Source organism: Neltuma alba, unplaced genomic scaffold (assembly GCF_004799145.2).
Source record: "Neltuma alba isolate B1F8T4 unplaced genomic scaffold, ASM479914v2 tig00011004_pilon, whole genome shotgun sequence".
In the NCBI taxonomy this organism is placed as follows: Eukaryota; Viridiplantae; Streptophyta; class Magnoliopsida; order Fabales; family Fabaceae; genus Neltuma; species Neltuma alba.
Window position 1 is genome coordinate 19,477 of NW_021635758.1, and position 72,089 is coordinate 91,565.

Here is a 72,089-nt window from a genome sequence, read left to right on the forward strand (position 1 = left end):
AAAATATCAACACATAATATAAATCAAATCATTATAGTAGTCTAAATTAGCCCATTTTTTAAAAATTTAATTAGACAAATTATTTTCTAAAACTAAATAAATCAAACCATTCTGTTAAATTTAATTTTAAAATGATAATAATAACTAAATATTTGGAAATATTATTAACAATGTAAAAAATTAATAATATTAAAAGTACACAACAATTTTTTTAAAAAAACCAAAAAAAATTATAAATGGCCTAAACGAGGCCAACCCGTTTAAGCCCTAGGCCCTACAAAACTAGTCCTATAGAGCCTATTTCTCATTTTAGGAAAAAAAATTTCTAGCCCAGCCCTCATAATTTTAGGGCTTAAATGGGACGGCTCGATAGACTTGGCCCGTTTTCCCGGCTCTACCTAAAAGCATGGTTTATTACATTTGATTTTTTTTTTGAAATCCTTAAAAATGTAAAGACTTCAATGCTACCTGAACGGATTATCCTTTAATTGCAGTAACGGATTTTGTCTTAAACTGATATTAATGTGTCTTAATTACGTAATGTTTAGAAAATGTTCAGAAACCACTACATTAAGCACCTTCCTAGCTGCAACGTTCGAAACAGTGATATTAATGTGATTAATCTGTGTTCAATGGTGTAGTGGGTTGAGGCCTATATAAGATGCTTCCAGACAAAGGCTTAAGCATCCGCACTTGAGCTTTCATGTATACCTTCTTCCTCCTTTGAAATTTATGTTGCCTAGCTGGGTTTACCTTTTACCTTCTGCTATTCTGTTCATCCTATTCTTACAGGAGGAGTTCGTTTAATCCTGGGGAGTGCTGCTTTCTTATCTATCGATGGTCACAAAATAACTCTTAAGGACAGCATTCATAGGACTTGACTTGGATTAATTATTTTCTGTAAGTGCTATTGCCAACATATTTCTCTTTTAAAAATATTAGTGGAAGGCATAGCAAAAGGAGAGTTTTGTATAATTTACCATGACCATCTTCCCATCACAGGGAATGATAGTTGACAACTGTTAAATTTTACTCCATTTCTACGTAGTAAGCAAATCCATCTCTCACAATAAATTCAATATTACTCCTATGATATATGATATATAATTTTCTAAAAATTGATTTGATCCAAAATATAAATTTAGTTTGATAATATTTATAGCATTAAATATTATTCTCCTATTTTACCCTTCTATACAATTAAAGTTTATAAGTAATTAATTTAGGCTAAATTATACTTTTGGCCTTATAAATTTACATGAAGTTTTAGTTTAGTTTCTTAAATATAAAAAGTGTCTTTTAATCCTTTAATTTTAATATTGTTACTGTTACTTACAGAAAATGCTAACTTAGCAAATTGAAGTACTAACCATGCAACTTGGCAAATTTTGGTGGCAACTTGTATGAAAAGGAATTAATTTCCACTCTTATTACAGTGATGTGAATGATAATATCCATTATTGTAGTCAGATTTTATCGCCCAAATGCACTTTTAATAATTTAGATTCGAAATTTTCAGTTAATAATTTTTAAAGAAAAACTAATTTTTTTTAAATTAATATTGCAGATCATCTTTATTTTACAATTATTTTTTTAGAAAAATTTTAACATGTACAATATATAAAATAAAAATGATCTTTTCATTGTCAATTTTTCAAGATATTAGTTTTTTTTATGTAAAAACCATCATTTAAAAATGTCAAATCTAAATAATTAAAACTATATTTTGAATGGTAGAGATCTCAAAACAAGCACTATTAAGGTAAAAGGGACAGTGCCAATGGAAATGATTATGATAAGGATAACTATGGATTTATTATCATTACGATTGGTCCATAAAAAGCGAAGCAAGAGCCACGCGTACATAATGCTGTTCATGAGTAGCAGCTCTATATACTGCAACCTCCTCAACAAGCATATAACACCAAAGCAAGCAAAGCACACCACACCACACCACACCACTCCAGTTTAGTTACTAGCACCTTATTTATATAAATAAATATATATATATATATATATATATATATATATATGTTTAAAGGAGAAGTAGTAGTATCAAAGCTTAAGCAAAGTGGTGTGGCTTCTCCAAGTCCTCCAGGCTAGTTGGGCGGAACCAGGCCTTCTCCTCCAGCACGGAGGCTGCACCGGCATTGGCGGTGGTCGACGATTGGTGGAAGTTGTTGCTTCCGGTGGCAGAGGAAGCAGTAGGAGTAGGAGAGATATGGTCGGTTGGAGGCCCAAATACCCCAGTTTGTGGGTGTGGAGCCCAATATTTGTCGGAATGGGCTGCTTGGATTACATCGTCGGGAACTACAGTTGGACGAACTTGATCATCAAAATTTTTCTCGTACAGTGTACTGTAGGCCGCCCTCCTGCATCAATTCGTTTAAAAATTTAGAATTTTATTATATGAATTTATTTAAAATTTAAAATTCAGAATTTTTAAAATATAATAATCTTCTGGTCATAAATATAAGACCCATTTTATAGTATTTACACTATAAAATAGGTTTTATATTTGAAACTCAAGGGAATAGTATATCTTTTGAGGAAAAAAAAATTGTTGATAATATATCTCATGAGAACTCCGATAAATTTAGATATAAAGAGTTCAGCTCAGGAAAAAAAAAAAGATATAAAAAGACAAGTAAAATCTGAAAAATCAGTTGAAGTTTGAGTATTCTAACATCGTAATCCTTGCATGTAATTCATCCAAAGGTAATGGATTGTCCATAAGATCACGTGACAAACACATGTCAGATGGGGTTAAAAACTTAAAAGCAAGAAGCTAACCCAGTCAGACGGTGTTGATCAAGTTGGATTAGGTTGGGTTGAAGTAGGTTATGCTAAACAATTGAGTTTTATCAGTAGGGATAAGAACTGGTAAAAAAGGTATTTATATTTAGTATATGATAATGTTTCAAGCAAAATTACTTTTAATATAAGGATACTTATACTTAGCCAAAAAAAAATATCAAGGACTTGTTTGATTTCTTGTTTTGAAAATAATTTTTTGTTTTTAAAAACAGAAAAATAAAAAACATTGTTTGGCAATTTGTTTTTAATTCATTATTTTAAAAAACAAAAAAACAATATTATGTTTTTAAAAACTGAAAAACCAAAACAACTTTTATATTTTTTTGTTTTTGTTTTTGTGTTTTTTGTTTTTTTGTTTTGAAAAAAATTGAAAAAAATCTTCTTCTCTTCTCCTCTACTACCTACTATTTATCACTACCAATGATAACTACTATTTGTCAAAATATAGTTTTTTATATCTTTTTTTTCAAATATGATTTTTTAAAAATTATTTTCCAAACAAAGTTTTTCGCTTTTGGTTTTCAAAACTTGTTTTTAAAAACAATTTTATAAAATTGTTTTGAGAATAAGAAAACAAAGAAAAAAAAACAAACAGGCTCCAAGCTTTTGCACAGCCCCATATCAATGTTTAGAATATTAGAAGGTATTTCCCATGCCTTCTTTGGTCTTTTCACGTCACACTAATAATGTGATATAGCCAACAAGCAGGCTGGTGAAGGGGCCTGATAGCACATGCGTTTTCCCATCTTACCTGCCCCACACACCTTCCTTCAAAAATAATTTATAATTCCTAATTGGGTATTTAAACAAACAAATCAAATCAATATACTCTATTAAATTCATCAGGCACTGCTCAAAGAAATAATTAAAATTAGTAGCCACTACCTTAAAGAGATCTTCATTGAATCTACTCTATTGTTCTTATCTTCAAGGTCAGCTTATACACAAATAAAAATAACATCATGATTGCAAATTCTGACTACTAAAAATTTTGAAAACACGTATATAAAATCTGGGCAATCCGGATTCTGTTGTAATGGGAAACAAAGCAGCATCATTGTGCTGCTGTTTCTATAGCAAGATGCGTGTCTAGTAATAATACCTCGTGCAATAGTGCAAGATATACAAGTTATTCAGAAGATTGATTATGAAATGGGCCTTGTTTCCACATTTGCATAGATTTAAAATATTAGTGCCTCAAATAGAATTGTCTCTAATAAAAAGATACCTATATGTTATTAAAAAATAAAAAATAAAAATTCAGGCAAAATTAAAACCACAGGTATGCGGTAACAGCTACTCATTAGAATGCGCTTTAAATATTAGAATGCATTTTCCATGCCTACATTGTCGTCATGTGTGAAGTGATAGCCAGCCAATAACAATTCGAGAAGGATCTTAGAGAGAAGATAAAGTGGGTCCTCTCTCTCTCTATATATGTTTATGTTCTTCCTTCAGGCCTTTGCTTTATCTTCTTATCACTGGAAAATGTTTTCAAGTTTAGATTTTACTGTCCAGGCAATTGCCATCTTAATTCTGATCATCATCTATAGCTACCCCACGTGCTTTCTTCAAAAAGTAATTGATAATCCTAAATCCTCAAACAGGATATAATTATAAATTAAAGAAACAAATAGAGTAGTTAATACACTTATTGGGCATTAACTAAGGCGAATCTTAATTGAATCAACCCTACACAATTTAAGTTTAACGTCAATTTATAAAAATTGATACGCCGTGAAAGATTGATTTGGTCCCCAGAATCATTATCCCTCACAGAATCTGTATTTATAAGAATGACACGTGTCTTTTTACACCCGAAAATATCACTGCACGTCATTACTAGAGGCAGGGAAAACAGGCACCATGCATTGAATAGAAAATCAGAGTCAAATTTGAGCGTCTGAAGTAAGTGAAAAGGTCAAGTTAATGACAAAATATATGGCACTGCTTTGAATACAAGAAAGCCTGAAAATGACGGCATTTTGTGGAAAAAATATCACGGTGATAAGAATAATGAATAGTTATATATATATATATATATATATATAAACTGCTACACATTAAAAGAAGGATCATATATTATCTTTAATCTCCTTAATAATTGAGGAAAAAGAATAATGAAATATCATGAGCCAACAAAAGTGGGCAGTGAGGTCACAGGTCACACTGATTGACACAAACTGTATCATGGTGTCGTTTGGTAACGTGAAAAAATTATAGTACATAAAAATTCTTAACTATAAGAACCAAAAAAAAAATCAAATAATATTTATTATTAGGAATTAAAACTTTATGTAACAGATGGACTTTTTTTTTAAAAAAAAAAGGAAAGACAAAACGTTATTTTCCATTATGCTTTTGATTTACATAATGGAAGGTGGCTGTACTCACCAAATAGACAACAATTCTTGATGTAATGAACACACTAACTCAAAGAAAAATAATTTCCTTTGGGTCTTTATTTTTTAAAAAGTTTTTTTGCTGATTTCAAAATGTGTGTGTGTGTGTGGAATTTTAAATTTAAATGAATCTTACACATTATATTTATTTTCTAAAATTAACAGAAAATTGAAAGGATAAAAAAAATTTGCAAGTCATATCAAGTATGGGAAATGGCTGGCCTAAAGATAAAGCATGAGAAGTGGGGTGGGAGCTCATTCAGCGATTAAAAGAATACAAAGAAAGGCAGAAAGAAAAAGAGGAGCAGCAAAAGTGGATAAGATAAGAAAAGAATAATTTCCCAATTCGTATACTCGACGGTACAAGGAATAAGCCCACATGTACAAGAGGTTGCTTCATCCCAAAAAGGACAAATAGCTCCATAATTAAGGAACAAGATTCCAGAAAAAAGATTTTGTTCATTGTTCTACTTCGTTGATTTAATTTTTCACGGGAATAAAAATCAACAAAAAGTCAAGAGATAAAATTGTTCAAGATACTAGAAAATGACTGTGATTTTTTATAATAACAAACCTATACAACCAAAACATATAATAAAATTAGCAAGAGAAATTTATAATGAAAATCAAGAAAAACTTGTTGCAAATTGATTTTATTATGAACTATATTCTATCTCGAATAATAAAACTTTTGTGAAGAATTAGTATTTTGCGAAGAAACATTGTTTATCACAAATTTATTTTCTTGTAGTGAAATGAAATCAATGCAGCAAGAAGGAAAAAGTAATCACCACGTCCCCAGAGTAAAACCGCGGGAATTTAAGAATACATTTTCATAATCAGAGATAATACTGAGAACAGAAAAACTCACTATGTGCCCCACATTACCACATCATCAAAAACATCAATAAACCGAAACGAGCAATCTGATGAGAGTATACTCTCGGCAAACAATCACGAAAACAGCCATAAGAACAAGCTAAAATTAATCATCTGCTCACGCATGATAAACCGAAACCAAGCGGATAGAGCTACGAGGATCAGAAAATCTGTTTGTATGTAATTGGAGCCACTACGAGGTTAAAATCTACTTTAAAAGGAATGAGTTGAAAGCCCTTCTGGACCAAAGTTTTTTCTGTACATACACGGATTAGGTAAGCATGCCCAAAATTTCCCAGGGTTATCTGTGCAAACCTTTAGCGTTGCACGAGCCAATCAACCAGAACTAGATTTGGATGTAGGAGAGCACACATAAATTCGTGTACACCACTTAAAATCACAAGAAATAAGCAAAATAAAGTGGAAAAAATAGCGAAAGTAACAAGAATTCTGCTCTCAGGAAAACAACTGAAAACAACCAACAAGCTTAAAGTATCCGCTTCAAATGGACCAATCCAAGAAGTAGCTTCTAATGTGTTCTACAGAATATCATCAAAAACGACCAAAGCAAACTGAAAAAGAGCAACCTAATAACAAGTATTTTCCCAGGAAATTAAACAAAAAGCACACGGGAATAATAATCTTAAGCAATAGCCAAACGAAGTACTTTCTCACGCGCTCTACATAATAATGTCACCAAAAATAGGCAGAACAAGCTGAAAACATTTCGAAAATCCAATAAGAACCATTCTCCGATTAAACAATACAATCAAAACAACCAGAGAAGCTCATCCAACCAAATCTTACTCCAAATGCAGGAGTCGGAGAGAGAACTACATACCTGACAGCGAGAGCAGAGGCAGAGGGAGGAAGGTCGCGAGTTGCGAGAGGCGAGTTGTGAGTCCAGATCTGGTTGACGACTCGTTTCCCCAAGCTGGTGATGCCTCGGCTCTTGGAATTGGCGGCCATACAATGATGATGGAGTTGGGTCCGAAGACGTAATAGAGAGAGAAAGGGATGGAAGGCAAAACACAGGGAGAGAAAGAGTGTGTTGCTTGGCGTGAATGTGATGGGGAAGATGGATAATTTATAGATCCAAGGAGGGAGGGAAAAGGAAGATAACAATTTTTGAGTGCGCGCGCCACAGTGTGATGACTCCTATCTGTTTGTTGGTTCGTTTGTTACCTAACACGTACCGCGACGTTCATATCTAACTCTTTTTTTTTATTTCTTCGCCTTCGTTGCAGGATTTTTGTTTGATACAACGCCTCCAAACAAGCACTACCTAAATGCGTTGCAGATTGAAATTTCTTTCCCAAAATACCCCCAGTTTGCTTGTTTTTAGGAGTATTTCATTTAAAAATTGAGGGGGGAAAAACCATTACAAATTTTACTCTAGAGAAGGAACTTGCCAAACTTTTAAATGTACTACTCCTCCATAACATTTTTTTTGTGTGATATACTGGAAAACAAAACAGCAAACGAAGCAAAAACAAGAGAGCAACATTTTGTATGGACCATGCGGGTCCCCTTTTTTTTTTTAAAAAAAAATATTTGATGATTTTTTTAAAAAGTTGTTAATATTAGGACTTAGTTATTGAATACTTATGGGAAGGAATATTTTGTTATCATATATCTATTTTGATATTTTGTTGGGATAAATATTTAGTGATTTTAGTAGTATGATATTATAATAAATTGTAAGGATGTGATTATTTTATTAGTGATTTAAGATATCAAATTGATATCTAGTTCTTAGTGAAAATTTAAATTATTTTTTATTTTTTTTATTTCTCACTGGTTTGACTCCTGGTTTGACTTCGGTCTGACCCACTGACTCTTGACTCATTGTCTTAACTTGATAAATTGTCAGTCTGGGTTTCAATACCTTGATTCTCCACTATAAGACTTATCATTACATGTGCTCAAGTTGTTATTAGGACCTTTTAGGAATTATTTTTTTCTGTGAGACTTGATTGTAATTCTTCCTAAAAAAATGACAAAAAAAAACTAAAAATTACTAAATGCTTCATAAAGAATGTCAATAAAAATTTATTCACTAAGAAAAGTATTACTACTTCCGGTCCTAATTATAAGAGCTAGTTGACTAATCTGAGAGATTAAGGAAAGACGTTAAGTTAGTTATTGTAATAAATAGATGTTGTCTTTCGTAAAATATAGTTAGTTTATTTGTAATAAATAGATGTTGTCTTTCGTAAATATATTTGTTAATCAAATATATTGGCTAGAACTATAATTGCTAGAAGGACTACCTTGAAAAAAAATATATAAATATGAGAGAGAAAGTAGATTGGAATCTTATATTTAGAACCAAAATAAAAGTCAGACAAGGTCTTATATGAAGGACCAGAGATAGTATTATTAAACCTGATTTAAGATTTAATAATTTTAATCTTTCTTTTTTGTTATTTTCCTAGTTTATTACCCTTCAGAGTTAAATAATTAATTTGAAAAGATTAAAAAATAAATTAAATTGATTACTTTTAATAAATATATGCTGATTTTCCTAAACTATATTCTCTAATTGTGTGCATGAGAATTAAATTTTGGTGAGAACCTCCTACAATTAATAAAAATATTTTAGAATAAAACTATGAATTTGAAAGATAAAATAGATTGACTTGCTATATTTAGGACTAAATTCTACTGTTTAACTAATTTTTATATTAAAAATTGAGGTAATATTCACAAGATGAAGGATAAACTTTTGGGAAGATTAGGAAATTTGCATTTAAAAATTTGACTGGGGAATGGTTTCTGGAAAAAGACAAAGCAATGAGGTGTGATGGCCAAAAAAATCAGAGAAACTTTTGAAGTTTAATAAATGAAAACGAGGGTTAGGAAAAAGGAAAGAAAAAACCACTTGGGACGTACAAGTTTGTGTCATAAGACGTTTTTAAATAACATGTATCAATAAGAGTTGATCAGTTGCTAAGAAATTAACCCATAACTCAAAATATATGTAAGATTGTGGGTTTGAATTCTGCTACTAATATAAAAATTCTATTTATGAATGATCTGTAAATACTTTTATAAGTGTTTTCACGAGTTCTCTTAGTTGATTTTAAAAGCAATTTTTATGCTATAATCAAATTTCAGAACCATTTGACCTTGAATTGTAAATATTTGTGAATGGTATCACTACTCTTAATTTAATGAAGGGCATAGTTAGACCAACACACGTCCCATTGTTTTTAATAATTTGAATCAAAACATCCCTACGAAAACTTCTTTATAGTATTCAAGACGACATGCAGTTTCAAGTTTTTATTTTTTTGTCATTCATGCGATTGTTGGTTCAAATTGTAGCCCTATTGAGCTTAAATAAGATTGCCCTGTCTCCCCCCCCCCCAAAATAAAAAATTATTACCACATAATCTTCACTTAAAAATATATACCTCTTGGTCAACCTAATTTTTTAGTATTTCTTGTTTGCCACCTTTCATTAATAGAAATGATTCATGCACACACCATATAAAATTGGGTTAAAATATATCCAACACTCCAAAATATTTTCTTATTACATCGAGCAATTTAAAATATTTTGTAATACATTTAACATCTTAAAATATTTTTTTAAATACGTCTAGTGTCTTAAAGCCTTTTTTATACATTCAGTACCCTAAAATATTTTTTGAGGCATCCAACATCAAGACAAAAATATTTTTTAAAAGTGCTAGATGCTCTTGAAAAATACTTCATGATCTGGATGCGCTCAAAAAAATATTTTGGAATGCTAGATACACTTTAACGCCATAATATTAGAACTATCTATCACTATTCTTCACTTTACTCTAATAGGACATGAATATAAATTATTTACCATATTTATTAAAAAAGTTAGATGAATGGTATATTTCTTCTAATATTTTTTAAGAAGTTTAAATATTCCGTAGAACGCATGAAAAATGTTTCTAGTTACGTCACACACACACACACACACGTCTAATATAAATATTTAGACCCCAAATACCCTCTCCTCCGCTCCCAATTATTTCAGACCCTCGGAAGTATTATTTGAAATATGAAAATAAAACAAGTAAATCAATTTCAATGCAAAGCATGCTTTTCAACCAAAAAAAAAAAAGCCAAACAAGCTGTTTTTTGATTAAAAAAAAAAAGTAAGTTGAGCACAAAGATACGTATGATGTAACTAGGACTTTGCTTTTTTACATAATCCATCAATCTAAAAATAAATACTACCTCTAATCATTAATATAAGACCTTATTTGACTTTTGTTTTAGTTCTAAATAAAAGATCCTAATCTATTTTTTTTTCATATTTATTTATTTATTTTTAAGATAGTTCTTCTAATAATAGTAGTTCTAGCTAATAAACTTAATTAGTAAAGATATATTAGGAAAGACAACATCTATTTATTACAAATAATTAATTTAACTTAGTTCTTTAATATATTTAAATTAGTTAATTAGTTCTTGTATTTAGGATCAGATAAAGTAATAATTAATAAAGTGGGACACTAAACCTCACGAAAGCTTTACCTGATTAATAAATGTTCATTTAATTGGTGAAAGATTGCTTTTATACCTAACATTGAAGGGCATGCAAGATGCAATTGAGCTTCCTTATGATGTAAGGACTTTGCTAATAGAAAATTAAATTTTTTCATAATAAATTCTAAAAAATTGGCTTACCTAAATTATATATTACTCCTTTCAATTCTAAATGGAACAAGTTAATAGAAGAGTTTGATTTGATTCTAAATGTAATTCTTAATCTGCATAAATTTTTAAACTTCAAATTTTTTTATTAAAATCTCCCTATTAATTGTACTTTTAAGAGATATTTTATCGAGAGAGTAGTTTTCAATGCAAATTATTAAAAATGGATATTTAAGAAAAATAAAACCACAAATTTTTTAATAAATAATTAACTTAACTATCTTTTAATATTTATAAATTTACTATTTAGCTCATAAATTTAATATTATATAGACAATATAAAACAATTATATATGCTTCGCTCTTTTACGGCCTCTTTTCCCTCTCGCAAAATTTTGAGTTGTTCTAACAATATTTTCAAATTTTATAAATTAAAATTTTACATAAACCGTGTAGAACTTAAAACCCAAATAAATTATAAAGCATCGATGAACATTACTTCTTGCACAATAATTGTGTTTAGATATGCTAGAATAAGGATTATATTTATTTATATCTATTATATCTATTTCTCCTATCATAAATAACTATGTGTTTATTTTAAAATAATAGCATTTAATTATAAACCTATATAGATAAAATAGGACACATAGTAATATGTGAAAGAAAACATAACATAATAAATATAAAAAACTTAACCTAAATATCTTTGTTAAAAATAAAAGTTATATTTTTTATGTTAAAAAATGTGCATTTTTTATTAAAAAAAATTTAATTGAATCGAATCGAGAGCTCATTAAAATCAGAGCATACTGTCAAACTCAAAAAACGTTTATAAATATTATAAATATGCTTACACATGGATACTGAGAATTCATGTGGATACTCGCATTCTTCACTTCTTATTTTCTTATGTTCGTGGGGCCCAAAATGGTTGCCATGCCAATCACGTGGATTATAAATTAGGGAACGGTATTGACTTCTTTTATTGTTTTTTTCCTCAATAATATTGCTCTAATAAGTGCTCAAAAAAAAAATTGCTCTAATAAATGATGGCTCAGCTACGATATCCATGTCCCACATCATTTTGGTTTTATTACAATTTAATATTGGGATATTATATAATTGATTATTTTTCCAGCGAGGGGACTTATATATTTTTCATATAAAGTGTCAAAAAAGTTCAAACAAATTTTGTAATATGAATATTACTATATTAGTATCTGCTGTGTACACCGTATATTCTAATTATTGTTAGGAAAAAATAACTCAACAGTCCTTATAGTTTTACATAATTTTTTTTATTAGATCCTTTGAGCTTTTTTACTGGGTCTTTATGGTTTTATTAATTATAAACGTTAGTCTTTATACTCATAATTTTGTTAACTATAGTTTAATGTGGTAAAGACATTAATCCTTGAACATAAAATAGATCCATTGATTTTAATTTACAGAGTGGCGAAAATTTTAATTTTAATTTACAGGATTTTAAAATTTTTATGAATTTTTTCGTTTCAATTGAGACGGTTTTAGTAATAATATACTTCTATAAATGGAATTTCATAAAATCTTTAAATTAAAATTACAAGATCAAACAATAAAGTTTTAATTGAAACAAACTAAATTGCAGTTTAGAACTGAGACAAATTATAAGGAACTATGGATTAATATTTTTTTTATTTATTCATACCAACAAGGTACATGTTTTTCGTGCTTGTCATGCTCCTCACGCGGATGATAATTTAATCGATCTACAGGTAGATTTTTTTTTTAAAAAAAATTGCATTTTCTCTTGCTGGTTAATTTATTGATAAAAAGAATCAAAATCTTTTGAAAACAAAAATTCTAATAAACAGTTGAATTTTTATTGTTATTTTAATCATATTTGAGCAATCATTGTTTCTGAAACAGTCGATTATTCTCATAACAAATAAAGACAAGTGTTTTAATGAACTTGAAAAATTTATAACTAATTGATTTTATCAACTCTAAATTGTCCATTAAATAAATGTATGCGATAGTAAAGTTATGTGATTTATTATTTGCCCTCCATATACTTGGAGAGAGATTGCTGTATATACTTTTGACAAAAGAAAATAGATATGGGACTATGCTGCAGATTTCTTTCAAAGGTTTTCATTTAAGAACACTTGAATTTTCTTGGGTTCAATACTGCCTCAAAAGTTTCAAATTATAGCATTGTTGCCTTGGTTATTATCTAAGTTAAATTTGATCATTAATTGGCCAAATACGTTGAGTTGATAGATTCACATGTCACCTTCCTTCGTTTTTTCGGTTAAGATGCAAATTTACTCAATAACTTTTCATTTGCTAAATATTTGAATTTTTTTTGGTTTTATTGTGAATCTAAAAATTTTCAAATTGTAACAATATCGTCCTAACTGTTTTTTGGATTAAATTTGACTGTTAGTTGAATAAAATATGTTGAGTTGGCAGATTTACATGTCATCTACTTCATTTTTTCCAAGACCAAGGCTTAACACCAGCTCTGAGAAATGCTTTTGTGCTTTTCAAGAGGCTGCGGTGGTTATGTACGCCTCTCAACCATTCTCATAAATTTCCCCACTACATATATCATCTGTATTTTTTCTGCTCTACTTTCGTGTTCATAGAAGTATCAAACTAAGAATGAATGGCACTGTGGTTCTTTTTTTTTTTTTTTTTCAGCGAATGAAGTGATCAAACTCATGACAAATGTGTAGAAAGAATTGTTCTTTTACAAGAGAAATGGCACTGGGGTTATAAATCAGAAATAAAGTGGATGGCTTGGAAAAAAATGAAGGGGGTGACATTTGGACTTATTGGCTCAACATATCTGGTCATTAATAATCAAATTTAACTTGAATAACAACTTGGGCGACATTATATTGTTATAATTTGAAAACTTTAAGATATCCGATGCTTTTAAGTAAAAATTCAAGGCAAATATACACCTTAATTTGAAAAAAAAAATGATCTGAATGACAAGCGAACCTATCAATTTAACATATTTAGTCAATTAATGATCAAATTTAACCTATATAATGGTTAAAGTAATATTGTTACGATTTGAAAACTTTCGAGACAATACTGAACTCTAAAAAAACTTTCACATGTTTAATGCTTTCAGACGAATAAATTTGCAACCGTTAATATATTATACACAGGTATGTTAATAAGATTGCGGAAAAGAATTTGAAAGAAATATTATCCATTGACATTCGATGAAAGAGCACGGACATGACAGATCGATGGACAAAAGACCTTGCGTTATTTTACACGCATCTGTTCCCCCCCCCCCCCAAAACAAAATCATCACAACCCATGCAATTATTATACCCTTTGTAAATGATTTGAACTCACAATTTCGTACTCAAATAGGGTTGGAAATATGTTAAGCTAAACGTTAGCCAAATAGATTTGGGTTTGAAATAAAGGCCTAAAGCCACCTATAAATAGACTTTTTTACGCTCAGATTTCAACCTTCACAAACTCTGATTAATATGACTTGCCTTCGTATCAATAAATCCATTAAGGACCCCGCCAATGTAAATCTTTTCATCTTGTTGTAGTATGCCTTGAATCAATCCATCTAAGTCTTTCCCCTTGTTTTTTTCCCCCCTTAAGACATGCTTCTCTAGCCCTACTCGAGATGCATAAGCGCTAATAATGTTAATAGTTTCTCGTCGAACAATTATCCTCAAAGTTGTTACCAATGCTTTAAACTTTCACCACATTCTTCTTTCACTCCTTATCAACAATATAACAATACCAATCCTGTACTTACTTTTGCATGTACCAAAATTTGAAATCTGCAAGTTTCATAGTGTTTTCTCTAAATCTAATAATTAGTTTCTTGAAAGCACATGTTGTTAATTAATATACTACTTTCGGTTCTAATTATAAAACTTCATCTGTAGATTACAAATAAGATGTTATATTAGGATCGGATGTAGTATTTTTCATTTTTATAACTCCCATCACCTCCGTAGAGGCAAGATTCCAGTGTTCTACATACTGAATCTAACGTTTTGTCTATATCCATAAAGTTTTACATTGGCCATCACAAGCCTAAGCCTAACACTATTCTTCTCTATTCAAGATTGGATTCACTATAAGATATTACAATATAGGCGGGGTTTCATGTCTAATCAACATAAAATAAAACAAACTACATCATAAAGTTATAGTGGTACTTATCTCATACTCTAATAAGGGACAAATTGCTAACTAATATTAAAAAAGAAAAAGCCGATCGAAAATTACAAAGAAATGAAAGGAGCAGTACACTTGATTGCAAATAATAATAATAATAATATCAATTAAGTCTTAAAAAAATTTGCTGAAAAATGAGTTGTAAATGTGTTTATTTTGATCGCAAATCCAGCATTTAAATTTTGCAAGTAATTTTCAATGATTTGCATGATATCGAGGTTCGAGTTCATGTAAATGCAAAAAATTTCCCTGGAAGAGTATTCCTAATTAGACCAAATAATGCTTGAATTTAACCCAATTAGGTAGTGATATAAATATACACAGACAAAGAATTCTCATAGTCAGCATTAAAGCCCTATCAGGAAATCTATAGTGTGAGAGGATTAGTTATTGTTATCAATGGATATATACCCTAGGCTCAACTAAAAAAGTTATATACACATAGAATTCATTCTAATCTAGCATTGTTAAGGCCCTAAACTATAATGGCACTTTTTATGCTCAAGAGAGTGAAACCAAAAGCCTAAATGTCCACACATACATACAAACACAATCCCAAATGAACCAATCCAACAAAATTCGGTAGCCTTAAATTACACCAAAATGCTTTACCTCTCCCTAGCTAGGTTCCATATGCCCCAACATCTAACTATGAATCAGCAACCGCTAAATACCATGAACAATCAAATTATAACTTAACTCCCAAACCAACATTCCCTCAATACCAAAGGTCCAATAAATCCAAATGCCAATCATAAACCAAAGACTATTAGGAAAAAAAAAGAACACACTGAACCCCAAAAAGACATATTAAGTCAAGATATAGTCATAATCAAAGGTCAAACCCGTAATCATTTTCATTACGAAAAGCATAGGACGGTGATCATGTCCTTGTTGACAAAGGTCGAAGGTTCAAACACTAGTTGCTGCGCTGCATGCCTGCACATCTCAAGATTCACCTTTCTCCGTAAGGCATCCAATTTTTCTTCTTCTTCTTCTTCTTCTTATTAAAAAGGGCTATGCCTAGGATAATATAATTATATATCTATATAGTTATGAGAAATTTACAGCATCATTATTATTAGTAAATGAAAATCGATCTAATAAGAGTATGACTTTATATTCTAGAATTTTTTTTTTAAAAAAATACTCATTCGAATGCTTCGCTTTTCTGGTAAAGAAATGCTTCACTTTTTAGTTTTTACTGACACTAAGTAAGCGATTTGACCACTTTTAGAGGGCAAAAAGAAGTGAGGGTATGAACCAGATAAAGGGAAATTGAAGGCTTACTTTAAACCTAAGAAAATTTTAGATGATATATTTCATGCTATTTATAATTCTATTTATTTATCCATTTATTTTTTAGGTACGTTAGGAAAGTTTGAAGCTTGATCTCTTTCCAGGCCCAAAAGAGAAACAAGAAAAAAGCTCCGCTCACGCTTCTTGCCCTAACCAGTAACCATATAAATTAGCCTCAAGTGGATTTTTAAAACTTTATTTTGTGTTTATTTTATCTTCATACAATCTCGGCTGCTTATAAATAAACTTTTCATTGTTTATTAGACCACTCCATAAATTTTTTAAATTTCATTTGCTTTTTGGTCAACAAGAACTAGAGGATGTATTATTTATATCACACATTCATCTCTATAGTAAGCTCGAGATCACAGGACACAACATTATAAATTTAAGCAAGATTTTTATTGGTACTTTCAATACATTTCAAGAAAGACAAGAGCCTTACTGTTTAGTGCAATCCATTGGCTTAAAAGAGACCACTTGTGCTTCCAAATCAAACCCTATTAAGTAATTCGCTTGCACGAAATTACCATAAATTCCAACATCACTACTAGTATTTGTCATTGCAAAGCAAAAGACCCCATCTTTTGGAGGAATAAAGGTATGTATTGGATTCAACACAACATCTCCACCTTCAAAATGAGCCGTCAATTTTGGACCATTAGGATTTGTATTTGTTCTGTAACAAAGTTGGTTCCCTAATTCTGGGTCATCCTCAATAGGTTCCAATGAAACCACTTGTTTTCTGACTTCTGATACCAATCTGTCATAAAAATCTTGAGGTAATATAGTTGGAGGTGTGCCTGAATCAAGAAGCATGTTACCTTTTGCAGCTGCAGCATTATTGTTACCATTAAAGGGAAGGAACGTGCTTTCCACACTAATTCCATTTAGTGTAACAAAGTAAGGTGTTTTGTCTTGTTTGGATACTAAAGGTGTTGAAACAACACCATTTCCTGAAACTTGACTTCCATCACCAAAACTCATTTTGCTTGAAATTCTTGTGTCAGTGTGAAATGGAACCAAACACTGTGAAAACATTTTCTTGATTCCAAAAGAAGAACCCATTTGAGAAATAAGGGACAATGGTCCTCTACCTAGTCCTACAATACCCATCTCATGATCATTGAAAGTTCCTTTATCATTATGTCCACAACCAAAAACAACGTTGTTCAGGGTCGTCATCACCTGGCCACCTTGTCCTCTTGTGGTTGACTTCAGAATGAGTGTTTCCTGTGATAAAAAGCCATGAGTTTCTGATGAATCTGCATAAGCGTAAGTGTAATTGCAGACTTTTTGGTCACACCCACGAGAGACTGGATCAAGCATGAGACATTGAGACGATGAGCAGGAAACAGCTTTGTATGTTGACGAGGTTTGAGGATTGAACATAGGATTGATTTGTTTGTAGCAGCCATCGCAGGGAACACATTGAGTCCATATAAGGTCACTTCCTGTGTCTGCTATGCCAAATATTTCCTTTGGTGGTGTCCCTAAGGATATCTTTATGAGATGTTGACCTAGATACCCATTTACAGGTGCTTGAGCAATTTTTGATGATGAAGATGGTGACAACTTCATGGGACGACCTCGCCATGGGATCAGTTCAACGCTAAAGCCGCCATTAATGGCTTTTACAGAAGAAGAAGAAGAAGAGAATAGTAGTAACACATGAAGAATGAGGATCTTCGTTGTGATATTCATTAATGGAGTGCCCATTATAATGAGAGAAAATGAGAGTATTGGCTTATGGTTGATTAGGTGGAAGAGGACGAAGAGCTTTTTCGTAAGAGGCTTGAAGTTCAGTGGATTTTATAGATGCTGTTAGCTAGGGTTTGTGTTCATTATACACGACTGTGCAAAAGAAGCCATTGATGACCTAACAAGGAATTTAGGAAGATTTGGCTAACTACGTATAGTATGAACTAATCTCGGAAATGTATCTTCTGCATTAATGTTTATCAATCTCGTACGTGTTTTGTTGGATGACTACGTTTGTACGTCTTTCACATATTCATGTAAATTGTTTTCGATTTTATTTGTGAGAAAATCCGATATGCAAATCTCTATAATCTTATCTTATTAAGTCTGCCTGTAGGTTTTTTCCCCCTCTTTATCGAGTCTTTCTAGTTTTCTCAATTACAAATATTGCTTCTCATAATTTGTTAATTTCTACAAACAAATCCCCCCCCCCCCACACACACATCTCTAGATAAAATGAAAATCAACTAGATTGGAAACTATATATATAGATGCAAGGAAATTAGGAAAAGATCATGAACATAACAACTTTGATTCTGTTCAATTATTTTTGTATTTCAAATATTTTTGTTGTTAATGTTTCATTCTGTTCAATTTTTACCTTTATATTGGTAATAAATAAATTTTATTCCATTTTTTTAAAACATCTCTTTCATTTTGTATTTTGAGACAATTTATATGTTGCTTAGTAAGAACCCACGTCAATCATAATTAATATAGAGACTAATATCTATAATTAAGACAATTATAAGGCCCAATAATAAATATTATGGAGACTTGATTAAAAATTAAGTGAAATTATAAGAACTACAAACTAATTTCCCTTATTTATTTTCTTATTCATTCGATGATGCGCTAATTATTATACACAGTGATTTTCATTACAATTAAAAACTGATGTTATCAAAATACATCAAAGATACGTAATACTACTATATAATTATTAGAAAGAATGTGCAAGAGTCTATCGAAAATTAATTGGAAATGATCTTCGTCTCTTCGTCTTTCCAACGCGGAATCAAGGAGAAGATATATATAAATATATATATATATATATATATCTAATTCAATTTGAATTTCTTTTTTGGGCAAGAAAATCAATGAAAATGTTAAACTTATCCATTAGAAGAGAGATACGCAAGGGCAGATTTTTCATTCTTATGCCCTTTTTAGTTTAGATTGTAATGTAGATGGAATTCATATAGAACGTGCATGGATTTCATTCTTGAAAGAGATAGAGATAAGATTCATATGTAGGAAGAAAATTATAATTATAATTATAAATTATAAATCTTAAAAACGAACGTGTTGGAGTTAATGACTGGCCAATCACAGAAAACTTGTACTAAACGTCACAAATGCTCTTTTGAGAAATTAATCATCAATCAATCAACTATCTAATATTCTTGAAATTTTATAATACTCCATTTGTGTAAAAATGAGTCAGATATAATATTATGGGATCTGAATATATGTAATTAATGAAATTTGAATAATATCTTGATTGGAATTTAAATGTATTGAATTAAATGGGAAGGATTATAATTAAATGAGATTTTCATTGGAGGCTAAAATGGAAAAATTAATAATTAATTTTGGATTTGAAAAATATCTTAATTGATATTTGAATATATTGAATTAAATGAGGGGTATCATTATTAAATCAGATTTCAATTGAGTGCTTAAATAAAAAAATCAGTAATTAATTTTAAATTTAAATAATATCTTAACTGGGAGTTGAATATATTGAATTAAATAGGAAGAATCATAATTAAATAGTATTTCAGTTGAAGGCTTAATTGGAAAGATAAATAATTGAATCTTTAGCAACCTAAGATAATGCAATCTATTAGAATTTCAAATCTAATCAAATATAGTAATATAGTACTACGTGCATTGCAGAGGAGAAAAATTTCTAGTTATAATCTTTAAATTGAGTAATATAAAAAAAAAAAATCTTTTTATACTTGATCAATCTATGTAAAAATCATTTTTGAATATTTTCATACTTTATTATTTTGTTATCAATAATTCATAATTTATTTAAAATAAAACATAGCATATTATTATTTTTATTAAATATGTGAATAACTTTTATATTAATTATTAAGTTGATAAAAATATTTTAATAAATTTCTAAAAATTTAATGCAAATGGCTAATTGTTTGTATTTCAAAATTTAAAATTCGATTAGTTTTTGAACGTTTCCAAAACAATGTTAGCGCAAAATATAAATATATTTTTATAATTACTAATATTTTAAAAATAGGACACATGACTATAACGATTAGAAAATTTGATATAATAAATATAAAGAACTTGATGTAAGTATTAAAAAAAACTCAAGTTAAACTGCTTATATCCATTATGTGAAGTTCTTTAATCAAACATAACCATGTGTCCATTTTTATTATCCAATCAAGAAACTGGATGTAAGTATTATTCTTAATTAAAATGATCACAAATATTTAATATTTGATTAATCATTTCTTATTGTTGAAGAAATCGGTTAAAACAATATAACTTCTGAAAGAGAAGAAAGAAAGAAAGTGATTTTTTGTGTGGCCAGAAATAAGAAAGTAATTTGCTCCTTTAAATTAGAAGAAAGACCTGAATGAATAAACATTTGAAGAAATCAAGAGTTCAAATTCTCATATTTAGAGTAGTCACAACTAAACAATAGTAATTAGAAGTTCTTTGATCTTGTGTCTCTTTGCCTATCTAAAGTTTCGAGTCTGTATTTTAGTGCATAGCGCACACATCTTCAAGGCATTAATTACATTTCTCACAAACACAGGGATTGTTAAATACCAAAAAGGAATACATGATTATCACGAATCTATTATATATCATAAGTCAAATAACTCTATGTATGCACCTGTTCTGAAGTTGGCATTACAAATCGCCTTCACTAGTCAAAGCCAGAACACAACTTTTGATGAGATAGACCGCAATTCTTGAAACAAGTTATGCATCAGAAACAGACAACGTCTTAAATGTAACTGATATATGTCAGTCATCAATCAACCGACACAATATCTTCAATTTTGAAGCCCATTCACACCTACATAATAGTTCAAATGCAAATGAGCTTCAAGCATTTGGTCAGATGCTTAGAGATAAACCTGCGATTCAACTGCTTACATATATAATCTGGAACTTATAAAGCTTGAGATTTGGTTGGAAAAAGACTGCAAGTCAAACTGAATGTAACAATCCCCACACGAAGAAAATTGAGGCATCAATTAAATTCGACCTTGCTCTGGCTGAAACAATAGTGACAAGCCTAAGGAAAGAGGTGAGCCGGAGAGGAAAAGAGGTTCAAACACGTGTCTACATTTATTTTATTACTTTAAAGAATTCCCTTGTAAGTAAACTTAAGATGAGTCCGACAACCGGGGAAGACCTATCAGCAATGATGTTTTAGGGATGAGTCCAGTAGAATCTGTTTTACATCGCCATACACGGAGAAAATGCAACAGGAAAAGTTCGAGGCAGTGCAATTGAGGTTTTCTCTCAAGTTCCCGAAAGCACATCTATAACAAAGTGAAAAATTCAGACATAGCAATTGTTGACAATGAAGCTGACGGCAAATCAAGGTAGTCTGAGCAATACACTAATAGTGCACCAATATGATGAATCATATAAACAAACTAGCACTGTTTGCATCTACCAATAATCATTACAAGAACAGATTCCATCTTTGAAGTGATGATACCTAATCCGGTCTCTGACTATAATTACTCGGTCATAAACCATAGAAATGAACTTTGTTGCTTGATGGCAATCCCAACAAACTCTTAAATTCTTCACAATGCGAAGGGGTGTTCCAGGTTCTGTGTTCATCAACCCAAAAGCTATAGCCAACTTCTCACTGTGTATGGACAAAGCTGTCTCTTTATCTTCCTCATCATCAATATCAAGCAAAAGTTCACCAAATTCTGGAACATAACCAGCATTCCTCAACTTGGAAGTCATCTCATCCAAAAATGAATATAGCTCTTTAGTTTGAGAGTGGGATCTATCTCCAACAAGAAATTGATAGAATATGCCTTTCAGCTCAATTGAGCTGCATCCAGGAGTTTTCTTTCTTCCCCAATTGACTCCATTCTCTCTCAACATTTTTGCTTCAGTCCATCTTCCAGACATAGAATAGATATTGGCCAGTAGAATGTTACAACCAATATTGTCAGGAACCAATTCCTTAATTGTTTTGCCTATCCTGTGTCCCCGCATCACATCTTTATGGATTCTACAAGCATTGAGTAGCGCACCCCAAATTGCCACATCTGGAGTCATAGGCATACTTGAAATCATGTCTTCAGCCTCCTTCAATAGGCCAGCCCTACCCAGTAGATCTACCATACAACAATAATGCTCTATTTCTGGCTTTATCCCATAATCACACTTCATCGATCTGAAATAGAAATTTCCCTCCTCAACCATATAGCCATGGCTGCAAGCATTTAATAGAGAAACAAATGTGACCTTATTAGGGATAACTTTTTCCATCTTCATTTGTTCAAAAACTTTGATAGCCTCGTTCGGCTTTCCATGCATTGCAAGCCCACCAATGATTGCATTCCAAGGCCAAACTTTTCTCTTAACTTTGTGTTCATGGAAAACTCTTAATGCAAATTCTATCTCTCCACATTTTGCATACATGTCAATAAGGCCAGCATGTAGTCTTTCATTCAACTTAATCTCACCTTTGTCAATATAAACATGAATCCACTTTCCCTGATCCAAGGCTACTAAATTTGAACAGGCTGCAAGAGCACTTACCAAAGTGAATTGATTTGGTTTGGCACCAGCTTGCAACATCTTGTGGAAGAAATCCAATCCCTCCATGAAAAAACCACCCTATAATATTTGAGAAAAAGTTTAAACCACTTTAATAGTTATGGTGATTATGTGAAGCAAAAAATGAAAGGACCAAGCTTTAATGTGGCGTTTTAAGCATCTATATTAGATTCTCGAATGAAAATATGACAAATGGAGTTCTTTTACAGCTCAATAATGCAGGATTGGTCTCCTTTAAAAGTCATGTTATATATTTATTAAGGAGTCTGACAGTTTGATAGCAGTAAACGCTAAGAAATTTTAACGAGTCCTATTCAATAAGACAGTCCTCCAGCCACGAAATTCTATACTATAAATAAAACAGAAAAAGGGGAAAAAATCCAGCAAAACATAAGAGGTTAAATTGCATGTGTTTAATTTACACTACTGAGTACCTGCACATAACCAGCTATGATAGTACTCCATGATACAACATCTTGCTCTGGCATTTTGCTGAATAATTCTTTGGCTTGACCCATTTTGCCTGATCCAGTGTACACAGCCATCATGGTGTTCCAGGAATACATATCCCTAGCCACAGCCCAATCAAAAACCTTTCTGCCCTCCTCTACTAAACCCCACTTTCCATACATCCCAATTAAGGCATTAGTAACAAATAAATTGTTCTCAAAACCAAGTTTTATGGCATGAACTTGAACCTGCTTTCCCTGAAGGATCCCCAACCCGTTTCCACACGCATTGAAAATAAACACAAAAGTATACTGATTAGGCAAAAGACTTGAACTCTGGGTCATTAACTTGAATACCATGAAAGAATTATAAGATGAAGTGGGTGAGAGTGCATGAGCTTTTATTATGGTGTTGTAAACGAATAGGTCTGGATGGGGAATTTGTTCAAATACTTGATGGGCATAATGCAAAGAACCGAAGCTAGAAAAGCCAAGAAGTTTGAGGAGCTTATTGGCTGGAATGGGATGAAAAATTAGGCCGGTAGTGATAAGTTGAGCATGTGTTTGCTTGATTTGTTGGACTGAACTGCAAACATCTAAAATTGAAAGAAGGCCATAATCTGCATTGAAAGGTTTTCTGAAAGTGGAGCAGCAACGGATCATTCTTAGCAGTCACGCTCAACCATTAGGTCAGGCAGCGATAGAATCAGAATTGGACCAATCTGAGGTTGCACTACCAAGTTGCCTTCCAAATACCACAGATACAAATGAAAGTTTGAGTGGAGAATGAAGTGGATGGACGGACAAGCCCCAAAGCACTGTCAATTTGAGCACAATGTTGGCAGAAAAGAGAGAGAAAAAAGAGGAGACAAACCAAAAATATCCCCACAGAACAGAAAAAAGAGACTTAATAATTATACTCAATCTTGAAATGACAGTGCAAAGCAAGCTTAAGAAATTGACCATGTCCTCTTGAATCAAGATGTGCTGTTGCAAATGGTATAGTTCACTGGCTCCAAACGAGCAATTGTGGCTTTGTAACACTGTTCAAGGCATTGCTCTGAATATTCTATCTACTCTTTACCAAAGTCATTTTTGGTTGCACTTGTACCTAAAGGCCTTGATGTTGAAGAGTAGTCATAAAAACCTCCCAATAGCATATCATGCCACCAAACCTCCAAATGAATGTGCCACAAGGGAGAATTTTCGCACCTCAAGCCAATGTCTAACAACAGACCATATCTTAATATAAATTATTGAAAGCCAAAGATTCAGAAATGGAATAAGACATTTCAAAGTTAATATTCCTATGCCAAAGATCATTGAGTCCAGTGGCACAAGATGCACCCTTTGTGGCACCAAGTTTTAGGTTCGATTCCCAACTCAGGCTTTGCGCCTACCATCAAAGTTCAAAAAAACAAAAAGTTAATGTTCCTGTGAAATAACAACTGAACAGTCTGGAAAATATGAGAAATTAAGATGCTTGTATATTCTTTTGAAAAAAAAAAGGGGATAATATCATTATTACCAAAATACCGCTTCAGCTAGCCTACTGAGTAAAATGATTTAGATCATAATTACAAGAAAGAGAGAGATAGAGAATTCATCTTAATAACAATCAAAATGAGAAAGTACATGGTTAGCCGTGCCATCACTTACAAAAAGATCATCAGCCAAAGAAAGAAAGTTACTGATCCATTAACATGAACGATGATACTGCTTATATTCCATCAGAATGTTGACAATGAAACCAGTAGCTAATATGACCGGAATGTTCACGTTGAGCAATAACTTTATCTGGAAGCTTCTTCACAAATTCTGCTCTGTAGCATATTTCCAATTGGCAGGACTGATGTGAAGTGCATTTCAGTTCATAACATCATACCTAAAAATTATTTTATCAGGGTAAAAGTGAATTTTACCTGGAAAGGATGTTCCCCTGGGGACAAAATTGAATTTAGATTGATGGCACTGCTTCTATCCTTACTGGAAAGCCACGACAAATTCACCTTTTTTTAAAAAAATAAGTAGATAGATATGCTCCCGTAAGTACCCACACTAGAAAGGGAATAGCATAAATATCCATTTTGGCATGCCTAATTTAAGAAAAGAAAATTTGGTATACATGTATAAAATTGAAATATACTCTAATCCATATTTGCAAAGAAAAATGAAAGGAAAACAATAATTGAAGAAAGAGGTTACTGGGAACGGTTAAGGAAAGGAGATAAGAATACAGTAATTTAAAAGAGAAATAGAGAAACATGCTTTCACTCAAAAAGAGAGAGAGAACACGCTATTGAAATTTAGACATGGTGTTTGAACGATATAGAGCTGACAGAGAACAATGGCAGATGGAAACTTGAAAAATGAAGAAAGAGAAGTGACAATTATCAAAAAAGAGAAGTTGTTATGAGGGCGGGAAAGACACACCATTTGCATAAATTTAAAGGGGAATCGTAATGTACCTTTTGATGATATTGAGCAAAGGGAACTGTAGAAACTAAAGAAACAACCATGAAGATCCCTGAAACCACCATTATCCAATAACCCATTAAACAAACACCAATATCAGAAAAATGAAAGTCACACCAGACCATGAAAAGAATCAGAAAATATTTCTTGCTCTGCTTTGAAAACGGTTTCCTGCTTTGTTGTCAACCCCAGACCTCCGATTCCATTGGAAGAAGATTTCTATACCTTAAAACCCAGGCTCAAAAAATAGCGAACAGAGCATAAAATGAAACAGGTGCGGACACTCTTGACCTCATCATGGACAACAGCCGCTTAGAAATAATGGAGAGGAAAGGTGCAGAAGGAGGAGAGACGGAGAAATAGAAGATTGGGGGGAAGATGCAGAGACAACAGAGGTGGACGTAGAAAGAAAGAAGAGGAGATGGCTTTTTTTCTCTTCTTTTTTTTTCCTGGTCTGAAGGAAGAGGAGATGGTTAGCAAGCTAAGATAACTCGTACCCAATCATCAATCCGAAAGCCATCCTAACCTAATTCTCGTGGCTTTCTGCACAGCCCAGGAGCTAAACTTCAATAAGATCAACTAAATAGGGAGAGGGAGATAATCATAATAGTGAAGACGCAGGAGGAAAATAAAGAACAATGCCAAATAAACCATACCAACCCCATTTTCTTCCACTGTTTTTCTCCATAACCGCTAGTTGCTGAAACTTTCGTTCATGGCGTGTGAGAGGTTGCAAAATCGGCCGGTTAAAGGAAGAAGTTGCAGGGTTCCTTCCATTTTGACGGTGAGAAGAAGAGTAAAAAAAACGTCGCAGAGATTTTTTTTTTTTTTTAATTTCACTGTTATATAAAACTTGCTTACATATTTTTATAGAAAATGATTTTTTTAGAAAAATTATAAAATGATTAATATATTATGAAGTTAAATGTATAAATCAGATTGAGGTAAAAAGAAAATGTATAAATCAGATCATTCATTTTTTTTCTTACACACACACACACACATATATTATTATAGGTATATAATGTTATTTTAAAATGTCAATTTAACTATTACGTCACCAATATAATAAAACGGTACAATCGATCCAAACATTTAAATTATAACCCACTAGCTTTTACAATCCGACTTTAAAAACATTAGATAAAAGCATTAAAATTAAAATAAATGAAAAAATATTAAAATAAATATTCCTGATGTTTGTCCTTAATCTCTACATTGCTCATATTATCATTTGTAATATTGTTTTTCCCATTCTTCAATTTCAATACCAACCTATACAAAACATGACTTTTAAGTGCCAAAGTCTTAATCAACAATCAAATAGCCACTTGTTAGGAAAGAATAGGAGGGGGGCAAAAAAAAAAAGTAATACTACCACCTTTCATATTTAATATAACCTCCTATTCTAATTATAAGATCTTGTTTATAATATACAAATAAGGTTTTATATATAGAACCGAAAATAATATAAGAACTAATAACTAATTTGAAAAGATAAACAAAATTAGTTAAGTTGATTAATTATAACAGATGTGTCAACTTTTGTAAATTATCTTTTTAATCATGTGCACTGAAATTATCTTTTAGTAAAAACTCCTTATAATCAATAGGGATGTTTTAAGAAAAATATTATAAATTTAAGAGACAAAATGATTTTTTTTTTCTTTACCAGCATGAGACAAAATGAATTAAGATTTCATATTTAGGATCAAATTTAATTTCTAACTAACTCCTGTACCAAGAATATGAGGTAACACTACTTGAGGGATTGAAGACTTGATAATTGGTGTTAGGAATCTCTTCTCAATAGTTAGTTACATGTGTCAGGAATTCTACAGAATATTAGTCCCCCGAGGCTCAACCAAAGGTTAAAATCAAACAGGCGCCGCATAGAATTAGCTCTTCACCACCTCCAATCCATGTACAAGCATAAGATCGTTAACCTAAGATATCAGTAAACAGAACTGAAAGCTCCTTTCCCACACTGTCCAACAATTAGTTGAAGGATTTCTTTCCCCGCTTGGTTTTGTCTACAACAGAGACGACGTGGTACCTAGGACAAACAAACAGTATAATTCAAAGATGTCACTAACATTGGTGACTCAGCTTGTAATCAAACAACATTATAAAGAGCTGTGAAACATACCAGATGCCAATTCTTGCTCAATGGCTGCACCAGTACCTTGATTTCATGCACATTATGAAGAGGGGATGAATGAGGAAAGCAGAAAATTTTCTTTTTGAGATTGTTTCTTTCTCTAGTCCTTACATATGAACCCCAAGAAGCATTGCCTTCATTTCCAACATCTTTTAGAAAGAAGAGAATAGGCTTTCTACAAATAGATTTGGAAGGATCCCTGGCATCAAAGTCGAATTCATTCCTATGACTTATACCATTCCAGCTGAGTAGGTCCGTTCTGAGCGCTCCAACTCACGGGGTGAAACAACATTTGGCAAACTTGAACAACATAACCAAGCGAGACTGAAAATGTTAGATGCCGTCCATGGTCATAACAAATAGAACGCTGCAAGAAGCTTCTGGGATCAGCTCTCATGGCCTTTGTAAATAGTTTCAGGCTCTCCAAAGAGTTTAAACCAGGATAGAAGGGATCAACAGCTTCAACATGATGAATTGACACGAATGGTGCAATTGGGTGAGACGATAGAAGCCCATGGGCATCGCCCCTTATATCCCACTGAAAGGAAAGAAAAAAGAATTAATCTAGATTGACTATCGATATTCAATAATAAAAAGACATAGGATAGACGAGATTGAGTCATTAGTCGTGAAATAATTCTCATCAAACGTTTGATCTTTCTGAAAATAGACAGAAATTAAGAATGAAATAGTACAAATATAACGAAGAGAAAAATATTTAGAGGGCAGATGGAATTGATTTTTTTTGAAAAAATAAAATAAAAACCTGGTGAAAACCATGCTCCCAGGTCAAAGGAACACCAAGTTCAGTGATGCAGGCATGCAGTCGATCATCACTACCATAAAGTTTGGGGTATCTTTCAATACATTCATCAAGAATCGCAGAGAGTGCCTTGGCAAGGGGATGACTTATTGCGATCCCACCACCACCAAAGGCCATGGAATGACTGAAATAGGTATTGGCCGAATGGCTCTCTGAGGGGCTGCCTATGTAAATCATTTCAGAGGAATCATACTTGTTGAGAATATGGACAAGGTTATCCACATTGAAGATAGTATCATCATCACAGAGGACAAACCAGCGCACATCTGAGAGGCCAAGGCGAAAACTCTCCATCACAATGCGAGAAATTCTCAGGCCAGAAGGGTGACCCATAGGGTTAGTATAGCGAAAACGTGAGATGTCCTCAGAAACCATGATAGGGGGTAATAAATGATCTCCAGGTTCTTGAGGTACTTGTTCCTCTAACCATACATGGCCACGCATATCACTGGGACGCCACCACAGCCTAACATATTCTTTCCGCCGTCTCCACAGTTGAGATGATCCAGCTATGCCAAATACGACATGTTTAAGTGACAAGTCTTCTTGTTCAAAGGTACTATGATTATCATAGTGAATATGATCTCTCTCATAGCCTAGTGGGAGAGGAGGATGCAGCATAGCATTAGAATGTTGATCAGGAAAACAGATTTTCCAAGGAGGAAAATGGGGGCTACCCTCCCAATCTCTTAGGTGATGTAAGCATTGAGTGGTAGTGCTAGAGAAAATAAGGGAAAACCAAGCAATGGTGGAGATGAGTAGTGCTGCTATTGCAACTGCCCAGGTACCTGTACGGCTTTGACGCAACTGACGGCTTCTAGATTGGCCAGGAGGGAAAGAAGGCAGCTGGGAATTCTTGTCTTGGTCATGATATGATGACATAATCATCTTTAGTGTTTCAGTCATCATCACCATCACTCCGATGTTCATCTAGACCTCCCACTGCTAAAAGGGAGGCTGAAGGAGCTGAGGCTAAAAACTTATGGAGAAGTTTTAGAACAGCAACAGTAACACACCAGCAAAGTTGTTGCACCCTGCAAATGAAAAAAAAAAAGGTGAGCTTATAGTAATAAATAGGGCCAAAGAATATGCACAGATTTATGAAAACCAAAAGTAAAAATTGCTAGTCAATAAGTGGGTATAAAAACTAGAAGAACAAAACTGATCATGGAATTAACCTATAAAATTCATCTGGTATCTGACTATCACTACTTAAGATCCAGGACCAGGAAAGCAACCATGTTCCTATCAAAAGATTCACAATATACACAAATAGTTGCCTGACTAAATAAAGAATTTAGTTCATATAAACTTGAAAACATGTTTTATTTGGGTGTTTAACAAGCACTACATAAAAAGCTATCATAGGAAGTTGTACCGTCTATCACAAATTCCCAATGCACACTAGGATTCTTCTAGATGGTTAAAAAGGAGTTATTGTCAAATAAAGCTCTCAAATTATCCTCATAATCATGAAGTTGCGTCATTGTCAACATCACTAAGACATATACATATATATAAATTGGTTATGTTGAGATGAGTCGGTATTAGAGCCTTCATTCCTCTTTTAACACAAAGAAAAATGTTGAGCATGATCATCTTAGTCCTATAGGCATGTTGACAAAATCATTAATTCGTCTCAAAGGTTTGAAGAACGGAATTGGAGGAGGGGAGAGAACAATGATGCCGCCCTAAATGGTTAAATGACATCCTAGTACAGATAGTGATGACATCTTGCTCCACCCAAATTAGAATACATAACTTGCAATGAAGTTGGACATTGAAGATTCCAAGAGAGGCTTGATAGTTATAAAAAATACATGTTAAAATGCACCAGAGGGAGAGGGATACAAAGAGGGGCAACATGGGGGGGGGGGGGTGGAAGAATGAAAACATGGAGAAAAAAGAAAAATCATCATTTTTTAACATCTTCCAATAAACTTGTATGAATTGTAAAATTACCTCCCAATTTGCGATCCATCCAAAGAAATGAAACTTAACTCTTATCGATGAATTTCAAAGAAGCAAGACCAGTTCTACTGACAATGATATAAACATCCCGCCTTTCTAAGAAATCCCATACTTCTCCTATGTAACCTATTGCCAAAAATAATGTCATTCCAATAGCAGAAGCATTAAATATTGATTTGCCACAATTTGCAAACACCACGTTCGCAATACCCAAATCCAACCTCATTCTTAAGCTTGCAAGAAAACAACAACTACTCAGTTTTAAAATGATCCCCTTTCACATTCCCGATAAAAAGACAGATGACGGACAAGTATCCAGGATACAAGTCTCCACACCCTAACCTACTGTGCCCAGCTAAAAAGACTCTAAAATAATCACAGGATCCAAAAATTGGGAACTGATGGAAAAACATACTGAGGTTTACATCTTTAGGTGATCTATAATATAGTTAAGGTTGTTGATCTTATAATACAACTATGGGGACTTCTGTAGGTGACTAAATAAGGTAGAAACATAAACTAGTATCATCCGGACACTTTCATACATCACCAAAACACTATTCTGCTAAACACATAAATAGAAAATAGCACGAGTTTCTAAATTTTAAATATTGACTGAAAACACCTATAAACCAACAAGAAAGTCAGTATTTACACTTGAGAGATACACGGACAGTAATTGGTCAGGTATCTGAAAATGGTTCGTTGATCCAGACCTAAAACTTAGAATATTATACAGGGAAAACATAAACCAAATGACTGAAAACGTAGCAACAAGAATTGGTTTTGGGAACCAGATATTGTTACTTGAAAATTTAGCCCAAAAGGTTTGATAGGTATCGATTCAGGTACTATGGACAAATACTTCATAATTCTGAAAACATCAGGAAAGCGGAAAAAGTCACTTGGCGAATTGAGTTCCTTCAGTCAATCTGGATGGCTGCTCAATAAAGTGACCAGATGCTTGTACAGCATCCACGTGCAGGGAAGGGGGGTTGGTAAAACACAAAAGAGAAACCTAGAAGCATGAAAAGGAAATATCTAAACTCTAACATCATGAAGGAGGTCGAATACATCCATAACAGCTTGGTATACCACGCATAGTGACCAAGTGAAATGTGACCATCAGATGTTACCAAACAGCATCAGTAGAAATTACCATGAGTAATGGGAAGATCAGACATGAACACTGACATGAACACTTGAACGGAGGCCGGAGATCTTGGCAGAAAGATATGAAGTCGTGACAATACCAGAGTTGCATGGTGTGCGCAACTATGTAAAAGTGATTTCCATTGATATGAAGCAAAATGGGATGAGATAAATACTGGATTTCTGGTTGGAATAGAAGATGACGTCCGAATTAGCCTGTCATCAGGGGGATGCACAACAACCAGTAAAGGAAGACGGAAAGAAAATTTGGTGGCTGAAAGACCTTTTGTATTTCAACCGTGGGCAGGAAAAAACACAGAAGTCATATCTAGATCTTTTTGGTTCAAGAAAAGCAATGGTGAGGAGGAAAGAATGTTCACGTTCATTGTGCACAAACCGTTCATGGAGGAACCTAAGTAATATGAATAAATCAGACTACAAAGGATAATCTACTAAGAAGATGACAACTCCTAAAGATACGATCCATGATAGCAAGACTTATAAATAATAAATTCATTCTTTTGTATTCCCACTAGCAACATCCTGCAATGCGTTGCAGGCTTCTCATGAATTACTTTAACCAGGAAGAAAACGCATGATAAAGCTTGGGATAGAGGACACCCAAATGCTAAAACAAGTCATCGCATTTATGTTAGGGATCTATGTTTAATATCCAAAACGAACACTACGAAAGATTTTTGGCTAAGAACACTATCAGTAGTTAAAAGTAGACTACGCATCAAATCACTCGAAATTAAATATCATATGATTGTCTTTCTCACTTATATCAAATCCAAACAAATCTTGTTTATCCTAAAAAGAAACCCAATATAAAATTAATTACATCAAGATCCCAACTTTAATATTATTAAACCGAAACTTGTACATTCTGACGTCCAGGAGTATCCAGTGGACTCGGAACTTGCAAGCTTTTTTTCGCAAGTGTGGGAAGCCGCTCATCAGCAAGAACCCAAAAACAAGAGCAGCGGTGAGCAAAAAAGAAAATTGCAGAACACAAATGACAAACTAAACCCACAGAACGATGACAGAGATGCAAAAAGGAAACTAACCGGATCACATAATTTGTAGATTTGGAATCAGAATCCTACAACATCATCACGATTCTACAAATAAAGAGATTCGAGTTCAACCCATCAAAATCTTCCTTAATTCATACGGCAAAGTAAACAAAATAGAGAAAAGAAAATTGAAGCAATGCCAATTAGATTCAGAAGAAATCGGAGAATGGAGTAACAGAAATGGCGAAGATAAGGCAGAAACTAACCTTTCAGTTGGAGAAAACAAGAAATGACGCCACTACAAGCTGTATGAAGGTAATGTACAGAGCAAAGCGGAAGAGAAAAGGGTAATAGTAGCTGTGGAATTCGTGATGTGAATGTGGAGTTAAACGAGGCGGTTCAAAACATATTTGAAAAGGGGCGAAAACTGAAAATCTGAAATTGGAGAGGAAAGGGATGGACACGTCCCTACCAGAGGAAGATAGGTACGTGAGCAAGCAAATCACACATGCGAGGAGGCCACTAACTTGTGAAGTAGGAGAATTTTCAATTTTGGCGTAAGATGGAAGAGGTTGAAATGGAAATTTGAGCAAGAAACACTCACCTACGCACTGGGAGAAAGACCCGCCTTTTCAAATGGCTTAATTTTTATGTCACTAATGAGCTATTATTTTGAAATTAAGTTTCTATTAAATGAGTTAATGGCTATTGATAAAATTAAGTATTATTTGATAAATTAAAGCTGTTCCTAGTTAAATTATTCTTGTTATTAATATTTGATAAGAAAATTTTGATTTAGTGAAATTAGTTTTAATTTTTGTTATTGTGATTTGATAAGTTAAAGTTATCATCCTTTTTTATTTTTTATTTTTAAATTAAAGGCATTTTAGTAATTGACTAGTTCTTAGAACCATTTCAAAATTCTTAATTAAGGTTTTCAAATTTGAGATACTTTTGCATCTTCTTCCCTAATTATATTTGTGATTTAATATATGTTAGTATAAAAATCTTTGTAATTTTGTTAAAGCACTTTTTCACATTTGTAAAATTTACTGCAACCTTTGTCTTTAATAAAAACCATCTAACAAATTTGAACAGATAAAAGAAGTTAAGCAAGTTAATTAATTACTTAATGATAAAAAGTATAACGTGATTTCCTAAAACATCTATATTACTATATAATTTATAAGTTAAGTAATTTAATGAGAAAATAATAGATATGATAGACAAGTAAAGTGAATTGAATTTTTACATTTATAACAACTCCCAATTATTCCTACTTCTATATTAGAGAGAGAGGAAGTATTTATATTCTTCCAGTGCTAAATATAAAATTTATTTTATTGTAAAAAGTATACTATAAAATAGGTTTTCTATTTAGAAAAAGATGAGTAATTTATTTTTGAAAGTATTCTTTATATAATTAACTTTCAATTTATTAAAGTCCGTTTGATTATTTTGGGTTATTCCTAACTGTAAAGTCTAATTTCCTTTTATCCCTTATATTAATTATTTTTCCCATAATACTCTGATTTAATGGAGTGTTTGTATTTTTCTCAAGACTAAGTTCTGGTCATAACCATCTTGACCATTTTTATTAGGGGAAATTGGTTTTAAAAAAAATTCCTATTTGAAAATTTAATTACTTAAAAAGATCTAAAATTAAGCGATTGCAACTATGATTCGTATGTGCAACATATCTTTTAGTGTGTGTAAATGACTTTCACATTCATGATTGTTACACATCATTGATGACATGTTGTACATAGCGGAAAATATGTTGTACTCACAGATCATAATTGCACTCACTTAAATTAAGGTCTTTTTAGCTAATTAAATTTTTAAATAGGGATATTTTTACCAATTTTTTCTTTTTATTATGTTATATGAATTAATTAAAAGAACATTGCATTCAGAACAAAAGGGAATGACTTACTCCTCTGGTCCTATTTATAGGATAAAAAGAGAAAAAATTTTTGGTCTATTTATAGGGTGTATTGAGAGAAATTTTTTACATAGATCTACAATTTTACCCTTCGTTTATTCTTGTGTCAGCTTTGTTTATATGAGGTATAATATATATTAAATAGGAATAAAGTTGAAAAATTGTTGAATTTAAAACGAGGATGAATGAAGTTTAAAATTTTTCTGTATGAAGAGTTGCCTGATCATGCTGTTTCTTATTGAATATTTCAAGTGACTCTTCTTCTCCCTCGAAGTTGAACTCTTCTTTTTTCTTCGTTATCCTTTATATTCCATTATTTTGCATTGCCTGGAAATTCCAGTATCATGTTTCAATTTTCTTTGAAAAATGTCTTTCGAATCCGTTCTCTACTAAACTTTGATGCTTTCTTTTCTTGGTTCCTATTATAGCTTTTCTTGAACCTTTTTTTTTTCCCCCTTCTCTTTCATGTTGGTTATGTTTCTCGGGTTTTCTTTTGGTGTTGTTGGTAATGCTATATTTAGTTTTGAAGTATTGTTATATTTTTTCTTCCCATTTGATTCTTGCTGTGAAGCTTGATCGGTGAAGAGCTTACATAATCGTCCTGTGTGCGTGTGTGATTCGTTAGCTTTGCTCTTTTAATATTCTACAGCCTAGCTAAGAGATGCCAAGCCTCTCCACTCGGCCTAATAACTGTTGGTTGGTTTCACTACTTTTAATTATGGGAGAGTAGGTTTTGGTTTCCGAGTTTGAGTGGTTTGAGATAAAGGCTTCTAGATAAAAATCATGAAGTTTAATAAAATGTTAAGAGGGGATGATTTGGTGTAACTCTCTCTCTATTGTTATTATTCAAAATTACACATCATGAATTGGGCATTCTATTATCCATGTTTGCATTTAATGTTTCGGTGACCTTTCTTTTCCCTTCAACAACTTCAATTTTTTTCCCTTGCTTGTTTTTGCACGGTCCCTAAATTAATCAAGTTCCTCAGTAATTTCAGTATGATTTTTGAACTTAACTTGAAGGGCCTGTTTGGATAACGGGCCAAAACATGGTTTGGGAAAAAAAATCATCTAAATAAACACAAATTATCTGAAACCATGGTTTTAGAACCCAAAATCATGGGTTCGGGAGAAGTAAAAAATCTATTATGCTTCTGGCTCAAATTAGAGAGTGTGATTATGCCTATCAGAGTATATTTCAACAATAATATGACTTTAACATCCCTAATTTTTATAAACATATTTAATCTTATATCTTATAAAATATATACACATATTAATTACTTATTAATTTCATTATCTTATGTATTATTAATTATGTTGGTAAAAAAAAATATATTATTAACAATTTTATTCTTCAATTAAAACGTATTATAAAATTTATGTTTTATGTAATTATCATATTAATTTATGTTTTTTTAGTAATTTGCATATATAAAAGTGCTTCTGATAACAACTATCCAAACACTCTCACTTCGCAGAATCACTTTTTCACAAAACTATTCTCTTCATAATCTATTCTCCAAAAGTTATTCTTCAAACTATGGTTTGGTTTTCTCCAAACACCCACAAAGACTGTCTTATTTTTATTGAAAAGTTGAGTCCGTTTGTAGTAATACTTTAATGAATGGGTCTTCATTTTTTATTTTTGGCATTTTGTTTAGTTTTGTATGTTTTCTTTTTCCCCCATTATTGATTTGCTTTAACAGTTTCTTGTTTCTAGCGGTTGGTGTTCTGATTAGTTGAGTTTCTTGTTCAAAGATCAAAAGACATAAATGATATGGTTTAAATAATCAAAAGGTTATATTTGTCTTTCTCCTAGGTGTTATGCTTACCCTTTGGTCTCTTCTTATTATTTTGTTGTTAATTGTATGAGTATTTATGGGATATACTAGCTGCCAATCATTTTCATGCTTTTCTCCCATCTGATATATCGATTCCCTCTGAAGTCTCTCTTCCTCTCTCTCCCCCTTCTTTTGAAATTTTCTCTTCCTACCTTTTTGGGTTTGCTCTTACCACTGGTATCAAGCAGGCACGATACCGAGGATGGCTGACAACACTAGATCTCGAAACCAACTGAAAGAAACACCAAATGGAGGGGGTTCGAATCTTTCATGACCAACTTACCGGAATGCAGGACTTGATGCGCTGAATGTCTATGTAGTTGTTAGACCTTCGGAACCAGAGCGGCCATGACACATGATCATTAGGACAATGACCATCATGTCTCGACAAGGTATACCAAGTTAGACTTCCTCGCATTTTCAACAACTAACATCAATTCTTGGTGGCTAAATGTGAAAGGTATTTCATTCTAGACGAAAATTTCTTAATGGAGGAAGATGTTATTAGCAAGTATAGCATTGGATTGCAACGCATATCGCTGGTTTCAGCATTTTGAAAGGGGATGGAATGGCATGGTACCTTAGTCAGAGTTTACAAGGCAATCCACATTCATTTTAGACTACTTTATAATGATCTAATGGAGAATCTAATGCATTTAAGGTAAACAGGGACACTTACTGGATACTAACGAGATTTTGATTGCCTCATGTGTAAATTGGACCTTCCAGAATCTAAGAGGTTAAGTTGCTTTGTTGGGGGCCTGAAACTTGAATTAGCCAGTGGTGTCAAGTTGCTTTGGCCACAGATATTATTAGAGGCTACCAAGTTGGCTTGTCTGCAGGAGTCAAACCTGGATCCATTGCAATGTTTTGTGTTTGTGGCAGGATCTAGCAAGCCAGTATTTAATACCATGGGATTATTACTCACACCGTCTAAAAGTTTAGCACTACCTCTGAAAGAGAAAATGGATTGGTGTGATGCAAAGAAGCAAGTGAATGCAACAATAATGATTGATTCCAAAGGAGTACTAGGGAGGCTTAATATTGCCTTCCGACAGAAGCTTACCTCAGCAGAGCTGGAAGAATGTAGAGCTAAAAATTTGTGTTATTATTGTCGAGAAAAGTACTCCTTGAGTCATAACTGCGAGGCTAAGAAGAAGATGCAAATATTTCTGATGGAGGTAGTCGATGAATTACCCTTACCAGTTATTGAAGAATTGCTTGTGAGTGATAGAGACTCCTCTGTTTTGGATTCGATAACTCCTGAACACCCAATTATTTCATTAAATGCCATGCATAGGGTCTCTGAGTGTAAAACGATAAGAGTGGTAGGTGAGGTGGGAAAGAAAATGATGTACATTCTCATTGATATTACAAGCACGCATACCTTTAGAAACTCTTTGTTGATTCCGGATATAGAACCAGATATACAAGACCTATTGCCCTTACAGATCTCGGTAGCAGGGGGAGGCAAATTATAGGCTACACAGAAGTGTAATAGTTTGAAGTGGATATCAAAAAGGACACAATTCTCTATGGAGGTTTATTTCTTACCCTTGGTTGGGTGGGACATAGTGCTAGGAATGCAGTGGTTGGGGGAATAGGGCACTATTCAACTCAATTGTAAGGACCTTACCATGAAATTTCTATGGAAAGGTAAGTAAGTCCAGCTCAACAGTTGCTAATAAGGTAAATGTAAGGTAATTTTTGAGGTTAAGATGATGAAATTGTTGCATGACAATTCGGGCACCTTAACTTATCAGCTCGTGCCTAACGAATGCTATGCTATTACAATTGGATAAGAATATGCCTACCCAGAAGAAGTAGATATGTTACTTGTAGCATATGGTCCTTTTTTTGCTGAGCCTACAACATTACCCCCTTTGTGAGGATCACATGACCATAAAATTGTGCTTAAAAGTGGCACAAATCCTGTCAACATTAGGCAGTAGAGATATCTGGCATTTCAAAAAAATGTTGTTGATAAGATGGTGAAGGACTTGCTGGAGCAAGGTTTGATTCAACCTAGCACATCACCATTCACTTCCCAATGGTGCCAGTAAAGAAAAAAGATGGAAATTGGTGTAAGTATGTCGACTATAGATCTCTGAACCAAGCCACAGCTCGAGATAGCTTTCCCATTCCCTTGGTTGAGGACCTATTTGACGAGTTGGTGCATGTTGAATTATTTTGGAAGTTAGACCTCCATTCAGGGTATCACTAAATTCATATGCAGCCTGAGGATGTCCATAAAATAGCATTTCAAATGCATTGGGAACATTATGAGTATCTGGTCATGCCCTTCGAGTTAACAAATGTCCTATCAACGTTTCAGTCAATCATGAACAACATTTTTTAGGGCATGCTAAGGAATTTCGCATTGGTCTTCTTCGATGATATATTAGTTTACAGTACTGACATGAGTACTCACATTGAACATTTACGTACTGTCTTTAAGATCTTACAATAGAACTAATTCTTTGTTAAAAAGTCAAAATATGCCTTTGCCACGGATGGGGTGGAGTATTTGAGTCACGTGATCTTTGGGGGAAAGGTGGCTACAGATTTCAGCCAAACTTGATGTGGTAAGGGACCTTAGACTGTCAAGGAATTGTGAGCTTTCTTGGGTTTATCAGGATACTACAGGCAGTTTATCAAGTCCTATAGTTTGATTGCTTAACCATTAACAGAGTTGCTCAAGAAGGATGGGTTCAATTGGACTAATTGCCAATTCCAGAGGGTATTTGGCAAAGTATAGTAATGGATTTCATCGAGAAACTACCAATGTCAAAGGGAAAGGATACCATTTGGGTGATTATTGATAAGTTGAGCAAGTATGCCCACTCATTGCATTGGCTCACTCATTCACGGTATCAGACTTATCTCAAGTTTTCTTAGACAACATTTATAAACTACAAGTGCCCCAGTTAACATTATCAATGATTGCGACCTATTGTTTACGAGCCACTTTTGGCAAGAATTTCTACTGCATTTGGGGGTTGGATGGAAACTGTCAACTGCATATCACCCACAGAGCGACAACCAAAGTGAAGTACTGTACTGATACTTGGAGCACTATTTGTATTGTTTTTCATGGCAACAACCCAAAGATTGGGTCCAGTGGCTTCCGCTCACTAAGCAGTAGTACAACACCACCTATCATACACCCACACCGAAAACACCCTTCAAAATTATGTATGGTCAGCTGCCTCCCTTGCAATTACCATACCTTCTCCATGAGTCTACCATGGATTCCATTGATTGTACATTCACAGCTCGTGAGCTGACGTTAGCTCACCTGAAAGATCATCTTGCTGTAGCTATCAATAAGATGAAGCAGTTTGCAGATAAGCATCACTCTGAACATACCTTTGAAGTAGGTGATTGGGTGTATTAGAAGCTGCAGCTATATCTTCAGTCTTCCATAGGCCAGCGGACCTCAGAGAAACTATCTCCATGTTTCTATGGTCCTTTTCAAATTGAAGCTAAAATCAATGGTATGGCATAAACTCTGGCACTGCCCCTTACATCACGTATTATTCGAGCATGGGGGCAATGTGACTTACTCTAAGAAAAAGACCAGGAGCTTGAGCGGGGTAACCTCGCTTTGGAGAACAGTATCAAGGAAAAGAATCCTATTAGAGTGATAGGTTGTGCTTTATATGGAAATGGAAGTCATATGAGATTTGTATATGATGGATTGTATGTAGTTCAGAAATCTTGGGAGGATATGGGCCAGCAAGGCCAGAAGGTTTTCAAGTTTCGGCTGCAAAGAATCCCAAATCAACCAGAGCTTCCTTGGATTGAAATAGGGAATCCAAAAGTAAAGAGGCATTACCAATTCGTGCTGTTCATACCATAGATAATGAAAAATCATCATCAATTAAATATATTACTAGGATGATCTATCCTGATTGGTTGTGTCTGCCAAGGGATGAAATTGTACGGATAGATGCTCTGACCCAACAATATGTTCTTGTGTTGTTAAAAATGGAGGAATCTTGTTCAATCACACAAGTTGTACTGTAGAAGTAAAGCCTCTGGTGCATGACTGTGGCCCTTCTTGCAAATGCCCTCTAGATTGCTATAACAGAGCCAACGTGGAATAAAATTCACGCTTGAAATTTATAAAACTCATGAAAAGGGATGGGTTGTGAAATCTCTAAGTTGTATTCCTTTTGGAAGATTTGTATGCTAATACATAGGAGAGTTGCTTGAAGCCAAGGAAGCTGAACAAAGAACTGGTCATGATGAGTATCTGTTTGATGTAGGTAATTGATAATTTTATAGTTTATGATGAAGTCTCTAGGCCTGAAGTCACTGAGGATGGTGGGGACTTCACCATTGATGCAACTCGGTGTGGTAATTTAGGCAGATTTTTCAACCATAGTTGCGCCCCTAACATGTATGTACAAAATGTTCTGTATGATCATGGCAACTGCAGGATTCCTCACATAATGCTGTTTGCTGTTGAGAACATTCCTCCATTAAAAGAGCTGACTTTTGATTACAATTACTCAAAAGATCAAATCTATGATTGATGGCAACATAAAGAAGGAGGATTGCCTTTGTGGCCTTGTGGGGTGTACTGGAAGGATGTATTGCGGTTCTTGGAGGTTTGTTAATGGACAAGAGGTGATAGTTTTTTTGACTTTGTTCGTTGCCCATTTTTTGATGTGTATAACTTGTTTTGTTTGTTCTATACTAATCCTAAATCTGATGGTATAGAAGGCAATTTTTTTTTCCCTTTTTCTTCTTAAATATTTTCATCTTTGAACTTTAAATAGTTAGCATACATGTATAAATAAGTATTAATTATGTATTTATATTACTAAAGATTGGACTAGAATTTACTTTAGAAATTTTTTCATTTTTCATTTTATTTAAGAAAATATGGATTGAAAGAGAGAATATATGTTTTTTCTTGTGGGAACTGCATCTTCTCAATTTCTCATTTTCATTAATTCCCATAATTTGTTGTCAATTCGGATAGAAAGAAAGAGTTTAAATTTCTAATCAAATTGAAGTGGTTTAAATTTCTAATCAAATTGAAGTTTTCTCAAACTATCATTCCTTTTTTTTTTAATAACCCCTTGGGAGTGGACACTTTATTTTGTCCAAGTAATTTAAATAAAAATAAAAAAGAGATAGAATTAGGGGGTCAATATTTTGTAATACTTGTTGGCCAAAAAAAAAATGTAATACTTGAGTTCTTTACTGAACATTAGGGTTTTTTTTTTTTTGGCCGGAAAAACATTAGGGGATTATTATAAACTGGAGTTTAAAATAATATCAAGTATAAGTATTTATATCTTCAAGTTTGTTTTGAGATTATCCGATAGACAATTCAACAGATATAAGGGAATAAGGAAAATAATAAAAATAATACATATATATTTGCCACCAATATATATATATGTATAAAATCTCCCAATTAAAACATTAAGCGTGTGTATTTCTTTGCTCGGAAATTGAAAAGATTATTAATAATTATTTATATTAACGAGAAGTATTTTAGTATAAAATTTTGGAGTGCTAACAACTTCTGAGGTTTTATTCAAGGAAATATTTCTTTCTCTTTTTGGCTAAAAACAAAGTTCATTTTATTAATTTAAAAAAAGAAAAAAAAAACTGGCACAAGCACCAGTAGCCAAAGCCATTACACAAGAAACGACTCAAGACCTAACACACAACCTGTAATCAAAGAAGAAAACAGCTGAAAACAGCTCAAGGAAATATTTCTGAGGATTTTGAAGTAAGCAAAAAGTATTTTGTATGATATTATAAAATACTATTGTGTCTACATTTGGTGTTCATCATAGTGTGACAAGTATCGTACGTTTATAGTTGTGATAACTGTGAACCATTCAAAATTTGATCTCAAATGGCTCAATAATAAATTTATTTAAAAAAAGTGTTAATTATATAAGATTATTTTTATTCACAAAATTTTTTTGCCCTCCATTCAAGATTTTGTACTTACTAAAATAACAATAAAAAATTATCTAAAATATAAAAAAATTTGAATTGAATTTGAACCATCTAAAAGTAATCTAAATAGTCCAGATTAAGATCAGCATATGATAAACATGGAATGTGCAGATAAGATATATAAGCTATTTGATTTTATTTTTCCTATACGTGTGTATAACTGAGCCCGAGTTCAGTCTGCACTCATTCACTAAAAATAGCTTTCTCTCCTCTTTCCCTCCCGCACTACCAACCAGTTAAAACTCCGTTTTTGGTATATAATTTCTCAACGATTTCTTGTCTTTTCTAGCCAATATTTTGCCTTGATTTTCGTCTTTCTTTTATCCTTTTTCTTTTGTTTTGCCATTTACTCCTTGAACGGTTTCTTCTGATAATAAGCAGTGAAATTCATATTCTGGTGCAATCCCATGGACGGAACCATTCTTAGAAAGAGAAAGCACTCTGCGATTCGTGATTATCCACCTGGGTGTGGCCGATTCACAGAAAAATCTAAAGAAGATATTACTGTGAAGCTTCGTGAACAACTATCTGACGATACACCAGATTCCGAGATCACTACTTGTGATGAGAAAAACTTGATGGGTCAAGAGAACCTGTTGTCTCAAGATGTTGAAATAGCAAGTGAGAATGATTATTCTCACAAGTTTATAACTAGAAGAAGGGCTTCAGCCATTAGAGACTATCCTTTTTCACGTAAACCCAATAAGTTTCAGAGTCTAATTACACCCGAAGAAGACGACGATACTGCAACTAATAAGGGTTTAATTGTTGAAAAGATGAGTTGTGAGGCTAAGCTTCGACGATCTGAGGATGGTAATATTCAATCATCATGTCAAAAGAAGACTTTCGCCAGAAGAAGAGTTTCAGCCATTAGAGATTATCCTCCTTTATGCGGACCAAATAAGCTTCAGAGTTCAATTGCACTTAAAGAAGATTATGATACTACAACTGATAAGGGTTTAATTTTTGAAGAGACGAATTGTACGTGGGGCTAAGCTTCATCAATCTAGTGATGGAAATATTCAATTATCATGTCAGAAGAAGAAGACTTTCACTAAAAGAAGGGTTTCAGCCATTAGAGACTACCCTCCTTTATGTGGGCCTAATAAGAGTAACAGTCTAAGAAGACGACGATACGGCAACTAATAAGGTTTTGATTTTTAAAGAGACGAGTTGCGAGGCTAAGCCTCAATGATCTGATGATAGAAATATATTCAATTATCATGTTAGGAGAAGACTTTCACTAGAAGAAGAGTTTCAACCATTAGAGACTATCCTCCTCTGTGCGGCAAGTTATAATTCTTTTTCTTCTTTTTTTTTTTTTCCTTTTTCCAAATCAAAGGCCAAGTTATAAGACCACTGTAATTCAAAGTTGTTGTTGGATTTGCAAGTTTGGGGAATTTTGGTTGTTATAAGACTATAGTCATGATTGGATTTTTTTTTTTATCTTTCTAAATATTAACTATTTTTTGTTTTGCCATTCCAGTGTGACCTAATGTTAAATTTTAATTCAGTCTAACATTCTAAGCATCAATACATTAAATCAATTCATTTCTTTTTGTTAACTGATTTAATTTAAACAACTTTTGAAATATGAAAAAACTTGTCTATGGTAATCTAGGCAGATTTTTCAACCATAGTTGCGCTTCTAGTATGTATGGTCATGGCGACCCTGCGGAGAACATTCTTCCATTAAAACAGCTGACTTATGATTTCATTTGCTGTAGATTGATTAAGTCATTAGAGTGTTGTTTATTCATTATATATCAAATGTAAACTTCCATCCTGTGTTAATTTTTTATCTGAATAATCCTGTTGAATAATCAAGTGGAAGGAGTATGATATCAAGTTTTGAATCTTATATATATGATCACTACTCATCATCTTTGCTTTATATAATATTTAAATTAATTAATAGTAATATATATTTGATGAGTGTGAAGAAAATTTGATTTCACAAAAAAGGGGGGAAAAGTTAACTTAGAGTACTTGTTACTAATATTTCTAAAGATTAGTGATAATAAATATATCAATTAATGACACTTTTATCTCAATAATCCTGTTGAATAATCAAGTGGAAGGAGTATGATATCAAGTTTTGAATCTTACGTATATGATCACTACTCGTCATCTTTGCTTTGTATAATATTTAAATTAGTTAATAGTAATATATATTTGATGAGTGTAAAAAAAATTTGATTTCACAAAAAAGGGGGGAAAAGTTAACTTAGAGTACTTGTTACTAATATTTCTAAAGATTAGTGATAATAAATATATCAATTAACGACGCCTTTGTAATGATGCTTCAAATTAAATTGTGATAAACACACGTTATCTTCCCAATTATAGGAACACAACAATATAAATACTTCATGGATGATCCAATAAGAAGCTTGTTTCTAATCAGACACGAGCAATTTTACAATCTCTAAAATAATCCGTATAACTTTTTTATGAATAAAAATAATCCGTATACTTGAAATACGTGTAAGACAATATATTTAGTAAGATATAATAAAATATGAAAAATTAATTTACATGTCCTTTTAATTTACCTCAATTTTGCACAAGGTCTTTGTAATTTATAGTTGTTGAATTGAGTTCTTATTATTATGATTCAGTGAATTTAGTTCATAGAATTTCTAAAATTTCATTTATAAAAATGCACAGGGTATTAAAATTGTGTTAAATAAATCAAGGGAAATTTAATAAAACCTATGAAATTGGGACAAGGTAAATCTAGATAAATCGTTCGAATCTGCGCATAAAACTTCATGAGTAATTAATACACATCCCAAACTTTTAAATAAGTGGTAGATTACCTCAATTGACCAAATGAAATTTTTGAAGTTGTGTTAGTGAATTTAGAAAACTCAAAATTGATCAAATAAACAAGGGAAAATAGATTTGTCAGTCCTTATAATTTCATTGGGTTTTGAATTAGCTCTCTCTAGTTTTTTTCTTAATTGAATCCTTATACTTTGTTCCGTTAATGCCATAGGTCCTTCCGATAATAAATTCTCAAAACACTGTTAGTTGCTTTCTCCCCCCCCCCCAAATTAAAAGCTGGTGGCTCTCTCTCTCATCAGCCATGACCAGTTTGATGATGACACCAAGAAGGAGAAGAAGAGCTCCTTCTTTAACTGGTTCTTCTCCATCAATATCGGCATGCTGCGTCTATGCTACTTCTCCAGCTGTGAGCCTTCTGCTAGGAGGGGAGGAGGTGGGGCTGGCACATGTGTGTTCTTGCTAGAAGGTTCCAACTCATGAAGGTAGGGTCTCTGAGGAATGAGGCCAATGGCAGAGCCTCTAGCTGTTGCAAACTAGGTGGTCATCATCCTTAGCCTCTAGCCACTCCAAACAGCCTCATCCCCAAAACTCTAATAACTATTATTACTCTTTGGCGTTGATCAATCTAAAATCATAAATTAATATTGCTGAAGGTCATGAGCATCTGAAACTAAAAAATCAATGCTCTTTTATGGAATAATGCAAGGGTCTCAAAACAAAAGTTTGAAAGAAACTATCAAACTCCTCCGACATCGTTAAGGAAAAAGGCCCTCATAAAATAGTGCGCCAATGTAGTAAGAAAACAAGATGTTAAATAATAAATTACAATTAGATAGAAGAGTCTAATGGGAGTTGCTCGGCTTTCTTATAGTCAAGTCAGAGTAGTGTACAAATGTGCAGGATTGCACATAACCTTCATTGATTAGCATCAACATACACAACACATAGAGGCGACACGCTGATATTGATAGAGAAGTGGAACCAGTTGAAGAAAGAGCCCTCCTTCTCGGCATCATTGAACTGGTCATGGCTGATGACAGAGAGCCACTCGCTTTTGACCAGGGGAAAGAGACCAACTAATGGTATTTTGAGACTTTATTAACGGAAGGACCTATTGCCTTAACAGAACAAAGTATAAAGATTCAATAAAAAGAAATAAAACTAGAGGGACCTGATTCAAAATCCAATAAAACTATAAGGACTGACAAATTTATTTTCCCAATAAACAATACCATAGTTGGCATGACTTTTCTGAAATGAATGAGTAAGTAAATGAATCAAAAATATTTTATCTTATGGATAACTCAAGGAGCTTTAACTAAAAACTTGAACCACCCTCAAAATATTTTTATGGAATTAGTTATAGATTTTTAAATTTAGACCATAAAATTGAAAAATGCCAAGTGAATAATAACCCAAAGATTAAAATGTAAAATTTTATTTACGAGCTTTAATTAACTATTCAACTATAGCGCTTTCAGTTGTGTACTAAACTTGTCATTACACTACACAAAGTGAATGTTGTGATTTGTTAGACCAAACTTGTCATTATACAAACCATGATTTGTGAAATTAATTGTCACCGGTTTTACTGTTGTTGTTATAATTCATAGAATAAGAGAATGATTTGTTAAACTAATTAAGCTTATAGAAACCAATGAGATAAGCTTAAATTAGGTCAAGCTAATTAAAAAACTATGTATGTTATATGATATTTAAAATTCAAATTGAAATAATATACATTTAAAATGTTAGTACTATTAAGTTGTTTTGTCAAATTGCATATCATTTATAAAGGCTGAAAGATCGGCCAGGCAACGAGCCAATGAGGCTTAAAATTGAGCATTAAATTTGAATGTTAATTACAAATAAAATTAGTTTATGAAAATTCACGTAAAATATCCAACTGATCTGTCATCATGTTCCTTTCTTCTGCATCCTTCGACGACTTTGGTAGTGATATATAAACATAAATTGAGCCTCTATATATTGTTTCCGAAAACCCATCAAATTAAATATGCTGGGAAACAAAAGTAAAAGAAAACCCATCAAATAATTCTTAATTTATTTCTGAAAATTGAGAAAAATGCTTGCTGAGTGGTTGACGTTTTTTATGAATTTCAAATATCTCTCTCATTTCTTAGAAATCTAGAAAGGCGCAATTAATTCTTTATGCACATACACACACAGACACACACACATATATGATGAATATTTTACCCCAAAAATGAGATGTTTTTTTTTTTGACCGCAACCCAAAAAAAGAGATGTTGAATTTGTTGATCAGCCTTTTCCGTTGATCAACAACAATATTCCTTTATGTGCACAAGGCTCTATATTGGATGCCCGCTCCACATGACATTGCATGGGGAAGCGCAAAAGATTATATAGGTAACGGGTGGGAATAGGTTGACGATTTAAATTTTTATTATTTTATGGTGTAATTATATGATTATAAAACTCTGTATATTTAATGAGAATAAAAATAAAAAATTATTTCAATTTTTATAAACATAAAAGTATTTCTTTTATTTAGAATCAGTCCTGCGTAAGAAAATCGATGGGGCAGGCATATATGTCCTGTCCCTTTTATAAAGTCATTTTAACTAAATTATCGGGTTTAAAAAATAATTAAAATGAGTCGAAAGCAATAAATATGTTAAAAAACATTTTTTTAAGTTTATCTTTATTTAATAAGGAAGCAAATGAGAGAGAGAAATACTAGTATTTTTTAGGTTTAACTCAGAATATCTTCAAACTATTTTGGGCTTGAGACTAAGTTATGTTAGGCTGGAAGTATTATGATTAAAGTCCTCCCAACAAATATATTTTTTAGAATTCGAATTTGCATTCTTCTCTTTAGGGGAATGAGACTGCTTAATAGCACAAACAACAACTTGTTAATTAGAAATACTAGTACTCCTTTCGTCTCTTATTATAAGATCTAATTTTTTGAATAGGTTTGTCCCTTTTTATAAGATCCTTTTTGAGTTTGTCTAAACATTTAATGTGTTATTACCTATTTTACCCCTAGTTTAATGTATTTAATACATTCTTTTTTTTTATTTATCTCACTATTACTCTCTCACATCTACTCATTTATATATAGGGATATATTTGGGAAAAAATTACATTTGCTATATATTAATTGTTTTTAACTAATTTTAACTGTTTTTTTAAACTGCGTAATTTAGTTAAAATGATTTTATAATAAGAGACAGAGTAGTATCTTAATTAATAAGACAAAGAATGAAAGATAATGCAGTGTACGCAAATGATAAGGAAAGGGAACAGAAAATTAATTAGAGGTAAAATCATTAAAAACACACTTAACGTTCAGACACACGTAGGTAGCATCTTATAAAAATGATCAAATCAGTTCAAATTTTGGGATCTTAGAAAAAGGACTAAAAGGAGTACTGCTCTAGTTCTCGGTATAAATCACTTGTAACACATTTGTATATGTCAATAAATATATTAAATTGACAATTTTTTTAATTTTATCTTTATTCTCTCTTTATATTTATAAATCATTCTCATATTTTTTTTTTCTTTCCTTTCTTTCTTTCCACTGAGAATTAAATAAAAATAAAATTAATAAATAAACATTTAATATTTTACAAATCACTTACATTTAAAACCAAAACTTTCCCTGACGAGTTACATTTAGGCTTCGGAGTGCACATATATGAATTTCCAAGGCAAAATATAGTACATAGGATTCTTCACAGTCACCATTTGAGGTGACTGTGATTTGACATTCCAAATAATAATGATGACGACGACGACTATAATAATAGCAGTAAGTGACCAGTGGAGGATTCCCGCCAAAAAAAAAAAGTTATGCTGAAGACTTTGAAGACTTTGACTAATTAAGTTAACAAGACTGCTGGTGTCTTCAAAATTCGAATCAGATTGCGTTCTGTGTATCAACCCCTCTCTCATATCACCTTCTTGCACTCTGCTCATCGGCTCATCTGCTCTGCGTCCTCTTGTCTTCTGATCAAGTAATCTCTTTTGTTCTCTCTTGAAGATCAAAAGGGTGAGAATACATAACGTATTTCCTTTTAATTTGTATTCTCTATCTCAGTTGTTATATTGACTACTTACACCACGGAGCTCGTTCTAATAATCAATGAATTCATTGTTGATCGCTTTAATAATCTCATATTTGTCGTATACTTTTTTGCTTAACTATGCTCTTGTGTTCTAATCCAGGAAAAATTAAAGAACAAAAAGGAGAATTCTCTGTGGCAGAAATCTCGAAGTAAGAATATATGTGTTTCCTTTTATTTTTGTATTCCCTTTCTGCCATTTTCATTGATTTATTGTTTCGTTGAGCTCTTTAAGGTTGTATTCTTACGGCTATATTTTTAGGAGTTTGATTATGACTTCTAAACAAACGGAAACTTCTATAGTTTCTTCCCCAAAAGAAAACGAAAGCAAACTTCTTGTTAAACTCTCGCCTCTTGGTGCATCATCGCTGTTTGCTCTTATTTTCTATAGATTCTTCTTTTTATTCTTGATGTAATCAATTGCTTTGATCTGCCAAAAGAAAAAGGAAAGGAGTGGTCAGATCTGTTATCATTATTTTATTTGTATGTTAATATGTCCTCTATATATATATATATTTACAAAAGTTCATAATTATTCTTAAGATCCACAAATTATTAACTAATTTAATTATAACTTAGGTTTAAGGAGATTAAGAATCTTTGAAATTTAAGTTACAGTCCAGAAAATCTCACTAATTTTAAAATTAAATTTTTGAAATTTAAGGTATAGTTGAGAAAATCTCGTCAACTTCAAAATTTAAAATTTGAAATTATATCAAGTTTGAGAAAATCTTTCCTATTTTGAAAGATATCATCTTGAATATTTATGGTTAAGAAAATCTCTCTAACTTCAAAATTTAAATTTTGATGAAATTATATCAAGGTGAAGAATTTTGTAATTGAAATTAATGGATTATTAAAAGGCTATTTGATTGACAATTCAAAGACTAAGTTTTCATTTTCATATACTAATTTATGAAGTTCATTTAGCTTCGGCTATTAGTGTGTGTAATTGTTTTTTTCCCCTAATATTATAAAATTGATTTTTTGGCCAAAAAAGTTTATGGTTAATTATTTTTATTGATGATAATTTTGATCATATTATGTTGGCCTGGTGTTTCATTTCCGTACTGACATGCAATTAAGAATTGAAAAAAAAAACAATAATAAAGAAAGACTTTAGCTGGTAGTCATTCATGAAAAGTGTCCCATTGAGTGGATTGGGAAATAAGATTTGCTATTGTTTCATGGTTACCGCTAATACAAAGTTATTAGACATAAATATGTCATATGTATTTGGGGAATTTAATGCTCAAGTTTTCTTTCTATTTTAAAGGTTTGCATTTCGAGGAATAAGATGGTGTAATTTTAACAGTCAAAATGATTATGGCAAGTGGTTTATGAAGGTATTATGTCGATGATTATAGAAGCTGAATGTGTGTGTGAAAGGATTATCATGATGAAATAGAATGAGAAGGGCTATAGAATAAGGTGGTACGAATTATATATATATATATATATATATATATAAAAGTTTTGACTTGAGTATTAATGCTTTTGTTTTGAGACTTTAGGGGATTGAAGAGAATTCATAATCCAAAAATTAAAGAAGATTAAATAGGAGTAATAAGTTATACCTTTGAAAGGACAATAGGTGCGTGCGCCCCATGTTATTTTTTTTATAACATTTTTACTATTTTTTTATAGTTTTAATTAAACTCCCAAATTTCCTGACTATTGTTTTATTAATGACTTTATTTTTTGTTCTTTATTTTTCTTCAATTGATTTATATCATAATTTACAATTGCACATGAAAGTGATAAGAAAACTATTGAGACATCCTTTATAAAGTTTCCAGGTTGAGATTATCTTACATTTTGAAATGTTGTTGTATCAACTATTATTATTTGAGATTTTTTTTTTTTACTGACAGAATTTGAGGGAATATTTAAGATTTTGTGAACTTTCATGTTGATGTCTCTTATTACGCAATGTTCTTTTTACGAGTTTTCATTGACAGAGGGAAAAGTATTTATTTACTAATGGTAAATTAACCCCATATACATGTTTGAAAATGCTTTTTTAGAGGATTAAATACAGAATATTGGTTTTTTTTAAAAAAAAACAGAATACTACTGGTTACTAACAGCAATATTTTTACCCCTTGGGGGATATCATGGTTAATTAATATCAAGCTTACTTGTTATCCATGGCTTCAGTTGCACTTGTTATTCATACCTTCATCCGTGCTTGTTGTTAGTGGTTTCAGCTGCGGTTGTATTAGTACATCATGCTTAATACTACCTCTAGTCCTTAATATAAGACCTTGTTTAACTTTTATTTTGGTCTTAAATATAAGACTCCAATCCATTTTGTCTTTCATATTTATACATTTTTTCCAAAGTAGCCCTTCTAACAATAATAGTTTTGGTTAATACATTTGATTAGCAAGTATATTTTAGAAAAGATAGTACCTATTTAGAACAAATAACCAACTTAACTTACTTTCTTAATCTCCTCAAATTAGTCAACTGGCTCTTATAATTAGGACCGGAAGTAGTATTAGGCTCACCTGGTATTCTTGGGCCTCGCTCTCATGCTTGTATTTGTGACTTCAATTGTGCTTATTGATTATTTGCTCCTGTGGATTGTGTGTCTTTGCTTGTTGCTCATTCTGTTGAAGTCCTCAACTTGAAAAAACCGTTTTTTGCATTACTTTGTTATTTGATTATAAACAAGTTGTTTAAATACTTAGTTATTTTTGTATATTAAAAATGCTTTATATATATATTTATATTTTAGTTGTTTACTCAGAAATTGAAAGCAACACTAAATCATTTATTTTACAAACTTATATTTACATAATTTTTTCTGCATTTTCTAAAAAAAAATCATTTATATTTACTTATAAATTATTTTGGCTTCAAATAGCACTGTTAGCCCTGCACCTCCAATTGAACAGTGAAAACCGTCATTACTGACCAAAATTTGTAGATATATTTTGAAGCAACTGTTACTTGATGTAAATCCAAGTTTACATTTATGTATATATTTGTTTTTGTTACTTAGATGCTTCATATAGTCTATGGATGGGATCCCCGTGCTCTTATCATTAAATTTATTGTTATGGGTCGGAGCTCCATATACTATGTGGTACTTGTAGGCTAATTTTAGAACTGTTTGGAAACTCTAAGTAATAGAGGAGACTCAGGCGCAATCTCTACTAATGGCCTCATATTTTGATGATAGTTGAGGAATTTGTTCATTTATTATTTAAAATTTTATATCCATGCTCAAGATTTTTACTGTAATTATGATATTATGAATGCTATTACAATTGTTATGTCAAGTGTTTATTGATATATTATTGCTCAAGGAACGAGAATTCTTTCACATTCATGCGAGTCACCCCAAAATTCTTAGGGCGTACGTGATAAGAAAAGTGATTGACTGTTAATAACGTACATAAAGAATTTCACATATGTTCCTCTTTTTCTTTTCTTTTTTCCCTCTTCCAATCAATGATTATTTATAGTATTTTTGCTTTAATCTTAATCATTAAAATGCAACGGAATGTTGACTAGAAATAATTCTGCGCAAAAGTAACTTCCAACTGAGACAGCTTGGTACAAAGGCGACAGGTGACATTAGAATCAGAAAAGGATGGGAATAAAGATAACGTGCATGTGGGTGGATGTATAAAGTCAATGATTCATGGCAACTGAAACAAGCAACCACACGTTCCTTCTGCTCACTAATACCATATAATGTCGCTATGAAGATTCTCCGTTTCGGAGAGCAAGTGACGACTTGTAAGTGCATTAATTGGACCTCTTTGTCTGCTCCGTAATAACCGTTGCTATAATTTGAAATGCACTTCAATTGATCTATCTCCAATTGCAGATTAAGTGAGTCATGGCTGAGACATGTGTTTATAACGACAGAGTTATAGAGCCACTTACGGAGAAGAACTCTGGAGAGTGGTTTAATTTGGTTAAAAACTATTTGATAGTTCACCATCTTTGGGGAGTAATGATTGATGATGCAACTCCTCCTCAAGATGATTCCCGGACAAAAAAGAATGAAGAAGCATTGCGCATCTTACGCATCTCATGTTCGCCTGAGACTCGCCTTCTCATAGAAGGAGTCACCGAAGCCAAGGCTGTCTAGCGCATTCTCCGTCACAACTTCGCCCGCAAACCATCTGGTAACATTAATTATATATAGGGTTAAGATTCAAATTTGCCCTGAAGGTCTTAAAAGTTTTTTTTTTTTGGGGTATAAATTTACTTGAAAGCTTAAAATCATAACAACATTACTGTTATTAACAGTTAACGTTAGTTTTTTAACGTGATGAGGCAATATATATTGTTACAATTTTAAATTTTAGAGGCAAATTTGCACTCAAAAATTTGTCTGGATGCCCAATGTTCCTGAGTAAAAACTTATGAGACAAATTAGCACATTAATTCTTATATTTATACATAGCTCTTTCCCAATTATGTAATGGGAAAACAACTCAATTAGGAGATATTGATATGGAAAAGTTAATTACTACTCCTGTTGATACACACACACACTTGAATTATTGGTTAGTTACAGTGAATGCAACGGGAGCAAGTTCTTGTGATGTGGCCATTTTGTACAATGCTATATGCGCTAACAACTGGCAAGCAGCAAAAGAATTCCTTAGCCGACATCCAAGGGCCTTGACTGCGAAAGTTACAGCAACAAATGGAACACCACTCCATGTGGCTGCACTTTTTGGACATTTAAAAGTAGTCGAGGAGTTGGTGAAATTAGCTAGCCCAGAATTCCTTGAAATAGTCGACGATTATGGCTCTACTCCACTTGCAATTGCTGCATCCACTGGAGACACTCAAATTGCAAAATGCATGCTTGATAAAAATAGAAACTTCCTTGGCATTCCAGACTTGAGATTTCATCTTCCTGTTGCATTGGCTATTGATGCTGGCCAGAAAGAAATGGGAAGTTTTCTCTACAAGGAAACCCCATTGGAAGTCCTCAAACCCGAAAATGGCTATCTAGGTTCTTGACTTCTTCGTGCATGTTTCGAAGCTGGTGAACTTGGTAACCAACCTTACATACTACCTTCGTTCCTAAATATAAGAGCTAATTGTAGAGCAAGCATACTATATCCGGTCCTAAGTATAAAAGCTAGTTTGTAAGGTAACAAACCCTACAAACTAGCTCTTATATTTAGGACGAAAAGTAGTATATAAAAACATATTGATGCCTTCCTTTGTTGGTAGGGTTCACAACTTTATCAACCAAGCAAAATATCGGTAGCTTCTTTCTAGCTAGCACGAATAATTAAGTCAATACTTGTATTCATTTTATTGTCTATCTAATTTTGTTTATTTGTTTGACATCTTGCTATGACTATAATAAACAGATATTGCTCTGCATCTACTTGAACAATATGAAGACATCATTTTTGCTGCAGACCACACCAATTGGACAGCAGTTGCGAGTATAGCAATCATGCCTTCTGCGGTTGAGAGCGTAGCAAGTCAACTTGGATTCTGCAAAAAATGGATTTATCACCGTGAGTCTCATCACTACTTTACAGAATCTATATACTTATTATTACAAAATTTAATGACAAAAAAAGAAGTGTATTTTAAGTTTTCTCCCAGTTTAATTCTGCACATCTCTAATAATCACTTATAACATCCTCTCCTATCTAAATGTGGAAGACTATTAAACTATAAGTCAATAAGGAAGCTTCTCTCAATCTATTGAATAATCACAAGGCCTGTGAAACAAGTGCAATGGCAGGCCCAACATCAAAATACAATAAGTTGAAAGAGGGGGCCAAGACCATGTTTGCATGTGCAGGATTAAATGTCTAGTGATTAAGTAGAATTAAACAGGTGAAACAATGAATGGAATCATTTTTCTTAACTTTCTTTTGTCTTCTAACTACTTCCTATTTCACCTTAAATGACGCTCATTTTTCTTCATTTCTCTTGTCTCTCTTTTTGGTGGAAGCTACACCTATGCCATCAACCACAACAACCCATAATGTTTATGTGGACATTCAACAAGAAGGCTACGTTAAAAGCATTCAAGGTATTTATACTTAGAGAGATTAATTAAGATATCTCTGAATGTCAACTACTATTGGCTGAGTTCTAGATGTTCACACTTAAGTGGGACCTTTGGCTTGCAACAGGGCATGGTCTACCACATTGGTTCATCTCAGGCATCTATAGTTTGTTAGGTATATCATATCATATGCTAACTTAATTTCCTTTAGAAATTTCATACCCTATACCTAGAATAGTTACACGTAAGTTGTGAATATATATATATGTATAGGAGTGAAGGAAATATATGAGCTGAAGTTACTACATGCACGAGCATCTCAAATTCTTAAACTACTTTGTCGGAGGGCGACTCTTTTGGATAAGCAACAACATGACATGGTCATAAATACACTGGACCTTGCGGCCAAAGAAGGGCTTGTTGATTTTTTGTCTGAAGTATCAAAAACAAACCCACAATTAATTCAGTTCACTTCAAGCTCAGGAAATTGGAACACTTTCTTCCGTGCTATTCAACATCGACAAGCTGAGGTTTTAAGCCTAATCCACGAGTATCGCTTCAAGAATTTGGTAGCATCAGTGGTAGATACCTCTAGAAATTGCATGCTGCATGTTGCAGCCAAGCTAGTTCCTTCTAATCAACTTAATCACGTCTCTGGCGTGGCTCTATAGATGCAAAGAGAAATGCAATGGTTCAAGGTTAGGAATATATATATATATATATATATATATATAAGGTTAAAGTACAAATATATCTTGAAAGTTTTCACTCACGAGTGCCAGGCACCTTGAAAGTTTCATTGGATGGTGACGTTAACTCTTAACATTTTTAACCATAGAGAGTAACATTACTATGATTTTAAGCTTTTAACACAAATTTGCACCCCAAAAAAACTTTCAAGTGCCTAGCGTTCGTTAGTGAAAACTTTCGGGTAAATTTTCATCCATACATATATAACTATTTTATGTATTTTTATGAAATAAATGCGTGCAGGAAGTTGAAAGGGTGGTACCTCCTGGACTTAGGGTATCTCAAAATAGAAAGGGTAAACGACCAGAAGACATATTCAAAGAAACTCAGAAAGATTTAAGGGATGCAGGAGAAAAATGGATGAAGGATACAGCATCATCTTGTTCTGTTGTTGGTGCTTTGATTGTTACCATCATGTTTGCAGCAGCTTTTACTGTTCCAGGAGGGAATGATCAAAACACTGGCTACCCAATGTTTTTGAAAGACAAGTTATTTATACTCTTTATCATCTCAGATGCATTGTCATTGTTTTCTTCAACAACTTCTGTGATGACATTTTTAGGGGTTTTTACCTCACGCTATGCTGAAGGAGACTTCCTCGTATCCTTAACAAAAAAGTTGATCATAGGACTTTCTACACTCTTCTTGTCCATTTTAACCATGATGGCAGCATTTTGCTTATGCATTATTCTCATGCTGAAGAATACATACCCATGGTCTTATCTTCCTGTCATCGTCATTGCTAGTGTCCTAGTAATCCTCTTTGTACTGTTACAATTCCCTCTTCTTCTTGATGTGATTTCTTCTACTTATGGCCCAGGCATTCTCAAGAGAAATGAAAAATAAACCCTTGGCCATGAAATATATGTATATGCATGCCGTTATTTTCTCACTACCTGTATATTTAATTTCTATTGCGTAATATATGTTTCTTGCACGTTATATATGTATAAAATGTCAGAACAGAAGTTAATTAAAATTTATGGAAAATTAATTAAAATTAAATAACAAGTCATTAAAATTATGTCCACAGGCCATGCATGACTTCTAGGATGAATTCTCTTCAAGCATATATGTATTAATGATTGTATCATTAAGTACTTAATAAAAAAATATGATTAGCCTAATAATGAAAATGATTTTTTTTGTTCCGGTTTGTCTTTTTCTTACTAAGATTTGTTTTTAATTTTCCTTGAAATTTTAATACGTCGGCCGGTAACATTTAATGGGTTCAATATTATTTTGATCCCTCATTCTCGTGAAATGAATCACTTTGGTCCCTCAACTTTTCATTTGAATCAAAATGGTCTTTTGCTTTTGTAAAAGTAAGGGAATAACTTAGTCCCTCTATGGTCTCTTTAAGGACCAATTTGCTGTATTTTCACAGAAATAAGGGACTATTTTTACGCCTAAAGAAGATGATATTTGGGTCTAATGTTTGAAGAGACAAGTGGCAAGGCTAAGCTTCAAACATTTGATGATGGAAATATTCAATTAGCATGTCAAAAGAAGACTTTCACTAGAAGAAGAGTTTCAGCCATAAGAGACTATCCTCCTTTGTGTGCATCGACCTAATGTTCAAAGCCGATTTATTATACCATTATAATCCTTCGTTGTGTTTAAAAAACCAAATAGCAAGTCATAAGACCATTGTAATTCAAAGTTGTTGTTGGATTTGTAAGTTTGGGGAATTTTGGTTGTTATAATTATCATTTACGTATAGTCATGATTGGATATTGTTATATCTTTGTAAATATTTTTTTTTTGGTTTTATCATTGCAGTGTGACCTAATGTTAAATTTTTAATTTATTCTAATATTCTAAGCTTCAGTACATCAAATGAATTCATTTCTTTTTGTTAACTGATTTAATTTAACAACTTTTGAAATATGAAAATATCTTTTTATGGTAATCTAGGCAGATTTTTCAGCCATAGTTGCGCCTCTAATATGTATGATCATGGCGGCCCCGCTGAGAACATTCTTCCCTGAAAGCAGCTTATGATTACGTTCGCTGTAGATTGATTGAGTCATTAGAGTAATGTTAATTCATCATATATCAAATGCAAGCTTCAATCCTGTTTCAATTTTTATCTCAATCCTGCTGAATCAAGTGGAAGGAGAGTGAGTGTGATATCAAGTTTTGAATTTTCGTGTATATGATCACTACTACTCATCATCTTTGCTTCATATGATATTTAAATTAATTTAATAGTAATATATATATTTGATGAGTGTAAAAAATTTGATTTCACAAAAAGGGGGAAAATTTAACTTAGAGTACCTGTTACTGATATTTCTAATGATTGGTGATAATAAATATATCAATTAATGACACCTTCATAATGATGCTTCAAATTATCATAAACACATGTACTAATCTTCCCAAATACAGAAACACAACAATATAAGGTTTGTGTTCATGACTTCAGTTGGGCTTGTTTGCTTGGCCCCGTAGACTGTATATTCATGCTTGTTGTCCATTCTGATGAAATCCTTAACTAAGAAAAAAACGCTTTTTGCACTATTTTGTAAATTGATTTTATAAATAAGTTGTTAAAATTCTTAGTTAATTTTGTATATTAAAATGCTTTATATATATATATATATGTTTTAGTGGTTTACTCAAAAATTAAGAGCAACAATAAGTCATTTATTTTACAAAATCATATTTGCATAATTTATTTGTTCAGCATTTGCTTTATCTTATTTTAATTAATAGAATGTTGTTCACTGATAAATTATTTTCATCTCAGATAGCACTATTGACCCTGCGCCTCCAAGTAAAGAGTGAAGGCCCTCGTTACTAATCAGAGTTTGTATGTATATTTTGGAACAACTGCTAATTAATATAGATCCAAGTATACACTTATATATGCGTCTACTTTCGTTACTTAGATACCCCACGTAACCGATATACAAGGGGGATCCCCGTGCTCTTTTATTATTTTGAATAAGTGATCATTAATGTCTCAGCCGAACCGTCTTATATTTATGACAAGGAATTTGTTCACATATGATTTAGAATTTTTATATCCATGCTCAAGAGTTTTATATTAATTATGACATTATCAATGGTATTATAATTGTTATGTCAAGTGTTTATTAATATGTTTTAAGCCTTAAGGAATGCGAGTTTTCTCATATTTTATGCCGGTCAACCTAAATTTTTAGAGCTTGACGAAGACGAAAGTGATTGATTGTTTATAACGTAAAAAAAGAATTTCATATATATATATATATATATATAAGTTGCTTTTTTTAATCAAAGATTGTTAACTTGTACTATGTCTGCTTTAATCTTAATCATTAAAATGCAACGGAATGCTGATTAGATAATTCTATGCAAAAGTAACTTCTGACTAAGACAGCTCGATACACAAACCAGAATTTAGCTAGGATGATTGGCTAACTAAAAAAAAACAAGAAGAAAGGTTTGGAAGGATTTATAAATTAAAATCAGAAAAAGGATGAGAATATAACGATAACGTGAATGTGGGTGCAGGTATAAAGTCAGTGATTCATGGCAAATTACACAAGCAACCACACATTCCTTTTGCTCAATAAAACACCATATAATGTTAGTACGATTCTCAGTTTTGGATACAAGTGCATTAACTTGACCTCCTTGTTTGTTCTAATACCGTTAATGCTATAAGAGTTTGGGTCGGTACATATTCTGAGGTTATAGATTTTGCTTCATAAAGTACGTACGCACGTAGGTCTAATTTGAAGAATTATATTGCATGTAAATATGTTCTAATTATGAAACGTTCTCCAATTGCAGATTGAGTGAGTGAGTTATGGCTGAGACGTGTTTATAACGGCAAAGTTATAGCTCCACTTACGAAGGACAACTCTAGAGTGTGGTTTAATTTGGTTAAAAACTATCTGATAGTTCACCATCTTTGGGGAGTGATCCTTGATGATACAACTCATCAAGATGATCCTTCCTGGAGACAAAAGAATGAAGAAGCATTGCGCATCTTACGCATCACATGCTCGCCGGAGACTCGCCGTCTGATAGAAGGAGTCCCTGAAGCCAAGGTTGCCTGGCACATTCTCCGTGACAGATTCGCCCACAAACCATCAGGTAACCTTAATACATGCTTTATGATTCGGTGTATTTTTTGGCCTGTTTGAAATTTAAACTTTTTTTTAAATGCAAATTTTTTTAACAGGCTTTAGGTCAGGCCAAGCCTGTGTGATTAGAAAACAACTCAATTAGGAGATACTCATATGGAAAAGTTAATTACTACTCCTGCTAATATACATATACACACATCAATTGTTGGTTACAGTGAATGTAGCAGCGACTTCTTTTGATGTGAGCATTTTGTACAATGCTATATGTGCTAACAACTGGGAGGCAGCGAAAGAATTCCTTGAGCAACATCCAGGTGCCTTGACTGCAAAACTTACAGCTACAAATTGAACACCTCTCCACGTGGCTGCACTTTTTGGACATTTGGAAATAGTAGAGGAGTTGGTGAGATTAGCTAGCCCAGAATTTCTTGAAATAGTTGATGATTATGGCTCTACTCCACTTGCAATTGCTGCATCAACTGGGGTCATTCAAATTGCGAAATGCATGCTCTATAAGAATAGAAGCATACTTGGGATTCCAGACTTGAGATATCATCTTCCTGTTGCATTGGCCATTGGTGCTGGTCAGAAAGAAATGGGACGTTTTCTCTATACAGAAACCCCATTGGAAGTCCTTAAACCCCAAAATGGCTACCTGGGTTCTCGACTTCTTTGCGCATGTTTCGAAGCTGGTGAACTTGGTAATCAAACCTACGCAACTACCCAGCTCTTAACGTGGAAATTTCCCAGTCCTAATAAATAGATAGTGCTCTATCTAATTTTGTTTGTTTGTTTTTTATTCACTTTATCTCGCAACTTGCCATGACTATGTATAATAATTACAGATATTGCTCTGCATCTGCTTGAACAATGCGAAGATATCATTTTTGCCGCCAGTGGCCAGTATAGCAATCATGCCGGCTGCAGTTGAGAGTGCAAGTCAACTTGGATTCTGGAAAAGATGGATTTATCATTGTGAGTCTCTCACCACCTTTCAAATATCTTTCTTTACAGAATTTAATGACAAAAAAAGGTAAGTGCATTTTAAGTTTTCTCCGGTTTAATTCTGCATGTCTCTAATAATCTCTTGTAACATCCTCCCCCATTTAAACGTGAAAGACTCTTAAACTATGTCATATAGTAAGGAAGCTTTTTTTCTATCCATTTTTTTGTTTTACCTTAAATGACGCTCTTTTTTTTTCCCCCCTCTTGTCTCTCCTTTTTGTGGAAGCCATACCTATACCATCAACTACAATAACAGATAATGTTTGTTTAGACATTCAACAAGAAGGCGACAATAAAAGCATTCAAGGTATGTATATATACTTAAAGAAAGCATGCGTGTGTAAGAAAACCCAAGCTTACTTCTAAATTCTCTCAAATGATTTAAAAATGAAGTCAAATATGAATTTTTAATACTTTGCTTGCAACAGGGCATGGTCTACTGCACCGGTTCATCTCTAACGTCTGTACTTTGTTAGGTATATCATATAATCCTTTAGAAATTTCACACATTGTACAATTTCAAATATTTTAAACACAACCTACAGATAGTTATATGTGAGTTATGAATATATATATATATATATATATATATATAGAAGTAAAGGAAATATATGAGCTGAAGTTGCTCCATGCACGAGCATCTCAAATTCTAAACCTACTTGGTCGGAGGGCACCTCTTTTGGATAAGCAACAACCTGATATGGTCACAAATACACTGTACCTTGCGGCAAAAGAAGGGCTTGTTGATTTTTTGTCTGAAGTGTCAAAAACAAACCCACAATTAATCCAATTCACTTCAAGATTAGGAAATTGGAGCACTTTCTTCTGTGCTATTCAACGTCGTCAAGCTGAGGTTTTCAACCTAATCCACCAGTATCGCTTCAAGAATTTGATAGCATCAGTGGTAGATACCTCTGGACATTGCATGCTGCATATTGCAGCCAAGCTGGTTCCTTCTAACCAACTTAATCGCGTTTTTGGTGCAGCTTTGCAGATGCAAAGAGAAATGCAATGGTTCAAGGTTAGAATATATATATATATATATATATATATATATATATATATAAGGTCAAAGTACAAATTTGTCTCCAAAGTTTTTACTTAGATCAGTGGGCACCTAAAAGTTTTTTTGGATGCAAACATAAAGTTTAAAATCATAACAATATTGCCTCTTGCTATTAAAATATTAACATTAATCATTAACATTTCTAACCTCGTAGGGGGTAACATTGCTATGATTTTAAACTTTCTGGGTAAATTTGCACAAAAGAAGACTTCCAGCTACCCAGCGCTTTTGAGTGAAAATTTATGGAGCAGATTTACACCTTAACACATTCTTATATAATTATGTTATTTTATTTTTATGAAATAATGCATACAGGAAGTTGAAAGGGTAGTACCTCCTGGACTTAGGGTGTCTCAAAATAGTTGGGGTGAACGACCAGAGGATATATTCAAAAAAACTCACAAAGATTTAAGGGATGCAGGAGAAAAATGGATGAAAGATATAGCAACTTCTTGTTCTGTTGTTGGTGCTTTAATTGTTACCATCATGTTTGCAGCAGCTTTTATTGTTCCCGGAGGGAATGATCAAAACACTGGCTACCCAATGTTTTTGAAAGACAAGTTATATATACTCTTCGTGATCTCAGATACGCTGTTATTGTTTTCTTCGACAACTTTTGTGCTGACATTTTTAGGGGTTGTTACCTCACGTTATGTTGAAGGGGACTTCCTCCTATCCTTACCACAAAAGCTGATCATAGGCCTTTCTACACTGTTTTTGTCCATTTTAACCATGATGGTAGCGTTTTGTTTATGCATTATTCTCATGCTAAAGCATACATACTCATGGTCTTACCTTTCTGTTATTATCATTGCTAGTGTCCCAATAACCTTGTTTGTGTTGTTACAATTCCCTCTTCTTCTTGATGTGATTTCTTCTACCTATGGCCCTGGCATCTTCAAGAGAAATGTAAAATAATCCCTTGGCCATGAGATGTTTGTACGTGCATGCCGTTATTATACCACTACCCATGTATTTAATTTCTACTGAATAATATATGTTTCTTGCAAGTGATACATAGATGCACACACGTAGACACACATATGTTCAAATGTTTATCTAATGGTTAAAAAAAGGAAGACATTGAAGAACAAGTTTGAAATTATATTTCGTTGTCTTGACCACTATTTTTTTTGTTTGCTGAAAAAAACAAGAGAAATGTTATTTGTTATAGTCTGATGAGACAATTCTGGGAGTTAAAATGAATTTAAAAACAAATGTGTTATCTTATTTCTAAAAATAGTTTCACATGGCTAAGAATATAATTTAAGATATTTGACAAATACCCAATAAAATTTTTCATGTAAAATGACATGATCGAAATTGGAGGATAAATTGCTCATATTCCGTACCCTATTTGCCTGGTGTACAAACGCGCATCAAATTTTAATATTTGTAAAGTATGTATTTAAAGTTAGCGTATTTTTTTAAAAGAATCAAATTTTCTGTGCTCCCTGCCTAAATTTATTTATAATCGCATGGACTCTTGCAGCATAGATGTTTTACTGCGAAAATTTAAGAGGCCGGAAAAAATGAAGGTCGTTTTTTTTTTTTTGGGGTGCCTGATACAACATCTAGAGTTAACAATTCTTTTTGGAAAGTTTTATGGTTTATATCTCTCCCAGTTAAGTATCTTTTGTTCATGTGAAAGCTTCTATTTAAGGCTTTGCCCTCTATGGATATTTTGCGAAGACACTATCTCAATATTCCTATCTTATTTTCTCGAACAAACATTGAAGTTATTAGCTTTTTTCCTGCATCTTTTTCTAATTTATTTTCTGATTTCCCGTATAATGTTTCCTTTTTTTTTAATTAACATTATTTGTCTTTTTATTAAAAAAATCAAAATTTAAAATATATATAGTAGTAACTATACAATATACATTTCCTGAATTTTAAAATATAAGTTATTTTTTTGGCCATCTTAAAATCTAAGTTATTATCTGTTTACTTTTAATTTACCATAAATTTTTTTATTTTACAAAGATATCATATTAATAATTAAATATGATTGAACTTGAATCATAAATTGATTCTCAAGATCTACATAAAAGTACTAATTAATAAAAATACTTGAATATGCGTTTAACAAATCCTTTTGGCATTTTATATTTGTTTTAGTAATGAATCTATTTTCCATGGCCCAAAAAAAAAGTAATGAATATATTACTAATAGTTAATTATATTTTAGTGCTGACTTTAAAAAGAAGAAGATTGTCTTGTCAATTTTTAGCGGGTTAGCGCCTTAGTCCAAACGGATGGTAACAATTCTCTGATGTTGGGTAATTAGTCTTGAGGTTCTTTTTTTTTTTTTTTTTAATTTGATCAAGGGTATCTCCTTCCGAGGCTTAGAGCGTAAAGAATTTTCATCTTTTCCAATAATTGTGCTTCGTAACATTCCAACTTACACTCTCCTCTTGACCAAAGTGAGGGCCTTTACCATCTAAACTAATACTCCCTCCATTCCTTATTATAAGAGACATTTGATGCTTATGGCATGTTCCTATATATAAGAGACACTTAAAAGTTGTCTCTATTTTTTTGTATTGATTTCCTATTTTACCCCTATTTATTTTGTCTCCAACTCATACTCTCTCTCCCTCCCACTTCTCTTTCTTTTAATAATTTAATTGTTCTCTCTCATACTCTCTCTCCTTATTAATGGGGGCATTGTTGGAAAAAACATTATACTTTTTACACATTAATTGTTCTCAACTAATTTTAACTGTTTTTTTTATTAACGTAATTTGGTTATTTGTCTCTTATAATAAAGAACGGAGGGAGTAACTTATTAGTGGGGGCTTTTTTTGTGTTCCCAAAAAAAAAAATATTCACCATGTCTTCATCCAAACAAAAAATTAAAATTGGGTAAGCGTCCTACTTTGTAATTTGCCCATTAAAATAATTGGAATGACTTGGTGGCTGTCATTCTTTCCCACCAATCAAAGATTATCTGCCACCGTGAGGAAAACAAAAGAACCATCTTTCTCTAATTTTGCTTCCCTGAAGCGTTCATTTCGAAATTGGTTCACTTCATTCTCGTCCCCACAACTCTGAACTCTCTCATTCGTAAGATCAGCTCTGTCTGGTGTTGTTGCAGCCGCTTCCTCATCCTCAGGCTCTACCACCTTCTCTTCCTCTTCCAACGACCACTCCATAAAAATTACTCAACTCCCTTAGTAGTTCAAGTATAGCCCTCTCCTTAATCCTTTATCTCAATCCTAGGTATTATTCATTCTGTTCACTGTTGCCCAGTTGAATTTATGATTTTCTTGGTTCTTTTCTCTAGAAAATGTCTTTCCAGGGCATTTCACTTCGTGAAGCCAAAAGGGTTGTTTCGGATTCCCTTTTTATGGTTGAGAACACGAAAGGTTCCACCGTTGCTAGAAGAAGGCTTGAGATCGCAGTCAGAGCTGTTGGGGCTACAAAGACCATTAAGGTTGAGGATGACATGCCATTTGGCCTCATCTTAAGCCACAAATCTGGTGGCGGCATTGTCATCATTGTGAATAACTTGCTTGTTTTCTGTTTTTAATGGAAATTTTTGTTGGTGATAGCAGGAAAATGTAATGGTTTGAGTCACGTCACAAGGACACTGTCCTTAAGAGATATTCCGCAATCTCTCTGTGATTCAGAAAGCAGCATTCCTCAGGATCAAACGAACTCTTCTCATGGAAAAGCAAGGTAACAGAACAGTGAAAGGGAAGACAACTCAGGAGGTTAAGATCACAAGAGAAGACAGGAGGCAATAGCGTAATCCTAGTGCTCCCTTACTATGCATTTATATAGATGCAAATAGGCACATAAGGCCAAAGACACATCCCTCTATTCCTCTGAACAGACACGATGGAAATGACGGTCATTTCCATTGAAGGTGAAGCGTCCCAAATGTTGGGTGCCAACATTCGGCTGAGAGCGAACTTCACAGGACATGTCCAGTAGGCCACAAGAATTTGTAAACGGTGACGTATTCAACTTTTAGAATCCAAAAAATAACGTTTTTGGGGTTAAGACATTTAATAATATTTCTTGGAGAAATAATTAACTTGATTTTCGAAAAAGAGCTTGTTACTACATCTAATTTATGGGCTGGGGGAGAAATCACCAGTTTTCAACTGCATTTCCTCCCGGTAACCCATTGTTGTGTGCGCTGTTAGATATGATTAGTTTTGATGATGTCAAATAATAGAGCAAAAAGTTTGCATAAATTGTTTACCTCATATTTTGACTAACTATCATACTTAATATCTTTTGTAGTTTCCTCAAAGAAAAGAAAAGAGTTTGAACTTTGAGTTGTCGAGAATGATCAAGAGGAAGAAGAAGAAGAGAGATTGAGAAAAGAAGAACTTGCAAGATCAAATGGAAATATCAAGATTCAAGTTCATAGATTTGATGTTAAAAGTTGCAATGCTCAATCAGAAGTTTGAATGGCTCAATCGGAAGCTAAAATATCCAACCGGGAAGTTATACCATCATATATTGAGTCACCCTTCATATAAACATGGAAAATAAGCTTGAGAGGTGATTTTCATGAGCAATTATCGATCAATTGATCGATCATTGGATGATCGATCAAATTATCGATAAAAACACATCCTCTGTTATGCTCTGTTCTTCGTTCAGCTCTGACATAGGTTCGGTATTTCTTCAATATCTCTCAAACCACAAATCCGTTTGAGGTGAAACTTGATTCCTATGAAACTAGACTCAGAACACGGTTCATAGACACCAAATTCACCTTCAAAGAGTTTCATATGAGGGAGATATGTTGCTCGAAAGATTGAAGTAAGGATTAACGCCTTTATTCCGACCTTTAGTCATTGTGATGAAGATAACTTTGCAACCACAACGAATTTTGGGGTGATTCTTATTGCATTAGAAAGTAGACTCAAATAGCTTTCTGGGGATAGGTCATTTGCAAAATTTGGAGTTGAATTGGAAGATTTATGATCACCCAAAGTTCACCTTCAGTTTGCTGGAATCAGACTTCGAATTTATTGAGGCAAAGACCAGAAGTTCTACACTGAACGATTAAGTTCTCAAGCAACATGCTACTCAAACATGTTATTGAGTAAAAGATCTAGAAGAGATGAAGAAATGAAAAGCCATTATCATATGTTACTTGAGCCTGATCAAGCGACTACATACTCATCGAGTTACTGGTACTATCTCCTCAATTCTTCTCTTTTATCTTCATACATATTATTAAGGTTTTATAACCTGTTGGATAAATGGTTTTCGGATAACATTATGGATAAATGTATTTATCGATCACTTGATCGATAAACAAGGTTAACGTTATGGATAAATAGGCATTTATCGATAACATGATCGATAAATAGATTATCGATGAGAAGACAGATAAATGGTAATGCGGTCTACTCATTCTATGTTTTGCTTTAGTCTCCATTTATCGATTACCTCATCGATCAGTCATTTATCGATAATATGATCGATCATTGCTCTTACATGTCTACCCTGTTTTTCACGTAACGTGATCGATAAATCAGTTCTTTGAATTTACAGGATTAAATCTCCTTGTTTTACTTTATCGATAACTTTATCGATCACTCATTAATCGATCACTTATTCGATCAACCTACATAGCATGTGTTTTCTCCGAATATACTTTTGCTTATTGTTTATCGATAAAGTTATCTATTATTTAATTATCGATAATTTGTTCGATCATCAATGACTAAAGTTTCATTTGTGTAACACTTGGATTATCGATAATCTGTTCGATCAACAAGTATTCGATCACTTGTTCGATCATTGTACAAATTCATTTCATAACAGCATTTCACGATGATTTCGAAATCCTTTATCTTTTTATCTTCAAAGCTTTTCTCAGCCTTCTTTTTACACATAACTCTCTATTAAAGGATACGAAGGCAAACATAACTTGAAAAGGTTTATTCTTGCATAAATCATTTTTGCGTCACTGTATTCATGCTTCATCATTTATCGATCATTTGTTCGATCATCATATGATCCATAATCTATTCGATAATTGCATCTATCTGCTATATCTTTTCTTCATGTAATTAATCGATAATATAATCGATCAAAGCTTTATCGATCAAGACATCGATCAAGTAAGTTCATTCTGAATATCTGAATATCTGATGACTGATTCCATGTTTTCCAACTTATTGTTTCTAAGATTATCAGATACTTATCACCTGATCTAAGGAAGATTATTTTAGGTAAAGAGCCACAACGAATTTATGATGTGAAGAATCGACGTTCATCAGAAGCTTCCAACGGCTAGTTTCAACGGTCATATTCTTCAAGCCAAACGGGAAGAAAATGCTCAACGGTCAAGTACCCAATATCATCTATAAATAGAAGAGCATTCAGAACAAAAAAAAAACAAGAAGAGTCTGAGCTTACAATATCAAATGCTAAAATGCCGAATCAACATATTTCATTTAGAGCTCCGAGAGAAAACTCCCTGTCTCTGTACTTCATAGACTAAAACATATGTATTCGTAAGATAGAGAGGAGAGTTTTCCCAAACGTGCTTAAGATTCATCTATCACTTCTTTGAGAGAAGAAATATTCAATCTTCAGTATCATTATTAGATTGTATCCTTACGGTGAGTAAGGGGGAGTATTACCTCGGTGTGAGTGGCGTCACAAGTGCCCGGATCAAACTTGTGATTGTAGTGATTCTCAAGTACCCGTGTTAAACTTGAGAGAGATAGTCGATTGAAAATCTCAGGGGGAGCCTGAGGACTGAACGTAGGTCAGTGAGGACCGAACCAGGATAAATCACTGTTTGCATCTTCTCTTCCCTTACCTCTTTATATTTCCAGCTAAACCATTTTACTACTGTGATTATGCTTATCTCGATTCATTGTTTTTTATACTCAGAATTTCTTATGAATTTCATTACATTGCGAAAAGATTTTTAATTTTAATCAACACCCAATTCACCCCCCTCTTGGGTGTTCAGCCATTCCAACATGCGCGAGGCCCACCTTTCTCTTGGCCCATTTACTCACCCATGGGAGCTTAAGTACATATATGCACTTCTACTTTCTCTCACCCATCCCATGTGGGACTTAATTTGATACACACACTACTCTTCACTTTTCTCAGCAATTTTAGCCAGTTTGGTGATTTCTGTTGCATGTCTTCATCAGATTGTTTGGGCAGCTCATGGAAATTAAAGCATATACACTTTTTTTAATTTAATTTTCAATCTAAGATGAAATATACATTTTAATATCTGTATGTTGAATTTTCTTATTCTTTTTAATTGGTGAGTCCTACCATGTGACTAGTGACTCCTATGAGCTTTCCTCACGTATGATGCTAACTAGCTAAAGTTGACAAAGCACACGCAGGTAATGGAATCCTCCAAAAAAAGGGTTTGCTGTCCCAATGGCTTTATTGCAAAGTATCCTAGCAGATATGCTGCTCTTAGAGTATACTGCCTTAGGATACTCCTAGAGTATCAAAAAATGAGGTGTATACTACCCTTTCTAAAGTGCCAACCATAATGTGCTCTATAGAAGTGAACCACATGTTTAAAAACAACTGCCAACAATATCACCTTCCTATTATTACAGTTCATATAAATTTCACAATCAAGACATTCCTTAATTCAGAACAGTATTATCATAACATCATTAGTTCAACTTAATAGCCATTACCACACATACAAAGCACTAGGGTTTTAATTTGTGTCATAACCACAATAGTAAATTACCAACATGTGGCAATAAGTCATACCTCTCCTATTCATAGCTCCAAATCACAAAATCATAAGAAAATCAAACAATCACAGTTATGGGTCTCTCGTTGCGACGAACCCCTTACCTTCACCGTGGCAAAAGAGGAATCTCACTGAGGTGCCTAGCATTGTCCGTCACTACGAGCTAACGCTTTCATCCTGGCGAAATGCACAATCTATGACAGAAATTCATAACATTCTAAAATCTAACTTTTCGGGCTTCTATCCAATCCTAGAATTTTCAAAAATCTAATATGTCAGTACAACAATTCATAATAGTCAAAACTTTAATTTTCAATACCGAAGTTCAATAGTTCCCTGTTCAGTTTTTCCTATTTCAGAATGTCTAAATCTCGTCATAAAAGTTATTTGGTTAGAGGCTTTCCTTGGAGGAGCTGGCAGAAGAGATGAGTAAGAATTTCATGTTGCTTGAACTCCGAGAGTAACTTGTGAGATAACCGAATTGTTTCTCTAATGTTCTTTGATCGTTTAAATTTACTATAAGACAAAATATGAGGCTGAATTAAAAGACTAATAAAAGATTCCCAACAGGTTACCCTAAAACCCCAATTTGGTGAGGACGAGGAAGAAAGAAGAAGATAAAAGAAAATAAAAAGACTGGAGTTTCTTATCGTCATTAACGAAGTTCTTAGAATTCCCAAGAAGTTGCTCTGGGTTTTCCTAACAGAGAAACCCTGCTCTTAAACTCTTAAACTCCAAAAAGTGATGGCTTGTATGACCCTCTTCCATATTTAAAATTTTAGTCATTTGTCATGAAAAACTTGCTGTAATAAAATGTTGCACTTTAGGCTTTTGCCACGGCAACCCTCACTCTTCGTTGCGACAAGCGGTCCTGAAAGGTAAATGTTACAATGTATATGGATAAATTGAGCCTCTATATATTGTTTTTGAAAATCTATCAAGTAAATAGTTCTTAATTCTTGAAAATTTATAAAATTTCTTGTTGTATGGTGACTTTTTTCATATGAATTCCCAAATATCTCTCCCATTTCAGAAATTTAAAATTAATTCTTTACGTAAATACGTTGAAATTAGTAAAAATATTTAATGTTTAGACATATTGATGTAAAACAAGAAGAAGGAATGAGGAAGAAAAGAGATATGAAGAAGAAAAGAAGAGACAGAGGCAGAAAATAAAAGAAAAGAGAAAGTCAGGAGAGAGGAAAGGAGAAAGAACGATAACTGTCAATCTGATTTAATGATTCAAGTCTCCCATAGAATGAAAACCCTAGATTTAATTATACTAAAATAGTAATAAAAATGAAAATAATAATAACTAGCCCTAACAATAAAAACACTAAAATACTAACAAATCTAAATTAATCCTAAAGCAATAATAAATCCAAATAACTCAAATATCCTAGAAATATAATAGAATCATATTTATTTCCATATCCTATCATTTCTCGCCCGCTTAAAGAGATTGGTGAAGCTCAAAGCTAGGGAGGGAATCAATATGAAAATCCTTTCTAACAAGTGAGGGTACCAAGAAAGAAAACCTTGACAGGAGTGAGTAGCTAGATCTTGGAGAACATTGGGAAACCTTTCCAATAGACATATATTGTTGAAAAAATTTGTTCAGTAACAGGGCAACTTTGGGAGGTGCAACTTTTAGATAAGGTGTTATTGTAGAATGATTAAGCTCATTCTTGCTAACCACAACTTAAGAATAATCTACTTGCACTTGTGCTAACTGAGCAATATGAGTTGTGGGCACCACTTCAATTGGCTTTGCAATATCTTCTTCTGTGTTTAATGAATAAGCTTTAACTTCTATTGGTTTGGTTACTTGAAGAGACTCTTCCACTTAATTCTCTGAATTGTTGATGAGTTTCATAAGCTTATCAATA

General features: G+C 32.9%; 5 protein-coding genes and 1 long non-coding RNA gene across 14 annotated transcripts; 2 read left to right on the forward strand and 4 right to left on the reverse strand.

The window, feature by feature from the left end:
* Nucleotides 1–1,874: 1,874 nt before the first annotated feature.
* On the reverse strand, nt 1,875–7,151 carry LOC114760606 (late embryogenesis abundant protein At5g17165-like). The gene is made up of 3 exons (XM_028949875.1): nt 6,940–7,151; nt 2,029–2,372; nt 1,875–1,994 (listed from the first exon to the last, which is right to left on the reverse strand). The coding sequence occupies exons 1-2, from the start codon at nt 7,065–7,067 to the stop codon at nt 2,063–2,065; spliced, it is 438 nt and encodes a 145-aa protein (XP_028805708.1). The 5' UTR covers nt 7,068–7,151; the 3' UTR covers nt 1,875–1,994; nt 2,029–2,062.
* Nucleotides 7,152–16,697: 9,546 nt separating this feature from the next.
* Nucleotides 16,698–17,975, reverse strand: LOC114760590 (aspartic proteinase CDR1-like). The gene has a single exon (XM_028949848.1). The coding sequence runs from the start codon at nt 17,973–17,975 to the stop codon at nt 16,698–16,700; it is 1,278 nt and encodes a 425-aa protein (XP_028805681.1).
* A 3,551-nt stretch (nt 17,976–21,526) lies between these two features.
* Nucleotides 21,527–26,492, reverse strand: LOC114760604 (pentatricopeptide repeat-containing protein At3g62890-like). 9 transcript variants are annotated; one of them, XM_028949874.1, is made up of 5 exons: nt 26,401–26,489; nt 25,738–25,796; nt 25,192–25,278; nt 23,255–24,665; nt 21,527–22,880 (listed from the first exon to the last, which is right to left on the reverse strand). In XM_028949874.1, the coding sequence occupies exons 4-5, from the start codon at nt 23,930–23,932 to the stop codon at nt 21,687–21,689; spliced, it is 1,872 nt and encodes a 623-aa protein (XP_028805707.1). In that variant the 5' UTR covers nt 23,933–24,665; nt 25,192–25,278; nt 25,738–25,796; nt 26,401–26,489; the 3' UTR covers nt 21,527–21,686. The 9 variants fall into 9 exon arrangements, with proteins under 9 accessions (XP_028805707.1, XP_028805706.1, XP_028805705.1 ...); XM_028949873.1 differs by having other exon boundaries at nt 23,255–25,092; XM_028949872.1 differs by having other exon boundaries at nt 23,255–25,118.
* Nucleotides 26,493–27,698: 1,206 nt separating this feature from the next.
* Nucleotides 27,699–33,335, reverse strand: LOC114760591 (uncharacterized). Its single transcript, XM_028949849.1, is given in 6 exon segments — nt 27,699–27,800; nt 27,894–28,150; nt 28,153–28,203; nt 28,206–28,443; nt 28,672–29,762; nt 33,137–33,335. Coding segments are annotated over 5 exon segments (1,635 nt in total). The 5' UTR covers nt 29,659–29,762; nt 33,137–33,335.
* Nucleotides 33,336–53,081: 19,746 nt separating this feature from the next.
* Nucleotides 53,082–54,969, forward strand: LOC114760587 (uncharacterized). The gene is made up of 3 exons (XR_003742066.1): nt 53,082–53,308; nt 53,400–53,703; nt 54,099–54,969. It is a non-coding gene; the product is annotated as an uncharacterized LOC114760587 (long non-coding RNA).
* Nucleotides 54,970–62,011: 7,042 nt separating this feature from the next.
* LOC114760592 (ankyrin repeat-containing protein NPR4-like) lies at nt 62,012–63,392 on the forward strand. The gene is made up of 2 exons (XM_028949850.1): nt 62,012–62,429; nt 62,790–63,392. Exons 1-2 carry the CDS (start codon nt 62,109–62,111, stop codon nt 63,390–63,392), a joined length of 924 nt encoding a protein of 307 aa, XP_028805683.1. The 5' UTR covers nt 62,012–62,108.
* Nucleotides 63,393–72,089: the final 8,697 nt, after the last annotated feature.

Excerpts from the sequence above, each read along its gene's own strand:
- LOC114760592 (XM_028949850.1), top strand. The coding sequence starts at position 62,109 with ATGGTCACAAATACACTGTACCTTGCGGCAAAAGAAGGGCTTGTTGAT. Across the intron at positions 62,430-62,789 it reads GAGAAATGCAATGGTTCAAG|GAAGTTGAAAGGGTAGTACC; the intron begins GTTAGAATATAT and ends TAATGCATACAG.
- LOC114760604 (XM_028949867.1), bottom strand. The coding sequence starts at position 23,932 with ATGATCCGTTGCTGCTCCACTTTCAGAAAACCTTTCAATGCAGATTAT. Across the intron at positions 22,881-23,254 it reads TCATAGCTGGTTATGTGCAG|GGTGGTTTTTTCATGGAGGG; the intron begins GTACTCAGTAGT and ends CAAATATTATAG.
- LOC114760606 (XM_028949875.1), bottom strand. The coding sequence starts at position 7,067 with ATGGCCGCCAATTCCAAGAGCCGAGGCATCACCAGCTTGGGGAAACGA. Across the intron at positions 2,373-6,939 it reads GCCTCTGCTCTCGCTGTCAG|GAGGGCGGCCTACAGTACAC; the intron begins GTATGTAGTTCT and ends GAATTGATGCAG.
- LOC114760590 (XM_028949848.1), bottom strand. The coding sequence starts at position 17,975 with ATGGGCACTCCATTAATGAATATCACAACGAAGATCCTCATTCTTCAT.